Source organism: Salvia hispanica, chromosome 3 (assembly GCF_029641045.1).
Source record: "Salvia hispanica isolate PSC_SH4W2 chromosome 3, Shi_PSC_v1, whole genome shotgun sequence".
NCBI classification, from domain to species: domain Eukaryota; kingdom Viridiplantae; phylum Streptophyta; class Magnoliopsida; order Lamiales; family Lamiaceae; genus Salvia; species Salvia hispanica.
Window position 1 is genome coordinate 12,315,189 of NC_142694.1, and position 51,987 is coordinate 12,367,175.

At 34.7% G+C, this 51,987-nt stretch overlaps 7 protein-coding genes and 2 pseudogenes across 9 annotated transcripts; 7 read left to right on the forward strand and 2 right to left on the reverse strand.

Annotated features, from left to right (window-relative positions):
• Nucleotides 1–277: 277 nt before the first annotated feature.
• On the reverse strand, nucleotides 278–1,750 carry LOC125211977 (protein SOSEKI 5-like). The gene is made up of 3 exons (XM_048111955.2): nucleotides 1,405–1,750; nucleotides 1,256–1,325; nucleotides 278–1,192 (listed from the first exon to the last, which is right to left on the reverse strand). The coding sequence occupies exons 1-3, from the start codon at nucleotides 1,568–1,570 to the stop codon at nucleotides 487–489; spliced, it is 942 nt and encodes a 313-aa protein (XP_047967912.1). The 5' UTR covers nucleotides 1,571–1,750; the 3' UTR covers nucleotides 278–486.
• A 13,506-nt stretch (nucleotides 1,751–15,256) lies between these two features.
• LOC125213903 (transcription factor MYB59-like) lies at nucleotides 15,257–16,760 on the forward strand. Of its 2 annotated transcripts, none has more exons than XM_048114694.2 (3): nucleotides 15,257–15,534; nucleotides 15,674–15,803; nucleotides 16,025–16,760. In XM_048114694.2, exons 1-3 carry the CDS (start codon nucleotides 15,402–15,404, stop codon nucleotides 16,545–16,547), a joined length of 786 nt encoding a protein of 261 aa, XP_047970651.1. In that variant the 5' UTR covers nucleotides 15,257–15,401; the 3' UTR covers nucleotides 16,548–16,760. The 2 variants fall into 2 exon arrangements, with proteins under 2 accessions (XP_047970651.1, XP_047970652.1); XM_048114695.2 differs by having other exon boundaries at nucleotides 15,270–15,566.
• A 1,068-nt stretch (nucleotides 16,761–17,828) lies between these two features.
• On the reverse strand, nucleotides 17,829–19,456 carry LOC125213904 (small ribosomal subunit protein uS8). The gene is made up of 4 exons (XM_048114696.2): nucleotides 19,345–19,456; nucleotides 18,606–18,754; nucleotides 18,361–18,521; nucleotides 17,829–18,153 (listed from the first exon to the last, which is right to left on the reverse strand). Exons 2-4 carry the CDS (start codon nucleotides 18,736–18,738, stop codon nucleotides 18,055–18,057), a joined length of 393 nt encoding a protein of 130 aa, XP_047970653.1. The 5' UTR covers nucleotides 18,739–18,754; nucleotides 19,345–19,456; the 3' UTR covers nucleotides 17,829–18,054.
• Nucleotides 19,457–28,186: 8,730 nt separating this feature from the next.
• Nucleotides 28,187–29,382, forward strand: LOC125216728 (uncharacterized). Its single transcript, XM_048118493.2, has 2 exons — nucleotides 28,187–28,318; nucleotides 28,617–29,382. The coding sequence occupies exons 1-2, from the start codon at nucleotides 28,283–28,285 to the stop codon at nucleotides 29,286–29,288; spliced, it is 708 nt and encodes a 235-aa protein (XP_047974450.1). The 5' UTR covers nucleotides 28,187–28,282; the 3' UTR covers nucleotides 29,289–29,382.
• A 3,031-nt stretch (nucleotides 29,383–32,413) lies between these two features.
• On the forward strand, nucleotides 32,414–36,934 carry LOC125212728 (UDP-galactose/UDP-glucose transporter 5B-like). The gene is made up of 11 exons (XM_048112966.2): nucleotides 32,414–32,666; nucleotides 32,974–33,087; nucleotides 33,343–33,435; nucleotides 33,600–33,665; nucleotides 34,323–34,421; nucleotides 34,892–34,971; nucleotides 35,402–35,514; nucleotides 35,929–36,017; nucleotides 36,199–36,285; nucleotides 36,393–36,461; nucleotides 36,556–36,934. Exons 1-11 carry the CDS (start codon nucleotides 32,553–32,555, stop codon nucleotides 36,667–36,669), a joined length of 1,038 nt encoding a protein of 345 aa, XP_047968923.1. The 5' UTR covers nucleotides 32,414–32,552; the 3' UTR covers nucleotides 36,670–36,934.
• Nucleotides 36,935–38,700: 1,766 nt separating this feature from the next.
• On the forward strand, nucleotides 38,701–41,758 carry RAD51D (DNA repair RAD51-like protein). 2 transcript variants are annotated; one of them, XM_089066271.1, is made up of 11 exons: nucleotides 38,729–38,814; nucleotides 38,891–38,988; nucleotides 39,078–39,157; nucleotides 39,235–39,350; nucleotides 39,430–39,511; nucleotides 39,607–39,741; nucleotides 40,125–40,235; nucleotides 40,315–40,396; nucleotides 40,671–40,741; nucleotides 40,936–41,085; nucleotides 41,508–41,758. In XM_089066271.1, exons 2-11 carry the CDS (start codon nucleotides 38,901–38,903, stop codon nucleotides 41,541–41,543), a joined length of 951 nt encoding a protein of 316 aa, XP_088922397.1. In that variant the 5' UTR covers nucleotides 38,729–38,814; nucleotides 38,891–38,900; the 3' UTR covers nucleotides 41,544–41,758. The 2 variants fall into 2 exon arrangements, 1 of the variants encoding a protein (XP_088922397.1); XR_016136164.1 differs by having other exon boundaries at nucleotides 38,701–38,988; nucleotides 40,923–41,085.
• A 133-nt stretch (nucleotides 41,759–41,891) lies between these two features.
• LOC125216171 (dirigent protein 10 pseudogene) lies at nucleotides 41,892–42,943 on the forward strand (annotated as a pseudogene).
• A 571-nt stretch (nucleotides 42,944–43,514) lies between these two features.
• LOC125211202 (large ribosomal subunit protein uL29) lies at nucleotides 43,515–45,294 on the forward strand. Its single transcript, XM_048110918.2, has 3 exons — nucleotides 43,515–43,629; nucleotides 43,719–44,011; nucleotides 45,096–45,294. Exons 1-3 carry the CDS (start codon nucleotides 43,626–43,628, stop codon nucleotides 45,168–45,170), a joined length of 372 nt encoding a protein of 123 aa, XP_047966875.1. The 5' UTR covers nucleotides 43,515–43,625; the 3' UTR covers nucleotides 45,171–45,294.
• Nucleotides 45,295–49,283: 3,989 nt separating this feature from the next.
• LOC125216150 (exocyst complex component EXO70H1 pseudogene) lies at nucleotides 49,284–51,213 on the forward strand (annotated as a pseudogene).
• Nucleotides 51,214–51,987: the final 774 nt, after the last annotated feature.

Below are 51,987 nucleotides of genomic sequence, written 5' to 3' on the forward strand. Positions count from 1 at the left end.
TACTAATACAACACTATAACGAAGCACTAATAAAAAAATTTATGAATGGTCTCCTAGATAAAATTAAGCTTAAATAAAAAATTATTCTAAAATACGAAATTAAAAAGAATGATTTAAACAGTGAACTACTTCAGTAATCATCAATTAGTTTTATGATGAAATTTCAGTTGGTTTGGTTGACAAGTAGTAGTATAATTAAATTCACACCCTCTAGGCTCTAGTTATCCTCCTTCTACTCCACTTTTCCATTGTCAATTAACTTAGAGGAAAAAGATGGTTGAATCATTTTGGCAAAAGCAGTATTCCTATCTGGGAATGCAATCAGAAAACAAAAATGGGAAAAGGAAAAAGAGCATGTGATACAAGTCAGAAACTGAATAACCACAGCTGTTATTTCTATGCCCCAATAATACATTTATATCCCACTACACTCCACAAACCTACGGTTAAAACAAAAATTTTTAAAAAAGAAAAAGAAAAAGAAAACTAAAAGTCCCCGACCCGACCCGCATTGTAGGAATTGCAGCGTTTGAGAGTCGGCAGCGGCTCCTCCTTGTTCGTCTCCACAATGCTCCCGCTAAAATAGTCCTTCTCCTCCACTTTCGCCCTTCCGCCGCCGCCATCTCCGCTGCGCGGCACTCTCATTCTGTACTGCGATATCACCTGCCCGGCCCCACAGTCCTTGAACGACAGCGACCCGCAGGTGATCAATTGCATCAGAACCGACGATTTACTCGTCGTCGCCGCCCTCTGAATCTGCTGCCCCCCTTTCGAATTCGACGACCGCCCGTCCGCCTTCAGCAGCGTCTCCAGCGTCTCGGGGCTCGAATCCGACGCCGGCGGCGAGATCGAGATCGAGATCTCGTCGCGCGCCTCTTTCCTCTTCTCCGCCTCCTCCGGAGCCCTGCGTCGCCTCCGCCGCACGTCGTCCGTCTGCGTGGACGCGTCGGCGGCGGACCGGAACGAGGGCTCCGCCTTGTAGACGCTGTACTCGTACTCGATCGAGCTGCACGATTGGTTCCGGCGCCGCCTGTGTCCGGAATCCGGCTGATTCTCCGGCGGAGGAAGAGGACTCTCGAGGAACGAATTCTCGAGAAGCTCGGAGCCTTTGAGGACGTATTCCTCGCCGCGAGCAGGGTAGATGAAATCGTTCTCCGATAAATCGTGCCACACGAATCCGTTTTTGTAGCTTCTGAAATCAAAATTACAAATTAAGGCACGCCTCCAAAATTAGGGCACAAATTTATAAATTTACCGTTTGCACGACCACGAGTACATGGAGGCCATTCCCTTCCCGCGAAGAACATTCAATCGCCCGATCACATCTGAATATAAATTAAGAATTTCATTAAAATCCAGAATAATAATTAAGATGATTGAAGAAGAAGAAGAAGGTGGTAGTACCGCGGAGAAAGAGGCCGTGGGCGGAGGAGGAGAGGGGGACCTCGATGAAATGGGGGTGCTCGAGCTGGCCGTTTCTGGAGAGGTAGTAAACGACGGGGACTGATCGGCGATCGGGGCTGATTGATTTGGTGAGGTGAAGCTCTGACATTCTACCTGAAACCGCCATTTTATGGGTGAGGGTGAGAGAGAAAAAGGAAATATATAGGGCAGAGAAGAAGGAAGGAGTCAATTGAAGTCCATGTTGTGTATTCCAATTGGAAGAAGAGAGAGAGAGAGAGGTGTGAAAGGAGAGAAAAGGGAAGGGAACGGAGGAGGAGGGGAAAATTCAAAAACGGATGCGGGAGACAAGAGCTACCTAACAAACTTCTACTCATCACTATTATTTATCTTTTCCACTTTCACTTTTGGATTTCACTACACTTTTCCTACTATCTTAATCTTTAATGCTTCATCTACACACATATTTCATGTGACATGCTCAAATCTAATGGTTTTTTTTTTTTAAATTAAAATAAACTAGGCTTAATTTATTGTATACAGTATTAGTTTTAAAATTAAGAGACATACAAATATATAGAGAAATAAATTATTAAAGCTGGTGCATTGGAAAAATTCTCAATTTTGAAATTAATAATACTCCCTATACCATTAAGTGAGATTAGTAAATGTTCCGTGAATTAGGTGGAAAATAGATAAGTAAAGATATATAAAATAAAGTATATTTTATAATAAATGTTTTGAGAATTAAGTAGGTAGGCTGAGGGAATTTTATTTTAAATTATTATTTTTACAATAAAGTATCTGTATACCCCTAAAAATTTTCAAAGTAGTCAATTTCGATGGAATTGATCAACACTTTGATTATTTTTTTCATACATTTGTCAATCATTATTGGTATTAAAAATAAAATAAAAAAATAAAACTGCAATTTTCCTAAGTGGGATCTGGGATGAGGTCCATAGGGAGGTTTAGGTTTAGATCTTGATACTTGAATTGAATCATTTGAATATAACTGATTATTGAAACTCCCCTCACAATAAAAGGAAAAAGAAAGGCTAAAGATTAAAATCACAAATTGTCGGTATTAACAAATAACAAATCCTCTTTGTTATTAACAAATCTGTTTGCAAATGTGGAAAAGGTCAAGTCCTTTCAAAAAGCATGTGTCATGTCAAATTGCGTATCAAATCCCCCGTCCACAAAAAATAGATCGCTTTTCCCATTTTGGGACGTCCACAAAAAATAGATCACTTTCTAAAAATTGAAAGTTTATCTCTCATTTTCCCACTTTTTCTTACTCTTTCATACTTTACTCACTTTTTCTCCCTATGTCTCTTACTTTACCTACTTTTTCTCCCCATCTCTCTTACTTTACCAATTCTACAAATTAACTCGTGTCGAACTACAATAGATCTATTGTTTATGGACGAAGGAAGTACTTATCATTTATCAACATAAATATTTCAAATACTCCCTCCGTCCCATATTACTTGCACTATTGCTTTTCAGCTCGTCACAAACTCCTTACACTATTTATAGTTTAAGTTATAATTAATGTATTTAATTAATATATTAGTTTAAGTTAAGAGATCATTTATTAATTGATGTCTCATTACACTTAAAATTCTAATTTTATTATACGAAAAAATAAATCGCAAATTTAAAGAATAAAATAAAAAATGCGAGTAACAAGGAACGGAGAGAGTATTTATTAACAACAATAGAGGGGCAGATATGATTTTATAATAATTTACATGAAAATGTGATTAGGTAGAGAGATTCATTTTGTATGTGTGATTGTGTGAAGACAATGATACTCCCCGCGGACTAATTACATTGAAGCAATATTTTTCAAACACAAGTGAATAAAATAACAACAAATTTAAAATATAACCTCAAAAGTCAAACCCGTGCAATTATTAATGCTTAAATAGATTTTATAGGATTGGGAAGTTATAGTGGATAAACAAATCATTCTAATAATGCTTCTAGATAGCGTTTTGAGCCAAAAATAAGTTTGGGATAATATGAATTTTCTCAAAAAAATAAATAAAAGAAAGGTGGAACTTTATTAATTAACTTGAGTATGATTGTGATTCTGATGTGATCCTATAGTGGATAAACAAATCATTCTAATAATGCTTCTAGATAGCGTTTTGAGCCAAAAATAAGTTTGGGATAATATGAATTTTCTCAAAAAAATAAATAAAAGAAAGGTGGAACTTTATTAATTAACTTGAGTATCATTGTGATTCTGATGTGATCATCTATTATTATTTAGTTGCCTACTTGATTCATTATATTTTTCCAATTTATATTTAGATATTTATTTCTTTTTTAATAAGTTAGAGTATTAGCATTCTAATATAATAAATATGAGATATTGTATTCATTCAATCAATGAATTATTATTTCTCCTTAAAGATAACTTGGTTTTCCAATCCTAATTTAGATTCTCTTCGCCGATCCTAATTGGACGCCGGAGTATTCTATCAGTCGTTGAGTTCCTAATTTGGATTTCCTCCGTCGATCCAAATTGGACACCAGAGTATTCTATCAGCCGCCGAGTTATCTGCTCGATGGGAGCGACTCCCGCGCATAGAAACTCTGCCATTATCCGCCGAGCCAGTTGGCCGCCAGAAATTTATCTCAACCGCCGAGCGAAACTCGCCGCCGGTGCTTGTTAAGGGAAACACCCTTAACAGATTCGCTCTCAATTGTATCAATTCATTGAAAAACTTTTCAACCCATCAGAGTATAATACTAGTAGAAATTTTACCATCGCATTAAATAAGCTAATGTAAGTGTAATGCCGTATGGACCTACGGTGGTAATTATAATCATAATTGATATATACTATAACTGTCCATGAGAGCATCTCCAACAAGAAAAGATAAATGAAAAAGGTATATCATCTATTTACCTTATCAAAACGTTCAAAAAGTAACACATTTCAAAGAAAAAAGGGAGTACTACATAGAAAGGTAAATAATTTTTTTAAAATAAAATAATATACAAAATGTATTACAAAAATATAAAATGTAATACCTTCTCAAATACTATACCCTTGGAGAATGATTTTTCACGAAAGCAAATATGACAGTTATAAAATTTTACCTCTCCATCAATGGAGAGATAAGATACCTCTTCAAAATTGGAAAATATATAATAACTTCTCAAATACCTTCCTCTTGAATAATGATTTTTCATGCAAACAATGTATATATGGTAGTTATCTAACTTTATCTCAGTATTTATCTCTCCATTGGAGATGCTCTAATGGGTATATTAAATTAAATTAAACTCATTATTTTTTAAAAAATATTCAAATTAAAGAAGCATTTGGTTTCGGCAAAAAAAATTCCTTATTAGTCATAGAGTTGACTCCTATGTGCTAGTAGTCTCACCTAACATTGACATTTGGAAGCCAGCCCAATAATTACGGCTATAGTATGTATAAATAAACAAATGAATTTTTTTTTGAAAGCTAGGTCTAGTGGGACCCATCACAAATCCCGCATTTGACCGGGCTACTGTGGGCCCGGCCCGTACGATTACATATCTGTTAGATTAGACATAAACCGATTAGTGCCAAATTATTATGTACTACTAATGACGTTCTCAGACATGATTAGACATAAATTTGTATTACCAGTTAATCCTATAAGGCGAAGTATAAAAATTGTGGAAAAAACATGTGAAAAATGTGGGAGACCTTTGAGGTGGCCAAGACCTATGGTCTTTCATATTAAGTAACCTCTAAATGCTTTAAGAGATAATCTTGATTGCAAGGTCTTTCGAGTGCTTTCTCTAGCCTATAAAAGCATTCTCTCTTCTCTCTAGTTCTCTACATCATAGTAGCATTGCATAGCTCGATTCTCGGAACTCCATCAAGTTCGTCGGTGTAACAGGTTTGAGGTGCTTCTACACGCTAGGAGAAAGTCGTTTTATCTTTGGGGACAATACGTCATTCCATGAGCACTAGCCGGGGCGTAATTTGTCTTGCGGAAAGAGGGCTTCCCTCGACTCGACTTATAGTTCGGTTTGTTTTATTATTTCTGTTGTAATTTTCATTCCACTTATTGTTATTATCTTCATTCGATTGTAATAGTTAGAGTACCGCCTGTAACGGCTTGAAAATTTCATCCCATTATTTCTAACAATCGCAAGACAAATTATTGTGTTCTTCTAAGACAGGATTATACCAATCGAAGTTGGAGGAAACATGAGCTCCAAAGCTGGAATGAAGAAACGAATAGACGCAATTTCGATGTGTAATGAAGTGGTTAATTCCTTGAGAGCTATTCTCTTGAGAATTGTGTTTATCGTTTGTCATTTGACAAGCAAGACCAATTTTGACTTGGTAGTAATAATTGGGATGCATGTGGTGTTGAATATACCAATGCACATATGGTTCAATATAATTGTGTACTTATTGATGGAGACAATATTGTGCAAATTATTTGAACGTGTTGTTATAAACAACAAAGATCACGAGGTGGTCGCAATGGTCTCCGACGTGGACCATGGTAATAATCCAAATGAATGGTTTGTTGATACGGGTGCCACATGTCATGTGTGCTCCGAGAGAAACGTTTTTTCTACTTACAAATCTGTTGGAGGTAGAAAAGTACGCATGGGAAACCAAGCCTCTTCTGAGGTAGTTGGTGTGGGTAATGTGTTCCTAAAACTAGGATCTGGAAAGGTTCTTACCCTTAAGGATGTGCGCATGTCCCAGACATTCGAAATAATTTGGTGTCAGACTCACTTCTAGTAAATCATGGATTTTCACTAGAATTTGAGTGTGAAAATGTTATATTGACCAAGAATGGAAAATTCATAGGTGAAGGCCACCTAGTGAATGGGCTTTTTGAGCTGAATGTTACGGTCATTCACAGTGGAAAAGGAATATGCAATAAAGAAGATGACACATCCTCTTATTTGCTTAAGAGCTCTGGTTTATGGCATAATAGATTAGGACATGCAAATCTAAATGCTATAAAAAGATTATTAAATCTTAATTTACTAAAAGTTCATAAGTTTAACTCACAAGAAAGATGTGAAGTGTGTGTTGAAGCCAAAATGGCTAAGCTTCCGTTCCATTCGGTAGAGCGAAGGACAAAACCTCTTGAGTTAATCCATACACACGTATGTGATTTGAAATTTGTGCAAACAAGAGGTGGTAAAAAGTATTTCATCACATTTATAGATGATTGCACAAGGTATTGTTACCTTTACTTATTAAGAAGTAAAGATGAAGCAATTGAAGCGTTTAAAGAATTAAAAAAATGAAGTTGAAAATCAACTTAATTGTCGAATTAAGTGTGTTCGAAGTTATAGGGGTGGTGAGTATGTAGCGTCGTTTGCATAATTATGTCATGCTAGTGGTATAATTCACCAAACCACAGCTCCATATTCTCCTCAGTCGAATGGGGTTGTTGAACGCAAAAATCGAACACTGAAAGAGATGATGAATGCTCTGTTGATTAGTTCAGGTTTACCCCAGAATATGTGGGGGGAGGCTGTGTTAACGGCAAATTATATCCTGAATAAGATTCCACTAAAAAGTAGGGATGTGACTTCCTATGAGTTGTGGAAAGACAAGAAACCTTCGTACTCATATCTCAAAGTGTGGGGGTGCTGAGCGAAGGTAGAAGTGCCACCTCCGAAGCAAGTTGCAATAGGCCCTAAAACAGTTGATTGCATCTTTATTGGCCATGCACTTAATAGTAGTGCCTATCGTTTCCTAGTCCATAAGTCAGCTGTGCCTGGCGTGGCTGAAGGAACAACGATTGAGTCAAGGAATGCTATATTCTTTGAGAATGTTTACCCTTGCAAGAGGCAGGAGGATCGTTCTAGTGAAAGAATGATGGATGAATCCACTAGTTCCAATCCTCCAAAAAGGACGAGGTCAAGTCCTGAGGATGTAGAACCAAGACGTGGTGAAAGAGTTAAAATTGCTAAGACTTTTGGTCCCAACTTCATAACCTTTATGTTGGATAATGAACCAAAGTCGTTGGCGGAAGCTGGCCCAGATGCGCCATTCTGGCAAGAAGCGATCAATAGTGAAATTGAATCAATTATGAGAAATAACACATGGATGTTAATAGACTTGCCAGAAGGATGTAAAACCTTAGGGTGCAAGTGGATCCTGAGAAGGAAATATAAAATTGATGGTACTATTGAAAAGTACAAAGCTCGCCTAGTTGTGAAAGGCTTTAAGCAGCAAGAAGGATATGACTTCTTCGACACGTATTCACCCGTTACGAGAATCACTTCCATTCGGATGCTGCTTGCGATTGCTGTTTTGCACAATCTTGAAATTCACCAAATGGATGTGAAAACTGCATTTCTGGATGGTGAATTGGAAGAAGAAATTTATATGGAGCAACCTGAAGGGGTTCAGGTTTGTAGTACCTAGCCAAGAAAGGAAGGTATGCAAACTAGTGAGGTCTCTATATGGATTAAAACAAGTGCCTTTGTAATGGCACTTGAAGTTTGACAATGTGATGTTGTCCAGTGGGTTCACTATCAACAAGTGTGATAAGTGTGTATATATTAAGAACACAAATAATGGGTTCGTTATTGTGTGTCTTTATGTGGATGATATGTTGATTATGAGCAGCAATAGTGCCATTATCAATGAGACTAAAAATATGTTGAATAGAAATTTCGACATGAAAGACGTGGGTCTAGCTGATGTGATTCTCAGAATCAAGATTAAAAGGAATCATGAGGGAATTGCACTGTCACAATCTCATTCCATTGAGAAAGTGCTTAAAAAGTTTCACTCCTTTGACTGTGAGCCAGCTAAGACTCTATTGGAACCCAACGTGCATTTGAGTAAGCACACGGGTGAGCGTGTAGCTCAAGAAGAATATGCAAGGATCATAGGGAGTTTGATGTTTATCACAAACTGCACCCGACCAGATCTTGCATGTATGGTGAATAAGCTGAGCCGATATACGAGCAACCCAAGCAATGAACATTGGAAAGCTCTACGTAGGGTTTTGAGATACATGAAGTATACTCTTAACTTTGAGCTGCAATACACAAGATATCCCCAAGTACTTGAAGGGTACTGTGATGCAAATTGGATCTCTGATTCAAAAGACTCGTTTTCGACGAGTGGGTATGTGTTCACTGTGGGGGGTGGAGCTGTTTCGTGGAAGTCAACGAAACAGACGTGTATAGCTCGATACACCATGGAATCTAAGTTTATCGCTTTAGAAAAAGCAGGGGAAGAAGCTGAGTGGCTTAGAAACTTCCTAGAAGATATTCCATGTTGGAAGAAGCCAGTGCCGACAGTAGTGATACACTGTGATAGCCAAGCGGCTATAGGGAGAGCACATAGTGGCTTATACAATGGTAAGTCTCGACACTTTCGTCGGCGACATAATACCGTGAGGCAGTTGATCACAAGTGGCGTTATCGCAGTTGACTATGTAAGGTCAGTGGATAACTTAGCGGATCTGTTAACGAAAAGTTTAAACCGTGATCAAATGCATAAATTGCTAAAAGGAATGGGACTGAAAACCACATTTTAAAAGATGATTATAGTAGTAACCCAACCATACGATTGGAGATCTCATGGGCTTGGTTCAATGGGAAAACAAAGCTATATGACTCTAGTTGTAACACTCCGAAGATATTTTATCTTCGCCCATTCTTTTGAAAGCATTGAGTGTTGTAACCTGCATGTGGTAAGAGGCTAAGTTTTAACTTTTAATGATTCTTAGAAGCCTCGAAGAGGTGGGTATTGCAGGATACCTGGAAAAGAATCACCTATGTAAGTGAAGAAGTGTGGGCCGCTTCAACATGTGAATCACTTATGAATCCAAAGTGGTGTTCCATGGCCAGTAAAGGACACAAACGTGAGAACTGATGAGTTTTTAAATAGTATTGTGTCAATATTATTGTCTCGGTATACACCAAGGAGGAATGGTTCAAGGCTCACGTATGCCCGATAGTGTTGACTATGGAAAGTTCAAAGCCCCAAGCTACTATTCCAAATGCAATATTGTTTCTCGAGGATTGAGCAAAGGGTCTGCATGCATGCATACACGTCTTGTGTTGGTTTGAGCTTGCAGTGCTCTAACCAATGTGGGGGTTTGTGGAAAAAACATGTGAAAAATGTGGGAGACCTTTGAGGTGGCCAAAACCTATGGCCTTTCATCTTAGGTAACCCCCAAATGCTTTAAGAGATAATCTTGATTGCAAGGCCTTTCAAGTGCTTTCTCTAGCCTATAAATAGGCTTGATCTTGGAGTGGAGAATACACCAACAAAAGGCATTCTCTCTTCTCTCTAGTTCTCTATATTATAGTAGCATTGCATAGCTCGATTCTCGGAACTCCATCAAGTTCGCCGGTGCCTAGCGGGTTTGAGGTGCTTCTACACGCTAGGAGGAAGTCGTTTTATCTTTGGGGACAATACGTCATTCCGTGAGCACTAGCCGGGGTGTAATTTGTCTTGCGGAAAGAGGGTTTCCCTCGATTCAACTTATAGTTCGGTTTGTTTTATTATTTCCGTTGTAATTTTTATTCCACTTATTGTTATTATCTTCATTCGATTGTAATAGTTAGAGTACCGCCTGTAACGACTTGGGAATTTCATCCCATTATTTCTAACAAAATTTACGCTCACTCCGTTCCATTGCCATATGTGATCTGGTACGGAAGTTAAAAGAATAAATATTGGGTTTGTTAAGTGGAATAAATATTTGAACTTGGAGTCTTGGAGATATAGCAATGCATTTGATGATTTCTATAATGTTTAATTTTCTTGATTAATCTCATAAGAAGGGAGTAGTAGAATAGAAAAAATCGTAATAATAAAATGAAAATACTCAACTGTATACTCATCAATCATGAAAAACAATTACTATCATATAAGCACTATTAAATAAATGTTAAAATTAGCGGTATGAAATGGTTGTTTCTTCTTATGATTGGTTTAGCTTATTCTTCCTCTCCTCGTATAGTCATATTCATCAGTTATTTATATTTTATATAAATGCCGCTCTAAAAAATGATCCCGTCAACTATGCTCAATGTATGTCCTTTTTAATGTTTCCGCCAAATAATGATTGTTTGTTTAATAGTACCAAATAATCCTTAATTAGTTAAAATATCAAACTTTAAAAAAATTATTCCCTCGTTCATAAAAACGTGACAATTACTATAAAATGTGTTCATCAAATATGAGTATTTTCATTTTAACAAACAAAATACCACCCTTCTTATAATTTATCCAAAACATACCAAAAAAGTTCAGCATAAGCAATGGCGGATCCAAAAACCAAATATCGTGGGTCGGACCAAAAAATAAATACGTGCTCTGTAACTCTGTTCCACAAAATTATACACTTTTTTCTTTTTATTTCGTCTTACAAGAATATGTACTTTCTAATTTTGGAAACTCTTTTCTCTTTAATGAGGTGTCATTCTGAACTATCAATACTTTAATCACTTTTTTCTTTTACATCTCTCTTACTTTACTAATTTTACATTATAACTCGTGACGAACTCAAAGTACATATTATTTTGAAATGGAGGGAGTATTTAAATTAGTTATTTTTATAAATATAGTATATAGTATTAATATAAATAATTAATGTGGGTATCGATATTCTGAAAACAACATACAATTTTTTCTGTAATATCCCAAATTTTAAAAATTTAAAAGTAATTTGAATATGAATAATAAAGTTGAAATCTAAATTAAAAAATTAAAAAATATGGAATTAGTAAATATTAACTTTATATTCATTAAAGTATGTGTCTAATTTAAATAAGTTTGATTTATTGATACATAAGAACTATATTTAACCTTAATTGAAATTATAGACGAGAATTTATAATTCAAGATATTTATTCTGCGAAGTGTTAACTGTCAGTAAATAGTGGGGCAAAAATTGCAAATATTGGGAAAAAGAAATAATAATGACAGATACAAGACTTTTCGTATTAAACATTTCCATTCTCTCTCTCCTCAATCCTCATCTCCCGCAAAGCGCCGAATCCAGTTTCATCTCTCTCTCTGGAAACAAACTGAGAAGATTCTCTCCATCTCTTCATTCTTGATAATCGCCGCCTCTCCTGCCGCGAGGCCTGGATTCCGGCCGTCATCTCACACTTGAGGTGGGGTCGAAGACGCGAACACTGTGGGTCGAGGCTGATGAATTGAGCTTTCCGGCGGTACTCCGTGGCTGGTGGTGGGGTCGGCCGACCCCGCTCGACCCCACCTGGATCCGCCGATGAGCATAAGCAATATGAGTATATGACTCAACTATCTAGGCCCTCGATCAGGAATTCGACACCTAAAAACTTAATCGACTCGTTAAATTCTTGCATGAATAAAAGAAATTATTACACTTACATGGAATCAATTAAATAATGGAATTACATTTACATGTTTCCATACTATCAATAACAAAGGAAAATGAAAATTTATTATAAGGCCTGTAGAGTAGGCCCAATGGGTATTGGATTTTGTAGAAAAATATTTGTTTCAAATTTTTGTAGCCCATATTTTTAAGCCAGCTTTTATAGATATAAACTGCAAATCTTGTTATTTTACTTTTTGCAAAATGGGCTCACTCGTTTATAGGCCCAATATATGCAATTCTTTTGAAATTTTATACATATGATAAAGCGTACCAAATAAACAATAGATAGATGGCGTTACCGCATGAAAGATTATTACGAGGCTTTTTTATTTTTTCTTCTAATAGATAAGATAATAAAGAATGCAATGTCCTGGCATCACAATTTAAAAAAGACCTTAAAATGAAGAAAAATCACAACCCAAATTTTGTTGCGAAAGTTACTAGATTATATTCAGTTTAATAATGCATACTCTTTGTAATAACGGTAACATATCAATAGTTGGGGTCCTATTAGGATTTCTTAGTGCCAAATGAAAAAGAAATACATCATCTTCTGTCCCATGTTACTTGAGTCGCTAGTATTTTGCATTCGTTTTTAAAAAATGATACTGCATAAATAGTGGTAAAAATAATAGAGACATTGTGTATGAGAAGACTTTTCTCTACATTATTCCCTCTACTGTCACTTAGTACAATCATTATTCTCAAAACAAGTTCTAAAAGAAGTGACTCAAGTAACATGGGACAGAGGGAATATCAAATTTGAAAAAAAATGAAATCGAATTTAACTGAATTATTCAATATCCGTAGTTTCATAAGTTTATGTTAGTTAGAGTTTATCAATTTTAGTTAGAATTTGATCAATCTTCAAGTAGTATGATTTGGTGTGAATGACCCCATGAATGCAATCCGAATGCAGAGTGTGTTGTTGGGCCGACTAATTTCTAATTAATTTGTGTTAGAGAAAGAAAAACCATAATTGCAAGTCAAGAATCCGAATGCAGGGGTGCCTCATGCTTTGTAGTGCATGGTGATACACAAACAATCTTTAACCTCCTAAATATCTCATAAATATACGCAAGTTGTATTATCAAATTGATTCTGGATCCAATTAAACACACTTTTCTTTTTTACAAATTAGTGGAAATTAATTGTTAATTAAAATTCTTTCTGTCCTTTACACATTAGTGGAAATTAATGCCCGAAATGGAATACCATTTCAATTTTCAAGTATGTGCATTGGTGCATCATGTTCTGCCTGTTTTGTAGTTGGAGTATTTTAGTGACAAAATTAATTAATGTCAACAAGTGACAAAACGCTATTCAAATTAGAAATTATCAATACTAGTATATAATAGTGTCTTCACTTTTTCTTGCTAATATTTGTTAGCCCTACCTTAGCATTATATTTTTGTCCACAAAGCATTCAAAACAAAACCATCACACACAAGATAAACACATATATATGACCCACATATGTCTCATCTTGGCATTATTTTAATCAAGTTAATGTTAGAATAAAAAATATGACTATTTCAAGTGGAAGTGGAGATGAAATGGTGGCATCCACCTCATTTTTGTTCATCTTTTTGGTGACCCTTTAAATTCCACTTCCATCACAACCACAACCCCTAAAGCAAGGAGCCACCTTAATTAGTTTTATCTTCTCAATTAGGATTTGCTAAATGCCTAAATATCATTGATTAGGACAAATTGTGATAAGTAGTACTACTCGTCTCCACCTAGTTCGCTTGAAATATAGTCGATGCAATTGTAAACATAAAATTCTGAACATATTAAACTATTAGTAGTAGAGTATTATTTTTGTGTAAATATACAATTTAATCTTTAACATAAAAGGAGAATAAAAACTCGCAAATGTTGTTGCCACTAGGTTACAAGATTTAAAAAAAAAAAAAAAGAGGTTACAATTATTATATAATCAATTGTGATTATTTTTCTTAATGCAAATGAGTTTATATTTTTTTATCCTAATGTTGTCAAGTCATATAGAAGGAAAACTAACAAGATGATGCAATAGCCCACCAATTTTATTAGATTGATAGTGGTATCATTTTCAAACAATAATAATATATAATTACATTTCAGAGGCTGAAATTAAATTGGTGGCACCCCATATCAACTGTGAAGATAACACAACTTTATATCATTTGATTTCAACGTCTCATTTGATGGCTGGGTTAAAGCCATATTAAATATATTTAAAGAATATTCTACAAGCTAATAATTGCAAAATGATATACACAAACAAGAATATTCCCTACAAAATAACTTTTATTTTTTTATTTGTCATATTATCTTCAATGGGTAGAGGTGAATTATTTATTTCCTTTTTGGGGTTGTGATTCTTTTTTTTTTCTGTATTCTTCTCATGTATGATGTATGTGCAATAATACCTCTGTCTTTGAGGATGAATTCGCAATCCATGACAAAGAATACCTGCACTAATTAATGTACAAAATTTATCACACTTCCATCTAAAAAATGATTTATATTTTAATTTGACAATATCAATTGAGTATTACGTAAAAAGAAGAAATTACAAAATCATTTCGTAAAATAAAGTACGTATATTCTTGGTTGACAAAACTACCAAGCCGAATTCTTTATTTCACAATAAAGGAAAATTCAGGGAAGCATCTATCTTTAAAAAAATACTAGTAATACATGAAAAAAGAAAAATTGACAACATTCCACCAAGCATTAACCTAATGTGGAAAATATTAGGACCAAAAAATTCAAGTTGAATTTGGAGATATTAGTATACTTTGGTGCAATGGTATCAAAAAATCATACCTAATAAACTCCTCACACTTTGATCACAAGAAACAAGCGATAAAATTGTTGCAGCTACCTTTTGTGATTTATCAATCACAAACACTATATACACAATATATAAAAGAATAATATTAATGTTTATTGTTTTATTTTTGAAAGTTGTAAATAATTCCTTTTATATTATTTTTCCAGAATATTCAACTTCATCTCTAAGGAAATGAAAGCTTGGCCTTTCTTGGATTCTTCTTAGCTATTTAACCAACAAGTTTTTTTCGATTCCACCATCACAATCACAAGCAGCATCACAACACTCTGTATTAATAATTGAAATATGTAAAATTGAACACAATAAAATACGGTATTAATTTTTAAAAAAAAACAGTCTCATAGTAATAACATAATCTTTACCTCTGAGCTATGCTTACTAACTTTTTTTTCAAAAATTACAATGTAATTGTGAAAAAATAAAAAAATAAAGGGCCATGAATATAACAAGCACTTACAAAAATCCAAAATAGTAAAAAAAAATAGAAAAGAAAACGCACTTTATAATGGGCTTGCATCATATAGCCACATTCTCCTATCAATCACAAAATTTAATTGGAAACCACATGTATATATGGTGCTAATCCATTCTTCCATCACATTCAAATCTCTCATTAATTCACTCAATTCAAAGTTCAAACCCACTACCTAATAATATATACACACTACACTATTCCTTTTTTTACCACCTAAAAATTCCCAGTATATATACACTTAATTCCCCACTCACCCTTCACAGCATCTCAACCCATACATAGAGAAAATATGAAAATGAAAATGAAAATGGAGAAAGAAGAAGTGAGAAAAGGGCCATGGACAGAAGAAGAGGATGTCCAGCTTGTATTCTACGTGAACTTGTTTGGTGATCGGAGATGGGATTTCGTTGCGAAAGTTTCAGGTTTGAAGGTTGGCGGGAGACACAATATATAGGTAGGCCTGTTTAGGACAAACGGCCATCGTCTCTCCAAAACAATGAAACCATAAAAAAAAAATAACGAAAGAGTTTCGAAATTTTTTGTTGTTGTTGTTGTTTATAGGTTTGAAACGAACCGGCAAGAGCTGCCGGCTGCGCTGGGTTAACTACCTCCACCCCGGCCTCAAACGAGGCAAGATGACTCCCAACGAAGAGCGTCTCGTCGTTGAGCTTCAGTCCAAATGGGGAAATAGGTTCATACTTCTTTCCTTCTACTTTCGGTTGTTAGGACCGCTGACTGCACAATAGTTTGATATTTTCTGATAATTGGCAAAAGGCCCCAAACTACTTAGAGTTGAATAACACTTACATATATTACTTCCAACTTTTCTCGTTCTTCGATTTGGGATGAGTTTGCAATCCAATATGTGTTTGATGTTACTTGATTCTTACACTTGGATTTTATCAAATGTAGATGGTCGAGAATCGCCCGAAAACTGCCTGGGCGCACAGACAACGAGATCAAGAACTACTGGAGGACCCACATGAGGAAGAAGGCTCAAGAGAGGAAGAAGAACAAGAAAGGTTCTACTTCTTCTTCCTCGTCTTCGAGTTCTTCTACATCTTCATCTTCCAACTCATCCTCCTCTTCCGCCCCCACCAGCCCTGGGCCGGGGGAGTCCACCCTGGCCAAGGGGAAGGGTGCGGGGGCTGAGGGGGAGCGGAGTTTCTACGACACCGGTGGGGTGAAACTACCAGAAACTGGTGTTTTGGAGGTGGAAGAAGGGAACAAGGTATACTCCATGGATGATCTATGGAAGGAATTCGAGTTTCCGGAGGAGAACTGCGGGCTCACCGCTCAAGCAGTGGCCTCTCCCATATGGGATTACTGCCCAACTGATTCTTTGTGGAGTATGTGTGAAGAAGAGAGACAACATCAGCCTGTGGGGGATCATCACTTTCAATCTTTCCCCTTTTACAATTATATGATTGGCTAACTAGAAAACAAGTTTCAATTAAGAGAGGAGAATTTGTTGATACAAGTAAGTAGATGTCATAAGGGAATGGGGGTTGTTTATTAGCTCTCCTTGTATATTTTGGTTTAAGGCTTCTTTTCGGATGTCTTTACTCGGCATTTCTGTTTCAAGTCAATGTAATCAAATCACGCATCTAGTGTGTGAATGCTATGAAGAAGTTTGTTTCATGCTCAATAGAGAATATCTACAATGAGTTTTTTTTATAAAAAAAAAAGAAATAGAGAATAAACGAAAAGAGTTATAATAAGATATAATTATCGATGATATGATGATCCATTTGCAACTTTATGTATAGAAACTCTAACCTAGCTGGGTTGAGGTGATCATGTTTTTGTTTAATACTGTAAAAGAAAAAGACATAGTATAAATAAAAACAGCATTCATGAATTTAAGTATGATCTACACGAATGCCATTAAAATTGGTAATATTGGATTAATTGGAATACTTTTATAATTTGAAGTGCTTCGTGGTTACTTTGGGAAAGTGGCGTGGGTGGTATTCACCATAGCCTTTTCATTTTATAATAAAGATACTACTCCTAAGGGACCATTTACTAAACGACAAAGTACTGATTATTTTTAATTTTCTTCCCCTTACAAAATGAAGATCCACGTCGCTCCAACAATTATCGTTTAGATATATTAGAATAATATGAGTTGATAGAGCTTCTAATGTGGAAAGATGAACTTCTAAAATATTTGAAGAGATATACTTACATCAATTGATAACAACATATTCAAAAGTATGTAATGAAGAGATATACATACCTCTATAGAAAACTATTTAATCTAAAAGTATGCATATGTAATGAAGAGATATACATACCTCTATAGAAAACTATTTAATTTAAAAGTATGCAAGATTATGTAAGAGTAAGACATCAAATATAGAGTATGTGATTTAACAATATACCTCAATCCTCATTTGAAACGGGCAACACAAACTACCTAACAAGAATTTCCAATAAGCGAAAACACATTGCCTAAAAATATAGTGAACTAGCGAGATACTCCATCCGTCCCTTATTCATTTTGGTTCCGGCACAAGTTCTAAAAAATGTGAAGGAAAGTGCGTTAAAAAAGTTAACAGAATGTAAATCTCAATTTTGTATATTAGTTTTATAATAAAATGTGAATGTAATAAATTAGTATAATATAGAACCTACTTAAGACTACTATATATAATAAAAAGTGAAAGTGGACAATTAATAGGACATAAAGGGAAATAGGAGATAAAGGGAGTAAACAACAGTGTTCAAAACGTATTTCATACTACAGTTTTTGACAAAATTCAAAGATCTATTGCAATTTCAGAAAAAGCACAATCCCATAACATCAGATAGTAATAATCAAAATTAAAATTAACAAAAACACTGCTACATGAGAAACCCCATGATGCAACATGATCATTCAAACTCTAATTGAGATATAAAAGCAGTACATTCAGTACTCATATCCAAAATCATGTTCAGTAAAAGAAACCGAGAACTTTGCCTCCAACGTTCTTTCTACGAGCTTCTTCATGATCCATGATTCCAGCAGATGTTGTCAGCACAATGTAGCCGAACTGCAGTCAGAATGGGAAATGATGTTAGCTATTTTAGTTCCAACTTAAGATCAGGAAAGTTACTCCCTAGGCCGATTTGCAGAATATCTATTACTAGTATTCACCAAGTAACGAGATGCCTAAGAAGAACCCTAACTTGGAAATTTCAGTCAGACATGTTTAATTACTCATGAATGAAATGAACAATGTTGCAGTTCCAAATTGTACCTGTCTCGATGGGAGCAGCCTTGCAGTCCAGGGCTCAATTTCCTTGACACCGACATCAAAGCGGGGGCTGATAACACCACATTTGTTCAACCTACCGTTCAGTTCAACCACAATCTTTCCAGATCTGTGGTCATCAACATACTCAAACTCTCCGATATATCCTGATAAACCAAGTTAAAAAATTGAATTTTAGTTTGCACAAAACAAAAGAACCTAGAGCATTAAGAAGAGCCAAAGGGGCATACCATGTTTTTGCATGACAATAAGAAACTTAATAATGACTTTCGACGAAGGCCTGATCATGACCTGACGCTTTCCTCTCTTTTCAGCATTGTACATGCTTTTCAGAGCATCATTAAGCACACTTACTCTCACCATCTTGTTCTAGTGCAATCTGAATATAAACAAATAGCCATCAGAGAATGAAAAACAAAAACATTCCATTGGTTTCAAACATCACAACCAATACAGCGATTCGAAATAAGCAATTAGCAGCCACTAATAGAAATACCAACCAAAACTATCCAAACTTGCATCAATAGCATCTCACAAACATTATAAAATAATCAACAAATTAATGGAAACAGTACATACAAAAAAAGCACATTACTCCATAACCTACACCCCAATAACATTACTCCATAAATCATACAACCATAAGCAAGTAGGCTTTATACTACATCGTCACTCAAGGACACTACCAACTTAATACATTAAAATTTAAATAAAACACAGACTAAATCGCCCATGAATCCTTGATCTGAACTGTTTCAACGTCTACGAGTATTTAAAAAGAATTCGGTAGAGTGTTTCCAAATTTAGATCACGCTTTCACATACACACATAATCATAAAACGGAAGTATAAGATCCGTAAATGACTGCAAATCGGCATGGAAAAACTCGATGAATGGATCCGAAAAAAGGAAACATGTAGGCAATTCATATAACAACGATGTATACGAAACAAAAATCATTCGATTTACCTGAAAATATGAGGAACAGCTGCTGCCGGTAGAGCTAGGGATTCGGTTCAGCAGAGGAGTGTTGTAAAGTTTAGGGTTTGGAGATTATGTACCATGCTTATTCAATAGATGGGCTTATAAAATGATATGCGGCCTGTCACATTATTCGGCTACACTTTCAGCCCATAAAACTTCACATTGGGCCGACAATTAATTATACTTTACGTATTCAAGTTTATTTGCCGACAATTAAAATGTTAAGTACTCCCTACATTCAAGAAAATCGGCATTCATCGAGAAATATTTGGTTAAAATATTGCATATTTTTTTTAAAGGATACGTAATAGTAGAATAATAAAATTAATAATAAGCTCTGTCTGTACGTTTATGACCTTGTAATTTATAAGTACAAAAAATATCATCGTAGCCAAGTTACACACCTGAACCAATTCAATATAAATCTACTGAATCAAAATGTGACCAACTAAATTAATATACTCCTTCCTCCTTCCGCCTGATAAAAATATAGATATATTAAATAATACAATAACTAATACAAATTTAATACAAATTGACGAAGCAAGAGATAGAATGAGAAAAATAGTTAAATTAGTGTTAATGAATAGTGAGTTGAGTACAACTTTCTATAATGGAAATGCTCATATTTTTATGAGATAAACGAAAATGAAAAATACATATATTTTTTTGGAAACGGGGGAGAGTATTCACAACGATTTAATACAATAAGCACTATAAATAATCATAGCACGCACACAAATTTTATGTCATGTTCAGTATAGTACCCAAAGAAACAGTGTCTGGACATTAAAAAAACGAAACAAATTGTTGATTGGATCCATTTTATGACTATGGCGTATTTATGGGATATGAATTAATAGGTTTGCAACTAGCTACATGCTAACTCTTAATTTTAAGTGGGAGCTTGCTCATACTCAATTTGAATCAAGTGAAATATGGGATAATATAATTAAAAAAAAAAAAAAAAAACAGTTAAAGTCGATTTAAATCGGGCTATGCGTATAAACGGAGTATATCAATTTATCAAACGATTCAAACCCACTTAGCTAATAGTATGTCTACGGGCTTTGAGAAACCAACTTCTTAATGTAGTAGTACTATTATAAATTTATAACCTTATATATAACCCAAAATGAAATTGACCATTTTGCAAATTTTGCCCAACTTTAGTGTCACCAAACCAATCATACCCCCAATCTCAATCCAATCTTTTGTCGGGACGAACAAATCAAAATCTAGTCTAATCACCTTTCATCGGATTCTTCATCTTTTAGTATATTCAATTTTGTTCTTTGTTAATCCTAATCATTTTTTTAATGGGACCACACTATTTCATTTTCGGATAGTAGTTGCATACATTGGTCAGTAACTAAATAGATTCAATTCGTAAAATATTTTTTAAATTAATAAATTAACAGTTCGAGTCACCTATAATTCATTAGCGTTGAGAAATTTAATTTAATCTAATAAAATGAGACATGACTTTTATTCTTACTAGGCTTATGTTTTGGGCATTAATCTTGAACCAAATTTCAGTTCAAAGATGGACCATTTTCTAGCTCAATTAGAAAAATTTGTTAAAGGAATAAAATTAGTAACTTGTTGGTATGACTAATATATTTATATTTTATTTAGTCAAAGAATATACTCTTAATTAAACTTGAATGAGCTTATGACTTCTCGAAGTTGGCATTGAATAGAGTTTAAAGCCGATTTGATGATAAATAAGTATTTATTAATTTCTTTGAAGTAATTAATTTTTTTTTATTGTAACTACTGTAACTATGTGGTTTTTTTCTCTATATTTAACAATTCAATAAAAATTATTCATACTAGAAAACAATTATTACGCACAATAAAAGGTTGTGCTACTTAAATTGTACTCCTACTTAGTAGTATGTGTTTTCGTAAAAAGATATTTAATACTATTGTCTTATCAAAGTTTAGGATAATTCATGGATCCGTCAATATTCGGAAATGAAAAGTAATACTTCCTCCGCTTCGTTCAAATCAAAACATTTCTTTTTCTACACAATTTTTTAACAAGTGTTCACATACTTCAGTTCTATTTCATAAATATATAGTAGTAGCAACATGCATGACATAATGACATGAGCATAAAATTGGGGATATAGACATTCAAACTTCAACATGAACTTACAATTCGGTTTTATATGTAAGAGTATATTTATTGGTTTGTTTTTCTTATTTAAAAAATTGAAAAATCGCCATGAAATGTTTAATTTTGTAATATTAGAAGCTTCTTAGTACTCCACTAATTAGTGTAGGTTGTACGATTTCCTCTTTAGGGAGTACTCCCTTCGTTCCAATATTAGATCCAATGTTAGAGTAAAAAAATTGGGATACAAAGATTAAGAAAGTTGTGTTGAAAAATAACAGATGGTAATAAAAAAGGAAAGATAAAGATAGAGTGAGACAGGTGATGAAATAAGTTAAGAGTGATTAAATATTTTATTTTTTTATCTTGAAAGAAAATGACTCAATATAGTTAGGACATCCGAGAAAGAAGGACTTCACTTGGTTAAGACCGAAGGAGTAGTATATCTTAAATAATTACTAGATGTCTAATCCCAATATTTGTTGATGATGACCATAAGTAAACAATTCAAGAATATTGTTGATGATGACCATAAGTAAACAATTCAAGAATCCTATGGTTAAAAATCAACATGGATCGGGTACACCTAAAGGCCATAATTAATTTTCATTTCCATCGCATGATTAACATTTCAGGCACTTGCTTTTATTCACTTAACAGATAATTAATTTTTTATTTTAAAAATAGTTATTACATGATCTTTTTTCTCCATCCACCACAAAAATATCACATTTCACATTTATTATATTTATTAAGTAAATCCCATATTCTAATAACTCATTTACTTATATTTTAATACTATAAGTTTAATGTAAAAAAATAAAATTCACATTGTACTGGCTTTTTTGACACACTTTTTTTTTACATGTTTTTAAAATTTATACTGCATCAAAGTGGAATATTTAATGGCAACTATGGGAGTGTTTTTGTTTTGTCATTTTATTTTAAAAATTTCTGAAATGTTTAACTTTCTATATTAATCGTGCAACCTCTATTCATTAAGCCATACATTCAACATGAAGTTGTTCACATTGAGTCATTGACCATTTGCACTTACGCCGATAAATTTACAGTTTTTAGGTAAATAAAATGTACCCAAGCTAAGTATGCATGGGAGATGTAATTCAAGTTCGATTACAATTTCAAAAATGAAGATAATAATGTCCAGTCAAAATAATGAGATGGTTGCAACTTTATTTCAAATAAAACATTAAATATATATTGTGATTTAAATTTGAAACCCAGTATCAAATTTTACTATTTTCGTATCTAATCATATGGCGAGTCACCTTTCGCACTTTGTATGATTAGAAGTACATGAAGTGATGAAAATACATAAAAAGATACGGTACTTTTCTTCGATTCCATGTTAAATTTTATATTTTGAAAAATTCTAAGATAATTAAGTCTTTACTATTTTTGGTAAAAAATAATTCTTCTTCTTACTTTATTCTCTCTTAGTTTATTCACCATCCACTAACACACTATTCATTTAATGTGCGTGCTAAAAAGAAGTGTCTCTATTTATGAACGGAGGATGATCGGATGATCGTATTCATATGTGTTTTCATTTGATACAAAAAAAAGGAAAAATAAATAGGAAGAAAAATATATAGCCGCATGTGCCAGTCGACACGGCCTACGACAAGAGACGTACGCGCGCAGTCAGCAGAGAAGTGAGCAAAAAGTACAACCTCTAATGCGTAGCCATTCCTACACGTGTCACTCTACCAGTAACTCCCACATGACCCATCTACTTCTAACCATGTGCAGCCGCGCAACACGACAACATTAATTGTTTTATGCCTCCATTAGTTAATCTATCTTAATTCCGGTTTAGTTACATGTTCTATTTCATTGATTATGACTCGGATTATTTGCTATATAAGTTTTCATAATGCAGGTTTCTGCTTAAAGTTGCTAGATCTGTGCTAAAAAGGTGAACTTTTGACACCATGTATTTTAATGGATTGTGGATCAATAATTTGCTTACCTGAAAAGTTTTTTATTTTCTTTCAAGAAATTCAGTCTCTGAATTTGAACTTTTGACTTAGAATAACCTGAGACTTTAAATATTTTTATATTAATGAACTTACAGCTTTTGGATGGTAATTAGTTAGAAAATATTAGTATGTGTTTAAGACTAAGCTTGTATGTAAAAATCACGAACTTAATCAAATCATGATCCATCATGCACTTAACTTTGAAAAAAAATCAGAGTTTTCAAAATTTCGCTACGATCTATTTTTTTCCTAGTAAAATGTGTTGCTAAGTTGTCACACACATAAAAATTTTAGTCATGTAGATAAATAGTGAGCAAACTCATATTAATATGAAATTTCATTTTTCTGGTCTTTCTCAGCTCATTCATCTCCCTCGTCTAAACGGTCTAACCTACACATCGTCCCTTCCATGTTATTGACAAACCTCCTCCATGTAGATTTTTTCATGTATCAACTCAGCTTCTACCAATTTTCCCTAAATTTGGTTAGAAGGGACAATTGATTTTTTTTTAAAACTTCTTGATTTATTGAAATTTTGACAATGCATAAACCATAAATGAGCATATTTTTCATGATTTTATAGACATTTAATTTTTTTTATTTAAATGGAGTGTTTATTCTATTAAAATACCCATGGATTAATGAATGCTAGTACTAGTACATTATTTTATTACTAGTGTTAACCCACGTGCGATGCACGACGGAATATTTTTCTGTCTAACAATTTTGATTAATAAAAATGAGAAACAATATAACTTCATAAGAATGAAAAATAGTAAAATGTACTACTATATAATAACAATTCAATGAATATATACTTCTCAATTCATTTTACACCCAAAAACATAAACTTAAACATATTTAAAATGGAATTAAGACAAAACACAATATGTACAATAACATGTTGAGAGCTTGAGAGTGAATGGAGAGTGCTTCTGTTGGTTTGTAATTCATCCACTACTCTATGTCTTAGCCTTTTATAGGCACAAAATTAGGACATGAGATATCATGGAATTAAAAAATCATAGTACATTGTAAAATTAAGACAATAGAGGTTACAAAATTTGTTAAATGCTCATTATCTTATTTAAGATTTGTAACCGCCGGTTATTCATTGTAATTTAAATAAATATTCATAACAGTTATAAATATTCAAATTCATGCCTGAAACTTATAAATATTTAAATTTATTCCCAAAACTCTTAAATATTCAAAATAAGGCCAAAACTTGTCTTTTATATATGTATAGATAGATTAAAATAATTAAATAAAACATTCATTCGAGAAAACAATACAATTTCGATCCATTTAAACTTTTAATGGCGATGGAGGTAATATAACTCCATTGCGTTTTCTTCTCCATCTCACCAAAAGAGATAAATTAAGTCAAAACACGGTTATAGTAATAATGATAGTGCATTAAAAAGCGCATGATTAGGTCGACCGGTAAAGTCGTTACTCGTTAGCTACTTTAAGGAGGGAAAAAGGTTAAGCGGTCTCCACTTTCATCGACACTTGCTTCGGTGCAATAAAAAAGATCCTTCATAAAGAAATTAATTAGTAGTAATATTAACATTTTCCAAATGGGATAGAATCTTAAAATTAGCCTACGCCCCTATGCTATATTTATAAACCCTACTTAATGTGGATTAACATGCATTATTGATTTATTAAGGTTGGTTTCTTCAGTCTAATGCTACACTTCGGTAGTTTATTTATTAATTTATTTGTTAGTATTTTTTTGCTTGTGAAAGAGTAAGATACACTTAAATGTATTGGGTCAATGAAACAAATAAACGTTAGGCGTATATGTTTTTAGGGAATGTAAAATATTGTAAAGTTGAAAATAATTTTTTAGATCGATGCTACATTTCAATGAGGAAATCTATCTTAGACAAGATCGTGTTCTAATATATGAATTCTATTTTACTTGGATTGAATTTTACGGCCTAATTTCATCATCCTCACATCACAGTCACATTTATGGATATTATAAGACCTTTATTTATCTTTGGCTCTGTCTTAAAGTTAAGTTATAATAAAAAAATTAAACCTTATTATCGCCCTATAATTAATTAAAATAATAATAACCCTTGATGATATATCCAAACAACACGTCAACACCATTTGTGATTTACCAGGGCTTATAAGCACAAGTTGAAAATATTCTGACACAAAATAGTTAATATTACAAATAGTATTTATTAAATTAAATATCGACTTATAAACTATTTGACCTACACATTGTGTCTCCAATACACGTATATTTATGGTATTCACGTATATTATTATAAGGGGTTAACTGCTAAAGGATGAATGTTGCATTTTTCAAAAGTATTTTATGAGGAATAAATGTAAAATTAAGACGATTTAGATACCTAGGAGATGTGGTAATAGTTTATGTGGGAATGCATGTGTGTATATACGCATTCGTGCTGCTCAAACAGTTGGATGCAGAGAGAGAAAGTCGGTAGATACATTGTACATAAGCCCATTCTTAATATTCTAAACCTAGCTTTTGTCATCTTTGGACTTTCCAAATTTAATACTTTCACATATCTAAACACAATTACTAGTACTACAATTTACAAATACTCAAATTTGTCGTCTTGCACTAAGCAATTTATTTTTTGAAGAGCTATGCAGCGGCGGAGGGAGAAAATAATATCACCAGTACTGGTTTCGACTTCATTGTTTTCTGATGGATTATTATTGTGTTAGAAATAGCAACGGAAACAGAAATTAAAATTTCATACTAGTATGTTATAGTAATACTTTGGAGTAAAAAAATTAATGATATCATGAACACATCACCAATCACATTGATTTTTTTTTCTCTTTCTGCAATTATCGTTGGACGCATCACATGAAAATGTGTCCTAAATTTTTACTATACCATACTTCCCAAACTCCTATAGTAAAGAAGTGGGATAATTTTTTCGTTAAAAACCATTCACAATTATTACTAGTACTACTATTTAGTTAGTTTGTGAAATTTTAATTTGCGTGAAAAGATTACCGTAAGTTAAAAAGATTAACCGTACGTAATCTAATTCCATAATATTCACGTTACATATCACGTTGCCTTTGAAACTGGATAACTTTTAAAAATTAGGATGATAAAAAATTACAAAGGAAACGGCTTGTCGGGGGATAAAATAATAAATGAATAAAGAATTATATATTTAATACTAATAGTCTATCCAAAGCTAAACGTCAGCCATGTTCAGTTTCTTTGTTGGACTCGGGTTATTTTCTTGCATTTTTTCGATATATATAATTATAAACCTAATTAAACTTTAGATTCTAACGAATCTAGGATTATAATAGCTCATCCAATTAAGGTATTCTTTCGATTCTAGTTTAATTACAATTTAGTTTTCTTAATTCTTATGATATATGTTAAAATGTTTGTTTTTGTGAAAGAAACCAAAAACGAAAATAAAAGGAATAATATGTAAATTTATTGTAAGAATAGTCCCTTCTCTTCTCGCATTTGTGTGCTAAACTCAAAATTATAATCGTCGAGCGTGTTCGATTCCAATGGGTGGATGCAGACAAATTTAAGACTCCTAAGTTTAATGAAAGATAAATTTGCATTAACCACACAATTGTATTGAATGGAAAGTCCTATGAACTTACCTAAATAATAATAATCGTAAGTTACATAAAATGTCGCTATTGTACATTTAATGACAGCAAAGCTACCAAAAATTAACATCATAATTAATAAAATTCGAATATACTATACTCAGCAACGAGGAGCGTTACCCAAATTGCCAAAGATAAACTTTATGAAGTTTTACATTGTCAACGAGTAATACAAAATAAATAAGTTAATTAGTTCTAATGCCATGGAAACAAATCTTAGCCTTTGCTTATGAATTTTGGACGGACGAGATCATGATACATGGCAACACATACGTAAATCATTTAATTAAATTTGATAACGAAGGATAATTTCACTCCAACCGGGACAATATAATACTTTCTCCATTCCATAAAAATAGTGAGATTTTTTAAAAGAAAATTTCAAACTAAATGCAGGTCTTGAAAACGCAGTAAATGATGAAACCCTAATTTTACAACCGGAATAAGGAGGGAAAATAAACAGTAAAAAGTTCAAAAAAAGGGACTAGTGTCTAATTAAGAAAACAGTGAAATATATAAAAAGAAAGTTAATTTAATGATACTTAGCTTTCCTTAACTAACAAAACCGCGTAATCAACAACAGCTTGCTTTTACATTTACCATTGATAGATTATTTCTCAATTGCAAATTATTAAAGCATATCTAGATCGATTTTAGCCATGGGCAACATAGAAAAATAATTAATATAAATATTACTCAATGATAACTATAATTCTAAAAATAAATCCTTAATTATAATGCTAATTAAAATAACAATTTTTTTGTCCAAAAGTCCTCATGATCACAAGCCTACTACCTGCACCGATTATTTTAAGAGAATATGCTATTTGAACATCCTAACAAAATACGCACATTATTTAATAGTGGAAGGGTATGTTTTCTTTAATGTAAATAAGGTAAGAGAAGACTTTATTTTATTTTATTTTGGAAGGTCTCATTTTTTTTCTCTGTCACAATTATGATTTTGAATGAGAATTGAATAGGCTGTTTTTATTCAGTAAGGTTCATTGCTGATTTCTTGTCCTTTATTGACCTCTCCTCTCTATATAACCATCATATTTTTGTCTCTCATCAAAACTCCCCCTCTCAAAAATATTGTTTTCTTCTGCAACATTTTTATTACTAATTCAACACTTTCAGTGAGAGAATGGGAGAGATGGCTTCTCTTTGGAGTTATGCAGAGGTATGCCTATTTTCATCCCTAGTTAATTCTTCATTTTCTATATCATCATTTTCCTTCCAAATTAAAAAGTTCACATTTATTCACCATATTCAAACTAAAAAAATGTAATGTCTGAGGATTCAGTTATGCAATGAGAGTCTGTTCTAATTAAATCATTAAATCAATAATAGTTTCTCATTATTTGAGATGTGACCTTGAATCCCGAATCTATTAATTAGAAGAAAAGTTCCTTATGAATTGAGTCGTGCTTCATGGTCATATTTTTTTTAACATTTGAAAGAATGTGTGAATTTGTCAGCATGGAGAAATGGATCAATTGGGGCAAAAGCTGCTGTACACGAGTCTGGAACTCGAAAAACTGAAATCCGAAGCCATGGAAGAAATGGGGAAAAACAAAGAATACGTGAATCAACTCATCCAGCTCCTTCAATTCGCAATCGACGAGCGAGACGAGGCGCGGAAGCAGCTCGACGACCTGATCAGCGCCGGCACCGAAATGTTCTACGGCGGCGCCGAGAGCCCTCTGCTCAATCCGGCGGCGGCGAAGGCGAATTCGAGCATAACCGAATCCAACAGCTTCTCCGAAACTCACAACTACCAGTCCCCCGTGGAATCCTTCTTCGACGCCGCCGTGTCGCCGCCGCCGCCGATCAGTGATCGGGCGGCGCTGGTGGTGGAGAGCCTCGCGCAGGGGAGGGTTCTGCCGCGGAAGGGGATGCTGCTGCAGGCGGTTCTGCAAGCGGGGCCGCTGCTGCAGACGCTGATGGTGGCGGGGCCGCTGCCGCGGTGGCGGAATCCGCCGCGGATGCGCCCGTTTCAGGTACCGGCGGTCGGTGAGTTTGGTCCTCGGCAGCAGATGATGGGGTCGAATTTGGGGGATTTTGGTTTTGGGAATAATGCTTCTTTGATATCGGTTAGTAGTAATAGCGGCGGCTGTTTCCGGTTGCCCAAACGCCAGAGGTTCTGTTGAAGTTATGATTATTACGAGAGCTTACCATTTTTTGTATAATTAGGAGATGGAGGAGAAGTGGTGTAAATGTGATTTATAATACTTTATGAATTCATTATTTTGGATGAAATTAAACAAATATGTTGGTGTTTGTATCTCACTCACATTTGGGACAAGAATCAAGAGGCTGTGTAAGAACATAATTTCAACAGTCGAAAGAACATAACTTAAGATATCGCATTAGACCGTCAAATAAAATTTGACAGTTCTCACTTCTCATGTCACTATATAATGAGTTAGATGATATGACGAAAATATAATTGATTAGAAATTTCCCTCTCAATTTAAACTTCCACATCCGTCAAAAAATAATTTATTTTACTATTTTAGAACGTTTTTAATTTAATGTTACATTTTTTTTCTATTTTAAATAAATGAATCCCTTTTAATACAATAATATTTTATTATAAAATTAATATATAAGAATAAACCTACTTTAATCATATGGAGTATTTATAAAATTAAACAATTTCTTAAAGTTAATGACGAGTCAAAATGAGGAAAGAGGGAGTAGATCAAGGGTTCAGTTGATAATTAAGTGTTCAAAATCATTGATAATTAAGAGCTACTATTATGATTAAACAATTACTCACTGACGAATTGAAGAACAAATCATTAAATATGTGCATAAAAATGGATAAGACTAGTCTGATAAATCTTACCCTGATACTGATTCAGTTGGAAGCTGCATTCTAGGCTTCTCTCATCCAGACAAACCACACAATTCCTCCATTAATACTACTCCCTAAAGGAAACCATAAATCATATGGAAAATAGAAAATATAGGGAATAAATAAATAGCACTGAGCAGTTGACCAGTCTCAGTTTATTGTAACAAACCATTGGAAAATCGTTGTGCAGAATCTGAATTCTGAATACAGTGATGTCCTAGACAAAGATTGGAACAGTTAAAGCCCGTGAATATCAGTTTCTCTCATTTAATTGAAGATTGGACACTCTCTGCAGCCGAACCTATTCCTTGCATCCGCTTTGAATCCAATAAAACGAAAGAGCTGTTCTTGGCAATGTCGACAGCTTGTTTCGAGTTTCTCTACATCTAAAGACTAAAGGCAACAGACATCAAACTCCACGGTACAGATAGTTTATGTATGCGTTCAGATAATAACGTAGTAGTAGTAGTATTAGAGCATCTCCAATGCTAAATAGGCCACCAATAGGCCAGCCACTCTCTCTCCCTGCCACGTCAGCAGCACTAAAAATTCACCTGTCACATCAGATTTAGGCCAGCCGCAATAAAATTAATTTAAAATATACTACATTTACGGAATTAAAATCACGATTAAATTACCGAATTAAATTTACGAGACATATACGAGAAAATTCATTAATTTTATTTAAATAAAAAAAGTACATTAACTAATAATAAAAAAAATTATATAATAAAAAAAAATCCGGGCTTCCACACACGAGCCACAGCCCCACTCTACTCCTCACTAATTTATTAAAAAAATACATTAAAAAGTGTTAGTATGCCTTGAATCCGTTATAGTTTGCCGCTAGCCGAACGGGGGTCTCGCTGACGCCCCCTTGCCATGGGGGTCCGGGGGCGCGGAGAGGCCTCCGGCCCGACAGTATGACATGTTTCTGTTTTAGGTCTTAATTTTGTATTGGGCTAGTTGTTGTTGTCCATCGCTAGATGTTGCTCTTGTACAGAAATTTAGAGATAGAGAAAATCGCGTTTATATAATTTTTTAAAAATTAAAAAAAAAGAATTAAAAAAATTTAAAAACAAAATAAATAAAAAATTAAAAATCGTCGCTGGCCGATCGGGCCGCCACATTGGCGGCCAGCGCATCGGCCAGCCACACGCAATCGGCTAGCCTTGGCCGGTTTTTTCGCCGAAATTCGGCTAGCCGACCGGCTAGCCACGTCAATCGGCTAGCCGGTCGCTATCCTACCATTGGGGATGCTCTTATTTAACATTATAGTACTACTATGATTTAGTATTTCTGTAATTGCTAGTGTATTTGATAAAATTTGGTGAACAGTGCAGTCGTTGTTACCAGGTTGCCTAAGAGCATCCACAACGGTAATAGGCTAGCCACAAACTGTTCCTGCCACATCATCAGCACTAAAATTCCTCCTGCCACATCATCAGGATAAACAACTGGACAAGCAATAGGCTAGCCATAACTAACAAAATTAAAAAAAAAACAACTAAATTTACGGAATTAAACACAAAATACGGAATTAAATTTACGACACATACGGGAAAATGCAACAATTTCATTTAAATTAAAAAAAGTGTGTCCTAAAAAAAAGTTACATAATTAAAAAAAAATACATAAAACAAAAAAAAACTATCGCCGTGCAGTCCTAAACAAAAATACAGAATTTAAAAACAAAAAATACATAAAATACATAAAATACATTAAAAAAAATACATAAAAGAGAGAGAAAACTCGTTAAAACAAGTGGTGCGAATGAAAATGACGTGAATATCACATATATATAGTGTTTCGAAAATTTAATAATAATAAAAAAAAGTATTTGCCGATCGCCCGCCTGCAATGGCGGCCAGCCGATCGGCGAGCGCTCAACGAAAATCTCGCCGATTTGGCGCTAGCCGGCCGCAATGGTTCGGCGAGCGGACCGGCCAGCGTCGGAAATCGGCTAGCCCGCTCGCTCGCCGTCATTGTGGATGCTCTAAGTAGATTCTCATCGGTCAACAAATTGACAATATTAAAACTTTGTACAGTCGTTTTCAAATGTTTACGAAAATACATTATGCTTTCTAGGAGAAGAAGAAGGGGGAAATAATCATGAAATCACAATCACTCTATAACAAATTACCATATCAAATCCCACACCAGGCAAGGCCTTTTCTACTGGAATTCCTCCACTTAGTTTTCTATTTGTATTGCGTAATATACCCTATAGGCAGATGAGTTGACTCTGAACATAACATGAACCAGATCTTCATATTTCAGTCAATTTTTAATGATAAAATTAACATTTTAGGGACGAAATAAGTTAGTAAAAATTAGTTTTGATTGCTTATACATGTACAAAGCTTAAAAGGAGTAGTACTTTTTATATGTGAGAGAATGGGGTTATTATGTCTCTATCAACTCAAGAGGTTTTTAATTTTTCAAATGTTTACACAAATATGAGAACTGAAAGGGCGAAAACCCCTACGTATTTCTCAGCGAAAATTCAGATCACTGCAAACCATTTGCTTGCGGCGGATGATTGGGAATAGAGATGGCGGAGCCACCGTCGCAGCTCATTCACAAATTGAAAGACAACGCGCTGTTCAAATTATCCTTCGCCGTCACCGGAATCATGTCTACTCTTCTTATATATGGAGTATTACAGGTACAAATTTGTTCCACTATCAATATGCTCATTCAGTCAAGTACTATTCCTTTTTAGTTTTTTTTTTCACTCATAAATCACCTTCTGAATGCTAAAAAAAGAGATCTTTATTGCATCTCTATGACTTCCTTTGATGAATAAATACTGTATGTTTTCTTCGTGAGAGCATACTTGAACAATAGAACTAGAGATGGCCATTGTGTCATTTGATGTACTTTCTTAGTCTTTTAGTTATTCCCACTTGTACATCTTGTATTGGATCACAATCTTACATCTTAAGAAACTGACTGAAAATTTGTTGTTGCAGGAAAAGATTATGAGACTCCCATATGGCTCAAACAAAGAATTTTTTAAGTACTCGTTGTTTCTTGTCTTCTGCAACCGCATTTCAACCTCTGCCGTGTCTGCTGCAGTTCTACTGGTGATTGTGATCTTAAAATTTGTGTGGCTAATTTTTATGTTGTGTAACTTGATCCTCTTTGACACTTCACTTCTATTTTGAAGCACATAATTGTTGATAGTTTGTAATGAATTGGTTTGACTCCATGTTCTATTTGGCATTACAACATATGGTATTTTAGAATATACTATTGCAGATGATGGAACTTGGCATATGAATTATCTGGATATGTTGGAATTTTGATATCTTATTAGCTTGATTCCTTCCTTTCTCCAGGGTAGTAAAAAGGTCCTTGATCCTGTTGCTCCAATTTACAAGTATTGCGGTGTATCGGTGTCTAATATACTCACTACGACTTGTCAGTATGAGGTGAGCTGTATTCTTCGGGCAGTTGAGAGAAACTCTTAAACTGAGAAAGAAGTTCAAGAAAATTCTAATGTCTACTCTATCCTTGCCAGTAGGATTTCTTTTTTTTGCTGTGTTCAGTTGTACGAAGAAGTGCTTAACACAAAAGTTTTTTGATACACTTTCAGGCCCTTAAATATGTCAGTTTTCCAGTGCAGACGTTGGCAAAATGTGCCAAAATGATACCTGTGATGGTGAGTTTGTTTAGTTTTCTCTTATTGTTTCTATTCCAAGACTTGAGTTAAAACCCTTGAATACTTTTATCAGGTGACACAAAAGAAGAATTGGAATCTAATTAAAACTTCAATTCTTGAAACAAATTAAATATGTATGTGTATGAATTTTGAATTGAATACCATGTAGATCATCAGTGCGTGCAACTTGTCAGTTTTCATTCAAAACCTTCACTGTCTGCCCCTTGAAAGTTAAACTCATTGATAACCACGGCATTTCCTTTTGAATATAGTGGATTTAGATTGATATCGTCTAGTACATCTTCATGCACATAGGTTCTTTGACCACCATCAGAAATCTAATCGCTGTGCATACTTCAAAAAGTTCACTGATAAGGGTTCCAAAAAAAGTGGCATTTACCATTTTAGCTTAAACCAAGGGATCACTATGTACAGCGCATGTGTGGTTTGGCAATGAACAATGAAACCATGTTGCTTTTGAGATGAAACACAGTTGAAAGTCTGGAATGGACTCGAACCTTTTCATTCATCACCTTAGTTTAAAGTCCATTTGGTCAATGTTAAGTTTAATCAATTTATATAAGGTTCTGAGATTCTTCAGGGTGTTTGTGGCTGCACACCTTTCTAATGTCTCATATTTCTTCTCATTTAGTGCAGATTTGGGGCACTGCCATCATGCAAAAGAAGTACACTGGAAAGGATTATTTGTTTGCCATTTTAGTCACTATTGGATGTTCAATTTTTATATTATTTCCGGTAAACATCCTGACTGAACTATTGGCAATGCTCACTGTTACTGCATGCCAAGTAACTCCCATGCTGATTCTGCAATAAAAATACTCTTTATGTGATAAGAAATCATTGACATTTTCCACATTCAACTTCTGGTAAAATACCTTGTATTCCAAATCAAGAAAAATGCATTGAAGTCCGTCTGTGTCTACATAAAAATTTGTGCTCGAGTCGAGCGTTTTCTAGTAAAAAATTATTCTATGCTTGAGTTAAAAAAAAATTGTAGTAATTCATAATACAGGCATCCTGTCTTAAAAAGGGTGGGAAAAGCAAATATATGAGTAAATGAAATTTGGATAACATGGTTTTGAAGTATGATTTTTAACCTGATAACATCTTAAAATGATGCTTCTCTTATCTGGAATCTCTGTTGCTTAGCTTGAAAACATTAGTTGATCAGCTAATTCATGGCAATTCAAATATTTCAAATGTAGACAGCAGGTGATATTAGTCCATACAGTAGAGGAAGAGAAAGCACTGTTTGGGGTGTTTCTTTGATGATCGGTTATCTTGGGTATGTGAAGTAACTGTTTTTTTCATTTTGTATAGTATTTGATCAATCTAAACGTTCAAGCAACTCCCTCCGAGTTCAGCTTTCCTTATTCTACAGAAACACTAAATCATCCTCCACATAAGTTTTTCATTTTATAATCCAAGTGCCTCTGTCTGGTTTCGTCACTTGAAAACACTTCACTATAATTGTATTCATCATGCTTGCATTGGGATGTCCTCTTGACCTATCTTTATAATTCTAGGTATATCAGCAGTTCATATCTTGCCACTATAAACCTATTTTTCTTCATTGTCTAAGAACGACCTCCTTGTATTCTGTTTATAGAACTTGCAACCTATTAGCTGCTATGTTTCTGTATAAAAGAACAGACTTAAATTTTGATGGTTTTGGTCCAAGCATGTTCTCTAAATATTATGTCTTGGCTTTACAGGTGTGATGGCTTCACTAGCACATTCCAGGACAAACTTTTTAAAGGCTATGACATGGACATACACAACCAGATATTTTACACGACCCTCTGTTCTTGCATGATAAGTTTCACTGGTGAGATACATGGTTTACCTCTTATAGAAGAACTATTAATACTGAGGTAAAAAGTAGTAGAAATTTGCTTTCATATCCATGAAGATTCTTTAACTTGCAGTTTAGGGCATTTCAAAGCTCAAAACTCTTGGATAATTATTATCATTTCTACTTTATTGTTTCCAAAGTCGCAGAGGGGCAACTCTCGTCTGCTAAGCAACTAATCTTAAAGTACCACATGATCGCAAAGATTTACTAATTGCTTTGATGATAGTATGGAATTTCATTTATTGCCTTATTGACAGATTTAGCGTTCTCCTTCATTTTTGAGTTGCTGTCCTAACTCCATACGTTATTCAGATTTTTTCTTATGATGCATTGTTTGGCTTTCAGATACTGATATTCATTGGATGGTTATGTTTTATTCTATTGTAGGGCTAATCTTACAAGGGAATCTTTTCTTGGCTATAGACTTTGTTTCTCGGCATAATGATTGTTTCATTGACATTATTATACTTTCCACTGTGAGTCAATACATTCGATGTTTTCTGTGTATTTCTTACTATCATTTTGGCACCCTTCCAATTCCTTTTCGATTTCTAGCCTCATGTTTACTATTCCTTGTCTGTGAAACACATGAAGTTGAATTGTTTTTCATAAGTGGGAAGCTTTTCTGCCTGACTCGATCTTAATCTTGTATCGCAGGTAGCAACAATTAGTCAATTCTTCATTTCTTACACTATCCGCAGTTTTGGAGCTCTAACCTTCGCCACCATAATGACCACAAGACAGGTGTAGCAGCTGTTTATATTATCCGTCATATTGCCATAGGACACTCTGAATTTCATATAATTCCATCTTCGTCCTGGTAGAACTGAGCCGATATATTTTGAATACAGTTGGTCAGCATTTTACTGTCCTGCGTGTGGTTTTCTCACCCGCTCAGCTCAGAACAATTGATTGGAGCAGTAAGTAGTTCTCCCGATCCTTTTTTCTACGTTCCCATAAATTCTCAATCCCGTTAACCTCTATTCTATTGGTGGTTGAATTTCGTGTGGCCAGGTTATAGTGTTTGGTACCATATACTCAAAAAGCTATTTTAGAAGTAAGCCGAGGCCATTGCCGTCTGAAGAAACAGAGAATAGTGCTCTTAGTCCAACAACGAGTAACGCATGACAGAATTCTCTGACTAATTCTAAATCTCCGTAGAGAGGCATCTGGCTGCTAACTGGAATATATAGCTTAGGCTTGGCTTGGAGTTGTTTTTATCAGAAACTCCCACAATTCTCTCAAGTAACCTTGCGTCTAATTGTGTGATGATAGAATGAAAATACACCTATCCTGTTTATAAACTTTTTGCAGGTATAGTTTTGTGTTACTGAGACCACAGCTTGCTCCATTGGGCTAGTTTGCAATGAGCCAATGATTTATAGTTGTTTCCTTTTTTAGCTTACACGTACATATAAAACTTGGTATTACTCCCTCCATTCCGCGGTAGTTGAGTCATTTCATTTTTTGCACTCGTTTTGAAAAAATGATATTAACAGAATAAGTTAGATAAGAGTCTGATCTATATTATTCTCTCTCATACTTAACTTTTTCTACACTTTAACTATTTATTATAATTTTTTTAAAGCGAGTGCAGAAAATGACTTGACTCGATTATTGTGGAATGGAGGGAGTACAAATTTACCTTTTGTTGAATTAAAAAAAACAACAAAAAAGAACAAAGAGTTATTACAAGGCACGATCTATAGTGTCATATGTATACATTGTGTGTTTTTAAATTTAGTGAACTACAAAAATGGTCCATGGACTATGGGTTTATCTCGCCCATAGTCCATGGACTTTAAAAATATCGTCAGTAGTCCCTGGATTAAGGGTTTATCTCGAAATTGGTCTTTTTGGCTTTTTTTTGGTACGAAAATACCCTTAAATATTATTTTGGGGGTTTTGGGCAATTTGGTCTTTTTACACTTTTAGCATTTTAAATCTGATATTATTTTAGTTATGTACTAACTTTGATATTATTTCAAATTTATCATCCTTTTTCCCTTTTGTCATCCTTCACTTTGTTTCTTTATTTCAATATTAGATTTAATTTTACAAAATTTTAAATTTTAATTTTTAAATTTCAATAAATTTTTTTAATTATTAAATAGCAAAAATTAATATTTATAATCAGTATTTGATAGTGTATAGTACTATGTAATCAATAAGGTATGACAACGCCTTAGTTTTAATCAATATTTAATAGCTTTAATCATAAATAGATTATATAACACAATTTATTCTGAAATAAATATGCATCTAATGTAAGACTAATATAATTTTCGCTTATTAATTTGAAAATAATCAAAATTTACTAGAAAATTTCAACAAAAATACTCCTATATAAAATTTTAAGTAGGATCAAATTTTTAGTCAACTTCATAATATTTAATCACAAGCAATTATAACAACCGAACGGAGGCTAAATAGAATAACTCTTATTTTTCCATCATGATTAATACGGAGTATTATTTTTCTGTACTTCTTCAATTCAATTGAATATTATATTAAATAACAAAAATTAATAGTTTTAATCAATATTTATAGTGTCCATGAATTAATAGTTTTCATTAAAAAAATTTATTGATATTTAAAAATCTAAATATTAAATTTAATTTTATAAAATTAAATCTAATATTAAAATAAAAAAAAAACAAATTCAGTGAAGGATAACAAAATGGAAGAAGAATGATAATTTTGAAATAATATCAAAGTTAGTACATAACTAAAATAATATCAGATTTAAAATGTTAAAAGTGTAAAAAGACCAAATTGCCCAAACCCCCCAAAATAATATCAAAGGGTATTTTCGTATCAAAAAAAAGCTAAAAGGACCAATTTCAAGATAAACCCTTAGTCCAGGGACTACTGGCGATATTTTTAAAATCCAGAGATTATAGACGAGATAAATTCATAGTCCAGGGACCATTTTTGTAGTTCACTCTTTTAAATTTGACACCATCTAAAATGTTGAATTTAAAAATTAGAACATGGCACAATCTAAAGAATAATATGGAGTATACATTTTTTGTTCAGATTTGATACTCCACATAACGCCTAAACTGTATAGGGAGTACCATAATCCAACTATATATACATAGATAAAATAAAATCTTACTTTATATATTAGTATTATTATGAATATATGAGATTATTTTGATTTTATGTAGAAAAGAAAAAAGTTTGTCACTTCATTTGCATTACATTTCCAAAATTTAAGATTTGAAAATGTTTCTGATGATAGAAATTTCAAATTTCTTACAAAATTAGGTTGAACTAAATAAGTTAGCATCAGCTAGTTTGTTAATTTCCTATCCTGGATTCATCTGTTTCTTCTTGTCATTAGGGCAAAAGTGATGGCGCCACTAGAAGATTTAGAGCGAGATTATCCAATCATCGATTCCAATTTCCGTATGTTCTGTGCTTCACACGGCATTTTCACCGGTTCGTTTTCTCCCCATATTGCTACTGCCTGTCTCCTAATCAGGACGGAATCCTATGTTGAATGATCTTGCTTCTTATTCGTTTTGCAGATACAGATTTCCTTTTGCATGACCTTTCTGCATTAGAGGCTTTTGCTAGACAAGACTATGAACCCCAAAAATTGGAACAGGTTAGTCATTCATTTATAAACTTAATTTATACTACTACTACTCTATGTTTGAGTTTATGTGTTGCTGTTGGAATTAGGGAATTAAGCAAATTTTGTCTATAATAGAGAGTGGGCAACGACCTTGGCTAAATGGTTTGGAATTGTTAGAAGATTCCCAACTTTACAAGTGTACTATATCCACAGGATGTGAAAGGTAATGTCACTTCAACTATGATTTATACTAATATCATTCAATAGGCAAACTTGAAAATTGATAATGGATTCTGGACTAGGATTGATATTCTTCTGCAAGGAGGATTGCGTGCGGGTCATGTAACAGAGCTAGTCGGGCCATCATGTTCTGGTAAAACTCAAGTATGTGTCTTGAATTAATAAATGAAGTTGTTCTTTTTACATGGAGCTGACATTTTGAGTCCACTATTCTTTTCTTAGAAAAGTTTACCTTGTAGGTTTGCCTTAAAGCTGCATCACATGTAGCAAGGAACTCTTTGGGCAAGGTGGTCTACTTTGATACAGGCAACTCCTTTTCACCTAAACGTGTCGCACAGTTTCTCTGTCTCTCGCCAGATCCTTCCACTACACAGGTGATATAATCAATTTGAGATTGTTGTGCTTTTGGCTCTTTCTGTTGATTTACTGATGTCAAAGAATTTAATCATGGAGTTGGAGTTTTTTCCATCTCTCTTGTATATGGAATCCAGCTGCCTTTATTTGAATCTTTAGTTAGTTCTACACTACCTCTTATTAAGTTTGGTAATATAGTTTGAATTTTGTAAATTTATATGTATGTGCTGCTTTATAAACATTAAAAAGTGGTCACCAAAAAAAAGTGATAGCTATTCATATGGTTCATGCATCCATATATTGTCAGAGCTGCACTGCTGCATCCTCTCCTGTCATTTCTTCCTTGTTTTGATGTTCTTTTGTGTTAACACTTTTATGTGCCTTCATCGCTGTCTTTTTACAGATAAATAAAACTGTCGAACGAGATATGAGCAGCATAGTTTGCCATTCTGTGTTTGACATCTTTACCCTCCTTGACATGCTCCGCCAGTTAAGGAATAATTTGAGATCTCAGGTTTTCTGTATTACCTCCAATTTCTGGCTCCTATTTGTTAATCAAATATGTTGGTCATAAAAGAAACATTTTTCTGCAGATTAGTTTCCAGGTGAGGATGCTTATCATTGACTCACTTTCATCACTTATAGCTCCAGTTCTTGGAGGTGGTGGTGTACATGGTATACATCCAGTTTACACATTCATCTTGAGATTGCTAACAAGGACGTTTGGTTCAATCATTTCTACGAGGCCCAATTACATTTGAAGTTACATTTTTATAATAAAGTCATGAAAATAATAGCTTATTTGCATAAAACCACAGAGCACTCTTAATCATGTTATATCATGATTGCATTTATAAATGGTGAACTGCTTGATTGTTTGTCTCAACTGCTATCACGCATAACTGAATTTTACATGTCCCTAAAGTTTTTGCTTCATGGCCATGTACAGGACATGCCTTAATGGCTACTGCTGGGTTCTTGTTAAAGGAGATTGCACATGAGTCTAACCTCCGTGTCGTGGTAATTGTTACATCTTTTACTTTCTTTTCAAAATGGTATAGAAGATTTAATCACCTAATCTTCCATTTGTGATCTCTGAGTAAGTATGAGAGATGATGAATGCATAAATATGCGTACATATTCACTTTTCTTTTTGGATCCAACATAAATTTATTTTGCTCTATAGTATAACCAATCAAAGGCTTGTGCTTCAGGTGACGAACCACATGGTGGCCGGAGAAGCTGGTATGTTGAAACCAGCACTGGGGGAGAGTTGGAAGAGCATTCCACATGTTAGGCTTCTGTTATCCGGGAAGTATTCAGCCAATGGTACCCGCATCAAAATACTTAAACATCCATATCTGGTAGGTCTCTTGTCTTAAGGCATATGCTATTCAGACAATACTGTCTCATAAACAGCACAGTATTAACATTAGTGATGTCTAAGTAAAAAAATCATTGCTGATATCTATTCTTCAATAATAGCACCCCTTACAAAGGAAGGTGAAGCACTAGACACAGCGTGTGTTAAGAACAAAAACTAAGAGTGAGGACATGCAGGAAATTTCTGTCATGTGTAGGTAGAGTTTAGGTGGTTTGATATTCGTAGAAAGGGAAAAATAAGCGTGTATCTGAAATCCGAATGCACAAGATGATTAGTTCCTTTTAAATAGTTGTTGTTCCCATGAGAATTTTCCTATTGCAATTGCTGCAAGATTTCTGTGATTCAATTTTGGAAAAGGTTGTGAATCTTGTGATATATGACGTGCTTGATTTTCTTGCTCAGGCTAGTGGAAAGAGCACAGACTTTGTGGTAATATGATATTACTATGATTTAACCACAAAGGAAAGAGACGTTGCTATTTGCTAGGAAGAAAAGAAGCAACAGAGCTACAAGGAGATCGACTGCATTGCAATTCAGATTTGTCTTCACTTTGTGTTAGAAGATTAAACTTTTGCATATAGGAAGAGTTGAATGCTACGGAAAATGTGAGATTAAAAACACAGATGAGAAAAAAAAGGAGTCAATTTAAGAAATCCCGAATTCAGAAGTTTATTAAATTACATAAAAAGAAATTCACCACCATCCCCACCCAACCACACTAGAATTGAAGACATACACCTAATCCATCCCATCAACTCCATAACACACTCTTGGTTTGGGGTTTATGATTTCTACTTAATCCCCTTATTCATCTCTATATATTCTTGCAATAACTTCATTCCATCACCAACACCATAAAACTTCAAATTCCATTTTCTAAAACCATGGCGTTTCAACTCAAAGCCACCATCTCCTTTCTCATCCTAGCCCTCGCAATCTCCTCTGCCACCTCCGCCCGAATCCTTGACGAGGAGCCCGCACCAGCTGCCGCTGCTGCCACCACACCATCCGTGGCTGCAGCCGCAGCCGCAACCACTGTGGCGGCGGGCGAGCACCCTCTAACCTTCTTCATGCACGACATACTTGGCGGCAGCCGCCCCTCAGCCATCGCAGTAACCGGCATCGTAGCCAACCCGGCCGTGGGCGGCCAGGTCCCCTTCGCAAAACCCAACGGCGCCGTCCTCCCAGTCAACAACGGCGTCCCCACGAACAACGCCAACGGCGGCATCGTCAACAACAACAACGTCCCCTTCCTCACCGGCCTCAGCGGCTTCACCTCCAACATCGCCAACAACAACAACAACAATAACAATGGAATCATCGGAGGCATGCCCGGGTTCCCGGTCCTGAACAGCGCGCAATTCCCGTCGGGCAGCACACTGCAGAAGCTGATGTTCGGCACGATGACCGTGTTTGACGACGAGGTGACAGAGGGGCACGAGCTCGGGTCGGGCTTGGTCGGGAAGGCGCAGGGCTTCTACATCTACAGCAGCGAGGACGGGAACAGCCAGACCATGGCCTTCACCGTCATGTTCGCCGGCGGGGGATACGCCGACAGCATCAGCTTCTTCGGGGTGCACCGGACGGCGGTGGCGGAGTCACATCTCGCAATCATGGGAGGCACCGGGAAGCATGTAAACGCGAAGGGGTTTGCGAAGGTGAAGACGTTTCCCGGCGGGCAGCACGAGACCGATGGGATGGAGACGCTGCTTCAGATCACTGTTTATCTTGCTTACTAGTTTCTGTTTGTGGAAATATGTTTTCATGTTTTCTGCCTATGATTGTTTTTACTACTCCTTGTGTTTTTAATGGCATGCACTTCTTCTTATTGTACAAAAGGTTAACAATATCTATATGAAATGGTTTATGATAAAATACAAAATCTATATATTGTATAAAAGGTTGTTACTACTCCTTGATTTTTTTATAGGTGTGAAAATACAACGAGAACTAATATCGTGTGTGCACATGTATTCGTGATTACAATTGCACATATAATTTTATAAAATAGAAACAAATAGTAGAACACTAAATAATTGGTTGCTAGTAATTCTTTTTTAATGTTGGAGCTAATTATATTTCTATTCCATTACGGATATTTTCCTCTCTATTTTTTTGTCTTCCATAAATTTGCTCACACAACTGCATAATTATACATTTAATCAATTAACAATGCTTTTTATAAATGCCATCAATATGTTTTTATTAATCACAAAAAATTTTACTAAAAAATGAATTTTTTTGTTCAATTTATACGAATTGTGTTTGTGTATTTTACTATAACCATGTTATTGAAAACAATTATTTTCTTGATTGTGAAATAAAATAATCATAGAAAAAGCATACTGATTAAATGAATATACAGGCCCATCGTCTATTCAAATTATACTGGGCCGTCTCAATTTCAGAGCCCATTAGATTTTTCTTATAAATTGAATTAGGGTTTTAGTTTCTCTCTTCTCATCTCTGCTGATCTCCCAAACCCTACATCCCAAAGCAAGGAGGAAGAAGAAATTAGAGATGGGTAAGAGCAGTGATTCATCTTTAATTACAAAAAAAGGCGAATGTATTTCAATTTTGTTTCGTGCATTGATTAATTTGTGTTTTCCTTAGCGAGGATTAAGGTTCACGAGCTTAGGCTGAAGAACAAGGTGGAGCTGCTGGCGCAGCTGAAGGATCTGAAGGCGGAGCTTGCTCTGCTGCGCGTGGCGAAGGTCACTGGAGGCGCTCCCAACAAGCTTTCGAAGATCAAGGTGGTTAGACTGTCGATCGCGCAGGTGCTGACCGTGATTTCTCAGAAGCAGAAGTCTGCGCTCCGAGAAGCGTATAAGAACAAGAAGTACTTGCCTCTTGATCTCCGCCCTAAGAAGACTCGCGCTATCCGCCGCCGCCTCACCAAGCACCAGGTATCATTCATTTTCTGATGGAGAACTTGTTTGGTATAAGAATATGTCGGATTTGTATGCTTTTTGAGCTCTGTTGTGTGATTAATGTTGACTAATGGCTGATTTTTATTATTGTGAACCAATTATAGATTCGCGATTTCCATTTTCAATAACTTTATATACATATGCTAAGTTCGGTTAATTGTCTCCTTTTTTTAACATGTTTGGACTTTGGATGTTATGATGCAATTTTTTAAGATTATTTTTGTTTAATTGTTGCAACTTTACATCTGTTTATTTTGGTTGTTCATTTGCCTGTAAATGCTCTATGATGAGTGTATTTCACTTTAATTTAATCTTGTAAATTTGTTTATTATTTGCCTTAGAAACCTCAGATAATCATCACTGTATCATATATCATCTGTTGTAGTTTATGCACATCAGATTAGTATTTTACATTTAAATGGCATGGCTTTTCTGTTTTGGATATTGATTCTCCTCAGCTAATACAGTAATTCACTCGAGGCTTTGTTTTATTCTTCTCTTCTAATTTTAGGGCTTCATCGTAATTATAATGAGAGCGAGAGACTTGTAAATGCCTTTAATTACGGTTGACCATGTATGTCAAAAGCATATACTGTATGTGTTGTGCTGTATTGTGCTAAATGTAAATCACTCATTTCATACTATTCCCTCCGTTCCGCGGTAGTTGATTCATTTATTTTTCTGCACTCATTTTAGAAAAATGATAATAAATAGGTAAAGTAAATCCATTTTAATTATTTATTATCATTTTTATAAAATGAGTGCAGAAAATGAAATGACTCAACTACCGTGGAACGGAGGGAGTATAATTTATCTGAAATATTCCCCTTGTGTGCACGTTTAAGGAATAAATCTTAACATATATGCGTTGTGGGTGTTGGGCTGCTGTGTGCTTGTGCCATTTCATCATCTGATGCTCAGATGTCTAAAGATTTTACGTTCAGTTGGGCAATCCTGTTTTTATTTTTGCTTTTCTTGAATGTGCCCGTTCACTTGTATTTCTTGAATCATCTACTGTATTTCCATGGTGTCTGACTATCAGTATTGGTCCTTGTTTCAGGCATCTTTGAAAACAGAGAAGCAGAAGAAGAAGGAGATGTACTTCCCTCTAAGAAAGTATGCTATCAAAGTTTAAGTTCTTTGTTTTAAGGGATTTTGTTTCTGTTGCTCAATCTTAAGGAATGACAATTTTTTGTTCGAGTCAACTCTATATTTGCAATTAGTTCAATGGTGATATTGAGACATGAAATTTTTATGCATTGACACAATCATCTTCTATAGTACTACAAGAAAAAGGTCATGATATGTTGATAGCCAACTAACAAAAATATTAGTATCTGTTTCAGTTTTTCTGTTTTGTCTTTGTTTTTGTATGCATGCTTCTATTTGAACAGTGCATGTTTGGTAGGAATGTTAAATTAGCATAAGATAATTAATAAGATGGCTTTACGATAAGACTTAGGATAAATAAACAGGTGATTTGTTTGGTATCAATGACAAAAATTAGGATAAAGATGTAAAAATACTGATATGTCCCTGTGAAATTAAATTTTATTCCAGATATGTCCCTAGCACATATACGTTCATTTTTCTCCCCCATCTTTCTATCTCCCTTTCCTCTTCTCTGTCTATCATTCTAGTCCATTAGCATCAATTTTACACTCCCCAACACCCTACAATTCCATTAAGAGCATCTCCGGTGGCGCCCCTCCCACTAGGACTTCCACTGGGACTTTCCACAAAAACTTCCTGCCACGTCATCACTAGGACTTCCCATTTTACTGCCACATCACTACGGCTTCCCCTGCACAAGGACTTCTCACTAGGACTTTTCGCAATAAAACTAAATTCACAATTATTCAATTTACGGAATTAAAATTGACACGAATACGAATGGGAAAATGCGAATATTTCATTAAAAAAACATACATTATTCGGAAAAATAAATTACATAGTCAATAAAAAAAAGCAACCACATCAACGTCCACTCCTCCGCGTCCATAACGAGATCCAATTCATTATCACTCACTGTCACTAGCGCCCCCGCCACTACCACCCGCACGACTACTAGCCATTCTAGATATACTTGAAAATAGAGTTTAGAGAGAGAAACTTGTTAACATAAGTGGTGTGAATGAAATGAAGTTCAACGAGCCGTATTTATAGAGTTTTTTTTAAAAAAATATAAAAATAAAAAAAAAATCAAATTTAATCGGACGTTCGATATATCGATATATATCGATATTTTATTTTTGATATATATCGATATTTAACGATATATCGAATTTCGGTACGATTTATCGAAATATCGATACGATAACGATATGAAATTTTTTTATATCGAAAGTTCGATATATCGAAACTTTCGATACGATAACGATATGAAATTCTTTCATATCGATATTTTCGACACGATACACGATACAACGTTTTCGATACGATATATCATATCGACCCACCCCTAGCGATGACGAACTCTTCGCCGTTCTCGGCTACAACATCAAATCCTCCGACGTGGCCGAACTAGAGATCACAAATCGCCTAATTTAAGGAACAGAAGATGCTTGCTCGCCCCAATTTCTGGAACTAGAGATGATTGATCAAATATCTCGTCAAATTCAGAGGGAAAATTGTGGGAGAAAAGCCCTAATTTCTGGAATTGGAGATGATTGAGCAATTTTCACGTCAAAATCAGTGGGAAGGGCAGGGGCATTTTAGTCATTTTGTATCATGTCTGGATGATGGATATGCTATCTCACCCTTTTTGGGCTGATAAATAATTAGTCATTTTGAACTAATTTACTTCGGGCCTCACCAGACTGAGATGGGCTTTGATGACTTAACATGGACCTTATTTTTTTCACCAAGTAGCCAAGTAACACCTATAACTCATATATCATGGCCTTATCTAGGCTACCAAACACCACCTAATATTGTCGATGATTTCTTTTCTTTTTGTATTGGAATTGATTGATTGTTAGTAGGAATCGACTCTACGTTATAATTTATTTTCTTGGTTTGTTGTAGAGTTATCTTAGTAGACGTAGTCACTCATTTCATACTATAATTTCTAAACTAATTTTAAATTCGGTCAACTGGACCCATTAAAGCAGGATGCCCTATGATGGGAAAATACCTTTAAACTTTTGAATGTTAGTTACTAGTAATGTTTTTGACTTAACATCGTGTTTCACTTTAGAAAGAATAAGTAAACTATTGCACATTTCTAGTTCATGAAAAAAAATCATTTGTTTTAATTTCCCCGGACCTGAGGCGCACATTTAATACTCTTTCTTTTTTCTATTTTGGAGCAGTTAAGAGCAGTGCATTATTTCTTCCGTGTTAATTTTATTTACAATTTATATCATTATATATTAAAATTTGTGATGATTCAAATGTTCATAGTATTTTAAGGACTGAGGAAGTAGTAGTAAATATAATAATGAATATTATAGCAACAAAATTAAGATTATTATCTTAAGCAAGTTTTCAAGAAACTACTAGAAAAGCAATTCTACGATTGATTGGTTGGAAAGGCATGAAAAAGAACATTGTTTTGGGGTATGATAACTACTGGTCAAGGTTGAAACAACATAACAATATCCTTTGGAAATGGAAACAAAAAAACAATACTCCCCGTGTCTTAATTAAAAATGAAATGTTTTTCTTCTTGGAACAGATAAATTTTATAAATACATTAAGATTGTACATGTAGCATTATGTACACCCTATGTCTATGAATAAGTGTTCCATAGTTGACCGGCTCTGGTTTTAATAAATTGTTTGATTTTGGGAAATGTGAATGGATAGAAAAAATTAATGGAATGTATATTGTACTTTTATATAATAAATCGTGAGTGAAATAAGTTAGTAGAGTGTAGGATCCAGTAATAAAAAATAGTACCCTCTCCCCGACCCAAGGTAGTTGATGCATTTCTTTTGGGCATAAAATTTAAGAAATTTAAGAGAGGAAATAAAGTAAGAAAGATGAAGAGAGAGTAACGTAAGTAAATGAATAAATTTTTACCAGAAAGGAAATAACTCAACGACCTTATGACAAACTAAAAAGAAATACGACTCAATTACCTTGGGACGGAGGGAATAAAAATGAAATGACACATTTATTAGCGAATGAAAAAAAAGGTAAAATGAGACATTTAATGGCTGACCGAGGGAGTAGGACTTAGTAAGCAATACACTATTAGTGTTAAAATAGATTGAACTATGTAGCCTAATTATATTAAGTTGATCAACATAATAGTATTCCATATTAAAAAAATTTGATTTCGTACTACTGATACTTATTACTCCATGATATTTCATTAGGTACCTAATGCGTTATTTAATTAAAATGTAAAAGTGTACCAATATGTTAATATTTTATTTTATTTTTTAAAATGTGAATGTATGTAAAATATAGGCCAGTTTTCTAATACCCACTAATATTATTTTATCTTGTTCGTTTAATTATATACATGTATCTAAAATTTCTAATTGAGTGTAGTACATCACTTCAAAGTGGAAGTGCAGAATCATCTTTAGCATTTCTACACAAGAATTTGTATTGAAATATACTCTGCTTTTACATAATTGTATCCTACCATCCCTGAATCAACAAAAGACACCATTTCCATAAATCTGAAGTCAGCCCTACAAAAAAGATGTAACGAATATAAAATGTAAAAGCAATTCCACTCAAAACTCTAAAAACTTTCCGATTGTAACAATAAAAAATTGAAGCATTATTTGAGAATATTGGCGTAATTAGCACACCCATAAATCGACAGATTTCCCAGCTAATGCCAACCAGTGTGAAAGTTATATGTAAATAATTGTAATTACCAAAAGAAACATGAAAACGAGTAAATCCTATCACTCGATTGGTAATATTATTATCTCTACAATTAATACTACGACAAATGGCTTTAATAAGGGTTTATGAAAAAATATACTGACGTTTTACCAAACACGGTTTTCCTTTAAAGGAAATTGTTTGGTATCTCTTTTTCGTAAACGCTTCTACAGTCAACCGATTTTCCTTCATTTTTCCAGGTCTTTCTTTCTCCATCAGAAATTGTATGGTTGTTACGCGTTTTTAATTGATACCTCTATTTACTCACTTTAAGTCTTAGTTTAGGAATTAAAAATAAAAAAATACTATTTGTTCTATCATAATCAAAATATTCTAACAAGAATATAATTGGATTCTGGTTCGTTTCAGAGAGACCATAAATGAGAAACAGACACAATTTTCACACGCAAATTAGATATAGCATTCCAAATTTCGAATTCACACACTCCAACTATTATATACACATTCCACTCTTACTCTCCAAAACCAAAATCACAAATTCTGTAAATCCAATATCAATCAATCTCCAAAATATCTGAAATAAATTTATTGTCATTATCACCACACATACATTCGCCACCTTTGTCTCTCGGAGGCTATGGCGGAGGAATGCATCAGCTTCAACTACGCCGAATATATAATCAGGAAATGGGAAGTTGGTGCCGCCAAATTGGACACATTCTCATCTCTGTTTCTCGCTGACAGAAATGAAGCATACAAATTGTTAGAAGCGACCATCGGTCTTCAGCACGCCATGAACCACCACGTCAAGCTCAGCACCACCTCTCGCAAACTCGTCGGAGCTCATGACTTGATGCAGATCGCGATGCGCAGGCTCAGATTTGAATTTTACGCGATGTTATCCGCCACCAGAAGCAATCTCGACTCTGAGTCGTTGAATTCTCAGAATCGAGAAAGTGAGAGAGCGGTGGAGGATTTGAAGAGCGTTGCGGAGTGCATGATCGCGTGCGGTTACGCGAAGGAGTGCGTTAGCACTTATCAAATTGTGAGAAAATCGATCGTCGACGAGACGATGTATTATTTGGGGATTCAGAGGTTGAGAAATTCTGAATTGAGGAAAATGGAGTGGAGGAATCTGGAGACGAGGATTGATACATGGCTGCGCGCGGTGAAGATTGCTGTGCAGAATTTGTTTTATCGAGAGAAGCTTATCTGTGATGCGGTGTTCTCCTCTTCGGAAAAGGTTGCGGAGGCGTGTTTCGCTGCAATCTCGAGGGATGCGGCGGCGGATCTGTTTTCCTTCGCGGAGAGTCTCTGCAAATGCAAGAAGGTTCTCTCGCCGGAGAAGATATTCCGGCTGCTGGATATCTATGAGGTGATCTCCGATCTGTGGCCGGACATTGAGCTTTTATTTTCCGATAAGCTTTCGTCGGAGGTGAGATCTCAGGCGGCGGTGGCGCAATTGAAGCTTGGGGAGACGGTGAGTGCTATGTTAGGTCAATTCGAAGAGGCGATTCGGAAGGAGACGTCGCCGCCGCCTATCGGCGCCGGCATTCATCCCCTCACGCGCTACGTGATGAATTTCCTCGTTGTTTTAGGCGATTACGACGCCGCGCTCTCCAGCATTTTGGAGGATTGGTCACCGGCGAATGTTCGGAGTCCTCCGACGAAAAACCGTTTCTCCAGCCCGGCATCCGGCGGCGAAGCGGATGCCTCGGCGCCGGAGATCAGCCGTCGCCTCTCGTGGCTGATTGTGATCCTCCTCTGTAAGCTAGACGGCAAGACGGCTGAGTACGACGACGTCGCATTGTCGTACTTGTACTTGGCGAACAACCTAAACTACGTCGTTTCGAAGGTTCGGAGCTCGAATCTGGGGATTCTGATTGGGGAAGAGTGGATCGGGAAGCACGAGTTGAATGTGAAAGCCTACTTAACGAAATACGAGAGAATCGGATGGAGTGACGTCATCTCCGCCGCGACGGAGACTCCAGCTGGCGCGACGGCGCCGGCGAAGGTGGCGGAGTCTCTCGAATTGTATTACGCTCGATTCCATGAGACGTGCGGGAAGCAGAGATCGTGGGTCATACCCGACCCGATAATTCGGGAAGATGTCAAAATCTCGTTGCGTAAAAGGATTCTTTCGGGTTATCGGGTCTTGTGCAAGCGGATCAATAATAAGCCGGAAGTAATTGTCAGATATACCCCTCAAGAGTTAGATAATTACTTGTCAAACCTGTTTCAAGAATAAGTTGTGAAATGGATTATTAATACATGGTTAATATGTAAATTGTAAACCAAGACTTGTTTTTACCTTTTTAAAATTTTGTGCATATATTATTTATTTATTGCATATTGATTATTAATTCGTAGCTCGGGCCGAGTCTAAGCAATTTGTGTCAAACATAAAATTTTACTATTATTGTCAAATTAAGAAATGGTAAACTTAAATTTTTTGAATAATTTAATTTGACACTTAGTTTTAGGAAAGAACTCTACTTACACTCTGTTAATTAAGCGAAATAGTCGCACAGAAAATATATACATTACGACTAGAACGAAAAAAATTGAAAAAACGCGAGAAGCAAGAATTATAGAGAAGCCCAATAAATAATTTTTCATGATTGGGTTTCCCTGCCTCACTGGCCCATAATATATATGGGCTCAACGAGGGAAGCCTGATATATTTTTTCTACAACCGGGTCCGATAATATTGAACAATTTAGCCCAAATGGATAATTTATATGAAAAAAACTGTTCGATAGATCTTGAATAAATTAAAATAAGTTTTTTTTTTTTTTTTACTTTTACTTCAACTCTGTAATTAGTTAAAATTAGCTTAGAGTAGAAGCTACAATTGAGGTTAAACATTACTCCCTCAATCCGCCATTGAATGTCCCATTTTTCATTTTTCATCGGTCCACCAATAAATATCCTATTTCACTTTTGATATACATTTGTTAAGTAAACTCTACAATCCTCTAACCAATTCTACTCACATTTTATTATAAAATCAATATATAAAAGTAGGCACTCACATTCCACTAACTTTTCTATCCACTTTATTATATAAAATCAAACAATTTTTTAAAATTCGTGCCGGTCAAATATGAGATATTTAATCATGAACGGATGGAGTAAT

Bases quoted from the DNA above. Each gene is read 5' to 3' on its own strand.
- LOC125212728 (XM_048112966.2), top strand. From the start codon at position 32,553: ATGGCGGAGCCACCGTCGCAGCTCATTCACAAATTGAAAGACAACGCG. The intron at 33,088-33,342 runs GTGATTGTGATC...TCCTTTCTCCAG, and splicing joins TGTCTGCTGCAGTTCTACTG to GGTAGTAAAAAGGTCCTTGA. The intron at 33,666-34,322 runs GTGAGTTTGTTT...CATTTAGTGCAG, and splicing joins CCAAAATGATACCTGTGATG to ATTTGGGGCACTGCCATCAT.
- LOC125213904 (XM_048114696.2), bottom strand. From the start codon at position 18,738: ATGGTGAGAGTAAGTGTGCTTAATGATGCTCTGAAAAGCATGTACAAT. The intron at 18,522-18,605 runs GTATGCCCCTTT...TTGGTTTATCAG, and splicing joins TATTGTCATGCAAAAACATG to GATATATCGGAGAGTTTGAG. The intron at 18,154-18,360 runs GTACAATTTGGA...TTCTGACTGCAG, and splicing joins GGCTGCTCCCATCGAGACAG to TTCGGCTACATTGTGCTGAC.
- LOC125211202 (XM_048110918.2), top strand. The intron at 44,012-45,095 runs GTATCATTCATT...TCCTTGTTTCAG, and splicing joins GCCGCCTCACCAAGCACCAG to GCATCTTTGAAAACAGAGAA.
- LOC125216728 (XM_048118493.2), top strand. From the start codon at position 28,283: ATGGGAGAGATGGCTTCTCTTTGGAGTTATGCAGAG. The intron at 28,319-28,616 runs GTATGCCTATTT...TGAATTTGTCAG, and splicing joins CTCTTTGGAGTTATGCAGAG to CATGGAGAAATGGATCAATT.
- RAD51D (XM_089066271.1), top strand. From the start codon at position 38,901: ATGGCGCCACTAGAAGATTTAGAGCGAGATTATCCAATCATCGATTCC. The intron at 39,158-39,234 runs GTTAGTCATTCA...TGTTGGAATTAG, and splicing joins AACCCCAAAAATTGGAACAG to GGAATTAAGCAAATTTTGTC. The intron at 40,397-40,670 runs GTATACATCCAG...GGCCATGTACAG, and splicing joins TGGAGGTGGTGGTGTACATG to GACATGCCTTAATGGCTACT.
- LOC125211977 (XM_048111955.2), bottom strand. From the start codon at position 1,570: ATGGCGGTTTCAGGTAGAATGTCAGAGCTTCACCTCACCAAATCAATC. The intron at 1,326-1,404 runs GTACTACCACCT...ATTTATATTCAG, and splicing joins CCACGGCCTCTTTCTCCGCG to ATGTGATCGGGCGATTGAAT. The intron at 1,193-1,255 runs GTAAATTTATAA...TTTTGATTTCAG, and splicing joins TACTCGTGGTCGTGCAAACG to AAGCTACAAAAACGGATTCG.
- LOC125213903 (XM_048114694.2), top strand. From the start codon at position 15,402: ATGAAAATGAAAATGAAAATGGAGAAAGAAGAAGTGAGAAAAGGGCCA. The intron at 15,535-15,673 runs GTTTGAAGGTTG...TGTTGTTTATAG, and splicing joins TTTCGTTGCGAAAGTTTCAG to GTTTGAAACGAACCGGCAAG. The intron at 15,804-16,024 runs GTTCATACTTCT...TATCAAATGTAG, and splicing joins CAGTCCAAATGGGGAAATAG to ATGGTCGAGAATCGCCCGAA.